This window comes from Ptychodera flava, chromosome 6 (assembly GCF_041260155.1).
Source record: "Ptychodera flava strain L36383 chromosome 6, AS_Pfla_20210202, whole genome shotgun sequence".
Taxonomy (NCBI): Eukaryota; Metazoa; Hemichordata; class Enteropneusta; family Ptychoderidae; genus Ptychodera; species Ptychodera flava.
This window is the reverse complement of record NC_091933.1, coordinates 19,161,613-19,233,701: the sequence shown is the minus strand read 5'-3', so window position 1 is coordinate 19,233,701 and position 72,089 is coordinate 19,161,613. Positions and strand designations below refer to the sequence as shown.

The 72,089-nt window shown below is 39.2% G+C and overlaps 3 protein-coding genes across 4 annotated transcripts in view; 1 reads left to right on the top strand and 2 right to left on the bottom strand.

The window, feature by feature from the left end:
• Positions 1-316: 316 nt before the first annotated feature.
• Positions 317-20,909, top strand: LOC139134243 (5-hydroxytryptamine receptor 1D-like). The gene is made up of 2 exons (XM_070701157.1): positions 317-993; positions 20,654-20,909. Exons 1-2 carry the CDS (start codon positions 317-319, stop codon positions 20,907-20,909), a joined length of 933 nt encoding a protein of 310 aa, XP_070557258.1.
• A 19,494-nt stretch (positions 20,910-40,403) lies between these two features.
• Positions 40,404-64,144, bottom strand: LOC139135059 (acylamino-acid-releasing enzyme-like). Of its 2 annotated transcripts, none has more exons than XM_070702253.1 (23): positions 64,097-64,144; positions 62,987-63,300; positions 61,769-61,989; positions 59,639-59,732; positions 59,214-59,292; positions 58,396-58,544; positions 57,865-58,002; positions 56,748-56,839; positions 53,785-53,825; positions 53,288-53,409; positions 52,826-52,883; positions 51,648-51,751; positions 49,797-49,937; positions 48,807-48,951; positions 47,883-47,969; positions 46,873-46,953; positions 46,048-46,136; positions 45,795-45,905; positions 45,162-45,210; positions 44,621-44,651; positions 44,132-44,234; positions 42,873-42,979; positions 40,404-41,525 (listed from the first exon to the last, which is right to left on the bottom strand). In XM_070702253.1, exons 2-23 carry the CDS (start codon positions 62,996-62,998, stop codon positions 41,423-41,425), a joined length of 2,157 nt encoding a protein of 718 aa, XP_070558354.1. In that variant the 5' UTR covers positions 62,999-63,300; positions 64,097-64,144; the 3' UTR covers positions 40,404-41,422. The 2 variants fall into 2 exon arrangements, with proteins under 2 accessions (XP_070558354.1, XP_070558353.1); XM_070702252.1 differs by lacking the exon at positions 64,097-64,144 and adding an exon at positions 63,662-64,031.
• Positions 64,145-67,551: 3,407 nt separating this feature from the next.
• The window catches only part of LOC139135061 (large ribosomal subunit protein mL42-like), a 7,048-nt gene continuing 2,510 nt past the window's right edge, over positions 67,552-72,089 (bottom strand). Inside the window, exons 3-5 of the mRNA XM_070702255.1 lie at positions 71,665-71,755; positions 69,642-69,796; positions 67,552-68,751 (exon numbers count right to left, since the gene is read on the bottom strand). Coding sequence (XP_070558356.1) covers positions 68,694-68,751; positions 69,642-69,796; positions 71,665-71,755 — 304 coding nt within the window. The 3' untranslated portion in view covers positions 67,552-68,693. The remainder of the gene's footprint in view (positions 68,752-69,641; positions 69,797-71,664; positions 71,756-72,089) is intronic.

Genomic DNA, 72,089 nt, shown 5'->3' with positions numbered 1-72,089 from the left:
ACACTGAACTGGAAACTCCAGAGCGAAACTACAACAGGGCTGAAATGGTCACGGTGGCCGTGGTTCTGGCGAGTATCATGGTCGTAACGATCACCATGAACTTTTTGATCATCATCGCATTCTGTACCACCAAAAATGTCCGCAAGTACACCAACTACTTCTACGTTAGCTTGGCCGGCACGGACATCGCTGTTGGTCTCATGGTCATGCCCTTTATGGCCATGGAGACCCTCCAAGGGGACTTTACTCTTGGCAAGGGCGGTGTCTGTTTTGGCTGTCAATGGACTACTTCACGTCGTCAACGTCAGTTTTCAACATGACGGTGATATGCATTGACCGCTACCTGGCCATCTTACAGCCTATGCGCTACAGACCTGTCCGAACCCAACGGGTTATCATCAGCATGATCGCCGCGGCGTGGGTCTGCGGCTTTATGGCCGAAGTTCCAGCGACGTTGTTATGGGAAGCGGTGACTGGATACAGCATCATCGACTACAACGACACATGCGACGTGGAGTGGGTCGACAACGTTCCGTACACCCTGACCAGCACCTTCATGACCATCATCTTCCCGTTCATCATCATGCTCGTCCTCTACGCCCAGATATACTACATCATTCGGAAACGCGCCAAGGAGCTGGGCAACTTTCGGCACCGAGTGAGGACGTCGCCGGTGAACGACTTCGACTCGCAAACCGAATCCACCGATCTACAGACGACGGTCTTCCTCTCGCGGAGAGGCGGACACCACACGACCACACTGATCGCCAACAGCACGCCCAGCCAGAGGGCCGTTCGCTACAATCGTGTTACGAGAGACAAGAAAGCAGCGACGACACTTGGGATCCTCCTGGGCTTTTTCTTTTTGTCGTGGATTCCATGGCAAATCGTCAGCATTGTGAACGCATCGTGTGGATCTTACTGTACACCGGTAATTATCTACGACATAGCGCTTTGGATGCAGTACTCCAATTCCATGGTCAACCCTTTTCTGTATATTCTACGCGACAAGAGCTTTCTTTTCGCCGTGAAGCGCATCCTACATAAAACTTTTTGCCGTTGTCGAACGTCATGAAGTTTTATAATTCGGGCTATTGTTCAGTGTTGCTTCGTTTCCGAGCCGATGTAAAGTTGAGTTTCTCGAGGTGGAACAGAGCATGGCTTGGCTAACTCGCCAGTCACTCAGTATTGACTAGCAAGCCGCAGTGCCCAGCCATGAAGAACACTCAACGCGACAGATTGTCATCACTGTTGATGAGTGTAGCTCTACCAATGTGGTTGTCCCAAGCGTCGAGCACTTCAAAAGATGCATCCAATTAATTTACTCCTGCCTTGGGATTTGGGACCGTTCTGCTCGTAGCGTGCAATGTGAAGGCTACGTCACATCTTGTCGAGCATTGTAGTCCGAGCACGAACCAAAAAAAAATGTTTAGAGGTCGGCAATTGATGAACTTGACCTCGAATTGTGAACCTTGAACTCGTCTTGTCGCTCCAATACTCACTCGCATTTGTAACATGAGTAACATAGACACCCCGACTAGTGATATCAACAGAATGGACCGAGTTGTTGATTGTTCTACATAAAAGGCGAGAACACAGAAAAGATACGACTTATGATAAGGAAGACATAGGGGCTGAGATCACGTACACAGACATGCATGTAAATACAGATACGCACACTCAAGCACCACATATTTTGTATATATGTATGTCTATATTTATGTTCACGTATATATATATATATATATATATATATATATATATATAAATATATTGTATTAAGTTACACAATCGATCTATCATGCGAATTCCACAATTGTTGTAAAGTTTTTAATTAATTCTGAGAATTTATTGGTTCACAAGTAACAGAAGTATCAATCTGTGTTATGCATTGTAATGTTCCTATCGACGATACTATTTGGCTTGTTGAGGTATTAAATAATCGATGTATTTGTTCAAGAGAGCACTGGAAATATTCGTGCTGTTATGTTTATTTTTTAGGATAGGACAGAAATGTCACATTGACCTATTAAGTTCAACCGTATCCTTGGCGATGTTCTGACCGCTTCACTCCGGCCTAACCTCCCAGTAAATGACAGAATCTTGGGCTTCTAAGTTTTCCCTATGAGACGGGCAAGGCAGCGACACACACCTTTTTGGTGTACGTGATATCGATCCGTTATAGGTGCACACAAAATCGTCCCAGCAAGCAGTCCCCTCGTGCTCTATTTCGGTCCACATAGTCTAAAATAGTCACCCTGTCGACTCACTTCGAAACGAACTTACTCCTTCCGAGATATCTCTGAAACTAACCATAGCTGGAGAGTCTGATCGGTTTCCACATCTTCAACTTTTAGGCCTACCGCTCGTATTTGAATACAGTAAACATCGAATAAATGCGTTTCGTGCTGGGTCTATTGAACAGGTGAACTGTTCACGAGTTTCGGTTCTCGTCAATGCAGAGGTCGCCGTGCAACTTTTTCAACCTGTGGCCTTTTGACCCACGGGCCAGTGCTTACACTGATTGCAGTCAGTTTGACGACGCGGTGTATAGCGTTGAGCAGATCTGTCAATTCCCGTGTTTTGCCAGTGTGACACGTTTCAGACATACTTAAGGGATCGACCTCTTCTCTTCGCAAACTCAGCTTTGTTTACTTAACAGTAGTAGAAAAAATCGGTCCAAATCCGTCTACTCCACTTAACTCTTCTTAACTCTCGCGTCAATCTTTCATTCTTGTCGCCTGTTCCAGTACGAATCACCAAATACATGTGCTTCAATGTTTTGTGCGCAAATGCATTCAGACACATGTCGGTTCAGCATTTACGCTTGTATGGATACATGCCTAGTAGGAGCAGCCCCTCTTTGACAGTACAGAATCGACCCCGCATGACGGCCACCCTTTTAGTCTAGTTATATGCGATATCTTTCCAGCGTGACGGGCTCAGTAATTGCTGAAGTATGCCATATCGACGAAGGGTCATCGAAGTTGACAAAGAGTGGGAGATGGTAGCCCAAGTGTACAGTATAGCAGCAAGGAAGTACAGAACCACATCACGGGTCAGAAACGGGTCAACCATGGAAACTCTCTACTTTTTTCTAATTAGCTTTTTTTTTTTCCGAGACAGATCTTAACAACCATGTTTTTTTACGACTGGGAAAATACCAGAGTTCATGTATTATCTCAGACAGCAATCTTAAAACCACACAATTAAATAATGAAAGATAAATGATACGATTTACTGCATGTTAGCAATTTAACATTAAAATAAATGGTCTACTTCAGAGCGAGAACAGGCGAATTTAATATTACGTCATTTTATTATATTATCATTACTATTACCATGATAAATATTAAAATGACAAAGATATGTTCGATAACATACGACTCATATACTATCACTACTGATTAACAGTTGTCTTTACATATGAAAAAATGTCATTTATCCTCGACTCATTTTCTTGAATCAAAGAATTAATAGGAACCCACGCAAAGTTAGAATAAGTCGATAATTTAGATGTTACGTCTTTGATGAAAAAGTTCGCCCGTTCTCTAAAGTAGACGATTTATTTTGATTCATGAATTGATAACAATCTTGTAAATCTTGTCATTTAAGAATTGAGATGTTGGCGACCCCTATGCTAGTGAATTTATTGGTAATGCTTTGTATTATTGTATGTTCGATCAAAATACTTGCAGAGACAGTCACGTCAAAATTTCATAGGACTAAAACATGAATGGTTGAGATCTGTAGCTTTGATAGCTTTATTCGTCTTTTTCTTTGTCTTTTCGCGCATCCCATACTGCTAAATTTCATGTTTTTCACACAGTATGATACGATGCATACGTGAGTGCAAAAGTATCGTACTCACACCGACAAAACGGACGTTGTACTTTGCACCATGTTGTCATGACAACAAGTTATGTGTCTCCATTAGACTGCATTACAACCCAGTGTACTTGACTGAGTAATTCACAGATGTTCGAGTAATCCAAAAATACGATAATAGTTGTCCGAAGATAATTGGAAACGCGAATCAAACTTCTAGATTGATGAAAAAATCCATGGTGCGACGACATTGGAGTGACTTCTTTATTGCACCTGTGTCACACAGATGTGCTTCTCAAATTTGCTTTCAATTTGGAACGACGGACCTTTGTGCTCCATTTAGATCATAGACGTGGAATAGTAATCAAAGTATGACGTCACGTCGACCCCATCGGTCGGGACGAGATTCTGTTTTAGTCTTGAATCAACAGTCACCATATTGGGTTCGCATTGCAGTTGGTTGAGTAATACGTCAAGGCGACAACATTCTCATTACACGGTCCCCGTTTGCGGCAGCAGCAGCAGCTATGGGTTTTAGCTAAAATGTTGTTTTGCTCACGCGCGTCACAAGTCGAGAGAGATTGCTTGACTCCCAACGCAAGGCAAAGTTCTGACCCTGCGAGCGTTATACCAGAATCGGGGGTACCAAGCGTGAAATCCAATTTGCTAATTGAGCTTGAATTCTACTGTAAAGTGATTGGATGCTTCAAAGGCCATAGGACATTCACTGACAGCAAAGAGTACGTCACATTTTCAACTTGTACCGATGCCGCAAATGTTACATGTACCTTTAGAGGTGCGCCAATCTGCAAAGGTCGATGCCCATCCGATAAACTTAAATTTGACACGCGCTCATCGTCAAAGTTTTTAACAAAAGCTCCGGAAATTGAGAGACCAAATTTCTGACAGAGTGAATACTTCCTCCATGACGAGATCATGTGACCACGATGCTATGGTAACATAACTAACGAACGGATGACAATCTAAAATATCCTCATTTCTAGTACATCCAGAGTACTATATAAGGCTGGTTGTGCCAAGAAATAGAACATAAGACACGGGCTTGTGCATTCGCACGCACCCACTCGAATGTACACATTTTTTCAGGGCAAGGCCGGCCGCACTACAGGGACAAAATTGATGATGCACTCGTCCAAGGTGAAAGCAATGGGAACGACCAATGGCGGCAAAGTAGCCAAACAACTCTCAGTTTCAGCTCCCTGAGTGCATAGTGAGAATTGCGTGGCACCTTTCCACACGGTTCTTCTACAAACTTATCATCCTACAGAACCGGCACTGGTGTAATTCGGCCTACCACAGTGTTGACACGACGATCTCAGTTTCCCAATCATTGCCACATTAAATTTATGACGAACCACACTAAAACGACAAATTAAGTCCCGCAGTTGAACCGATGAAAAATTGTGGTTTATAATACACGTCCAAACAAAGACAAGTAACACACTGCATCAATTTAGACATAAATCTTCAATTTGTGAGAAGGAAAACTGGGTTATGTATCAGCCTCAAGCAACTTTCGACTTTTCGAGTTGGCCTTATACTCCGCGGAGCCAGGCACCGTGTTTGCAAAATAATCATCAACTTTTGACATATGAAGTGTCCCTGTCTAAAGTTCGCTTCGATATTGTGTATTTGATCCAAATGTATCGTTTTCAACCTATCTACCCCCCTGTAAAAGGGTAAGTCAAATAGCACTCGGTATGGAAACGTACACCGTCCACATTACACAAACATTTGCCAAGCCAGTCGATTGGCGTGAAGTTTATATCCTGTATTCCAAAACGAGGGTCAGAGTTTTCTGACCAACACTGATCTCTGCAATGATTTATTTGGTCTTGTCATGCGATAGCTCGTGGTTTTCACGTATCATTGTCCCTTCTCCCTCCAACTTTCATCTTTTTTGCCTTCTCCTCTTAGTTATGCCGAACGTGATCCGGCGAATTTCTACGGCTGGCTTTCACGCATGGCATGCCTATTGCTGTAGGTGTTTGAACATGTTGCGTAAGATCGCTCATAAAAGTCCTGCGTTCCAACACGCGACGCCCATAGGTATGAAACCCCGAAATACAGGATATGTACAACTCTTCTGGGCCATTTGCACCAACGCTAGTTCCTTGTACTATATCTGAAGCAAAAGTCTAGTCAACTACGCGTATGATGCGCGTAAACCCTGCAAATAAAAGAAAGTTCACTCCGTCACAGATTGAGCTAGTGATGACAAATATGTACGCGACATTCTGGCGTGATTTTTTTACGAGAACATTAATTTTCATTGTCCAAGTAATAAGTATGCGTCGGCGTTATACATAAGTTTGCGTACAGAACTCAATGCCACCTCATTAACAATCAACAATGTGTAGAATGACTTGTTTCGATGTCGTAGGCAGTTTTGGTTAGCTCAGGCTAGCGATGAACTCAGTTTCAAATACAACCGACATCAGAAACGTACGTGATGCAATCTTGGTTGACGCGCGGCATAAAACCTCGGTTGCAAAAGACATCGACACTGTTAAATTATCTTCGCGTAAGATTGACTGGTTCATTCATCTACAGTTTATTTAATTGCAATGATTGTATACTATTATTGATCCAAACGGGAAAAATAAGCCAAACGATAACTTTGGATGAAATAAAAAACCCCCGGCGACTCCAAATTTACCGAAGCTTGTACAGAATTGCATAAACATAATAACCACAAAAACGAGTCACTGGGTCTAATTATCATAGTCTCAATAAAAACTACTTAAAATGCTCTCGTTTTGTTCCAAGAAGGATCAAACTTGCATCGTTGCGGAACTGCAGGATTTTATTGTATTGTAGGCGTGAAGTGACGAATTTAATCCTCGGACGCCTTCAGAAAAACGTAGTTTTGTCGCCGTGTCTATAAGTCATACTATAAAATGCTGACATGTTACACGCATGCGCATGCCATTGCACGAATTAATGTTGTTAACGCTGTCCGTAAGGCAAGAAACACGATCTTTATTCAGGATTTAATGATAAAAGATAAAGCCTGGCGGGATTTCTGCAAACTAGCGCGAAAAGCCTGGCGGGATTTCTGCAAACTAGCGCGGCGTTAGAAGTGTTTTGTCGCGCTTATGATCGATCAACATACTGCATCGATCACATTTTCTTTAATTTGTCACCATTGGGATTTAGCGTTATTAGCTGAGAAGATATTAATATCTTTAAACAGAAAGTTTACATCAATCCGATGACAATTTCCTTTGCCTGTCAGTTCGTCTTAATTTTAATGAGAGTGTCAAATTCGAACGCAGATGCGTTCATCGCGTTCGCTTGCAATTAGGACCCTGAGACACAAAATATGACCCTAAGTAGTCATGAATGATGACGTGTGGCCGAGATTGCCGTTTATTGACTTCGTTTGCACGGGGCTCGGAAATTGCGCGAACATGATTTTTTAAATATTGCATCGACTGACGGGCGTCTTTAAAGTAATGGTGTCAATTCAGTTTTTTCGCTGCGACTTCACCCGCGAAACGGTCAAATCATGTTGTTATAGTTTTTAGCAGATAATTTGAGAGGATGGGCAGGCAACACGAATGGATGCGCCCCAGGCATACTATCTGAATTGACCTGAGAAGTAGTGAGTTGTAACGCGGAAAATGCCGCTCTTAACGACAAATCCAAGCTGTAAGCTTTTGGATTCAATATCCCGTCCAATCATCAACCTACTGATGCATGTATGTATTTATAAAAAACACCATCGTGCCGCTAAATCATACTCGCTCATCAAATATTATGGCAAAATCTCGCAAACACAGTGTAACGCTAATTGACCCTATTGATTGCTTAACACCTTCAATCTCTGAAGTTTACATTGTTTGTATGAGTCTGGTATGAGTCATTCTTCAAGGCAAACAACCTGCTTTGTAAAAGAGAATTCACTGACAATGATGTCAGAATATTTCACATGCGCTTGCCACCCACTCTAATGGTTGCAATCTTCCTCTTACGTCACTGTGACGACAAAGATCAAAGTTTCAAAACTGAAATTAAGTTTGTATTGATTACGGGGAGAGACGTTTGCAGATTTTAAGAAGACGGCCTCAGGCAAAGTATTAAGGTAATACATGACACAAACTCGACGAAAATTGGACGAAATGCAAGCTGCATCGAATTAATGCAGTGGTTGATGATGCTGAAACCTATTGAAACTCAATATTGTTAAAATATATCAACGGGGGATTAGCAGAAATCCGCGCTTAATTATGATGACAGTCACGGTGTATTCTGGGCGTAGGCGTCGTAGGGCACTGATATAGAACTGGCCTCGGGGACACATTTCCAGACACTCTACTTTACCACAGACCCTCGAGGGTTTATGACTTTACACGATACTTTTCGGAGCTTTACTAGTAGTTTTGCGGGACGTCGACTTCTTTTGAAGCAGTAAATGAATTTTTCACTTTCTTGTGTCAGTGAAATCGAACAGTTTCCCGCATGAATTCTCCCTAGGCAACAGTAGCGGCCATTTTGAGTTCCAAATATCGGACCGGTGGTTTTCTGGTACCGGGTTCCTCTTCTTCTGAAATTATTATTCCCGATTATAAAAGTGAAAGGTTCAAAGTTTCCTGAGGAAAGTTTGAGCAAAAGTTTAAAACTCAGTTTCGAGACGCTTTTTACCTTTAAGGTACGTAGAACGTGCCTCGGGGACAGATATTCGGACTAGCGAACTTTTATATCTCTTTGCCTGATCTACCACAGGTTGGGGTTCATTTTAAAGCTCCTCTTGGTGTAAGAAAACTTTTCACTGGCATAGTTTTTCGAAAATCGAAAATTTATTTTTTTTTCTATAGAGTTAACACAGGGACTCATGGTGGCCATTTTGAATTTTAAATATCGGTAAATCTTGGAAAATTTGCTTCTCTAGTACCAAAATTTGCACCGTGACCTCCGATTTTTATTCATGATTTAGTAAGAGAATGGCTGAAAGTTTCATACAGGAAAGTTTGAGCAAAAGTTTACGTCTTTCACTTTCGAGGTGCATACTACCTTAAAACGCAAAAAAACTTTCAGTTTCGAGACTCATTCTATATTTCACAATACTTTTTCTCGTTTACCACTTGTGTTGGTTAATTTTAAAGCTCTAAGAGTAAATAAAGTGTTCATCATCTTAGTTTTATTGAAGCTTAATTTATTTTTTCTCAATAGAGTAAATACAGGCTAGGCGGCCATTTTGAATTTCAGTTGTCGATAAATATGAGGTAATTTGTTTCTAGTACCAACATTTTGCACGGTAACCCCGGTTGTTATACTTAGTTTTGAAAGAGAATGGTTGAAATTTTCTTTGAGGAAAGTCTGAGTAAAAGTTTAATTCTTCCACTTTCGGGGCGCATACTACCTTGAAGCAAGTGAATACTGTTGTATTCGCGAAATTCAGCGCTGTGCTGGAGGTACATCCATACGACTCGAGCCGAGAACAAGACATCGTTCTCATTGACGTGTCGGACGGAACATATAGCTGGCATCGATCATGGGGATTGCTTTCCTTCGACGTCCTAAACTAATACGATTTATTGGCGTGAAATGAAATATAAAATGTGCCTGAGTCGTCAGTGTGATATCCTGTCTGAAAGTGAATTGCGCAGTCCATTTAGTACCGATCAATTGTACGAATTTTTCATGTAAAAATTTTAATTTTCTTTTCATTTTCCCAGTGCTAAATTATTAAACGATACATATATTAGCTAGTTTGCGCTGGCGGCGGACTAAAAGGTTAACGGTGACAGTAATAATATGTACGCGTCTATTCTCATTAATTATCCGAGATTAATATTCAATAGTCGGGTGTCTTTTGTTTGTATCTTGGCAACGAGCAGTTTTCTTCGAGAGCGCATGGGTCAAATACATACATTTTGTATGTTGGTGACTAGAACAATTTCATAATTGATTGATTTAAACGTGATCCTTACTAATTTATGGACTAACCTTTACACTGTGATTAAATAGGCTAATATTCTACGGTATTGAGTGCCTGCCATGTCGCGCGAGACTGACACACTTTTCAAATATTTAGTGTTTTTTTCATCATTCTTTGACCTAGAAGGCACGAGGGAACTAGTGCGAAAAGATGATTGCCGTTCTTCTAGATACAAGTAACAGATAGAAACCATGTTGTGCTCACGGGGTAATTTTTTGTCTTGCCTGCAGCGTAAAATGTGCGATGGTGAGACAGCCAGACTTGTATTATTTATTACTTTTTCAAAACACGATTTCCGCTATTATTTCGCAAACATAGACTATACATAATTTGTAATTACTAAATAATGCGTGTCTTTTTCTGTTTCCATTTATGGACCGGTTTTAAGATACCTAGTGGGATGCTCTTAATAATTCACTTCGAGTAAGTCTTTCGTTGAAAAAAGGGGTGATGCGATCTTCACGAATTAACACACTTTTCAGTGATAAGATCGATGTCCTCGATATGGCCTCTACAGCAGATGCGTTCATAGCGTGAGACAATGCATTTTAGGTTCCGGTCGACTCGTCAATGTGGATGCCAGCATCAATTTAAATGTAGTGGCACGCAGGTCTTCTCTCTCTCTCTCTCTCTCTCTCTCTCTCTCTCTCTCTCTCTCTCTCTCTCTCTCTCTCTCTCTATATATATATATATATAGAGAGAGAGAGAGAGAGAGAGAGAGAGCTGTAGATAGAGTAGACGTTTGTAGCTTATAGCAACATCATTCTACCATTTCGCATTTATGTTTAGTCGGTGTGTTCGCACAAATGTGCCGTTGTCGCACAACTTTACATGCCTGACTCTATTGGCGCAATATCTGAAGAATTACTCTTCTCTACGGAATAAAATCTGGTACATTGAAAATGGCTAGAAACAACTAGTTTATTTGAGGGTGCGGCCGGCAGAATTGCTGCAAATTAGCATAAGTTATTATTCAGAAATCAGATATTCCCAGAAAAACTGCATCAAATTTGATGACTCTTGCTAGACATACTGATCACACAAATATTTGACACTGTCAAAGGCCATGTAGCGGTTTTATGTCAATGACGTCAAGCATTCGGGTATTTGACGAACTTTCACAATTAGGGATAATAACCCTGGTAACCACAACAAGACGAAATCACTGATGAGAACAGCAGTGAAAGAGATGTTGGTCTGCGTTCCTCCTGATCACATCGCGTCTGACAAGTCGCATGGTGTTGCACTTTGAGTGAGCCCTAAGTAAGGCTTAGCGGCTAATACAGCAATGTATATGACACTCTATGTACACAACGTGTATAGTATAGTCTTTTCTGTAGTTGCACTGTAAGTACACTGTGTAATCTTTGTGGGCCCGAGCGCAGGATTACTCGGTGTATCAACATGGATGCTTTTATGCAGAAATTGTAAAGAACATTGACTGACATCGATTTCATCGCTGCTCATATACCTTTTTTCCCGCTAATTTGATGAAAAAGATTGTATACCTTGACCAAAAGTTGATGAAATATGCTATATGTATTGTTGATACAAATACATGAAAGTAGTAATGACATGTACATCAGTTTCTCATCAGCTTATCGCTGATTTTCATACTTAATAATATTTCGATTTGAATAAATATATCAACGAAGGCCGCACCAAATTTTGATGAAACTTGGTACAGATATTGGTCATACCAACATTTGAGCGAAATGCAAGGCATATTACAGTTTTATATCAAATAATTGGTAATTTACACGTTTTAAAAAAATTAAATTTTCCGTATATCCAATTCAGGCGTGCCTGCACCAAATGTTATGAATTTTGCTTGTGACGTTAATAGTACATACACGGACATTGAAAGACATCATTTTCCAAATTTACCTTAGTTAGTCACCAATTGCATATTTAACGAACTATTCCTATGTTTAAGTTACGTACTTGTGGAAATAATGTCAGAGAAAACGAAAAAAGTCAATTTAAAAGAAACTGAACATGTAGAGATACCGAAACAAAATAACAAATTTTCCAGCAACCTGTCGCTCGGCAGGCAGCATATGTCCCTCACTTCGCACAGTAGTTTGGGTAGGAAGATGTCTAGTACAGTAGTGCTACCGAAATAGTACTCCTTCTTGATGAAAGTTGGTCTACTTGGATTTAACAACGACAACAACAACAACAACAACAACAACAACAACAATAATAATAATATATTCCCATAACTACAAACAATTATAGTACAGAAAAAACTTATAACAAATCGTCACATGAGAAAAAGACTGAAAAATGGTTACCATAGGCACTAATCGAGTTTAGCCTCATACCTAGATTACACTGATTAAAACAGTCTGTATTTATAATGGCGACTAATCCATGGCTATAATATAAAATAACAAACATCGTGTACGACGAAACGAGGTAAGAATGACAGTAGCAAAGCTTTAAACATTCGTAAGTGTAGTGGTGCCTATGTTCTCGCGTCTTCGCTATTGACTGAATTTCATTCAATTTTGGAGGTATGAAAAGAAGCATTTTTGTGTTTTGTTTTCAAACAAAATGCAAACTTTGGTACCCATCATAATCCCAGTAGTGTTTTCTGAACGTGAATTGTCGTTAAATTCAAGTGCCTGTGTCTCGAGTCAGTGTGTGAACTCTTGGCTCTGCGTAGCGTAACGTAGATTGTATTTTCCTAGAAAGACTACGGTGATTAAAATGATGATTGAATGCCTCAAAGGACAGTCGTTGTGTAACTCAGACTGCATAAACACCAAGGCTGTATAGATTACTCCCACCTGTGAGCCAAGGTTTAATTCAAACTTAGGGACTGTTCAGTTTCTTCAGCCTGAACTACTCCCACCTGTGAGCCAAGGTTTAATTCAAACTTAGGGACTGTTCAGTTTCTTCAGCCTGGGGAGGCGGTGGATTATTTTCTGCGGGCATCATAGTGGCTGACCCCCTGTTGGAAAACACAAAAAGGTATGCTGAGTTCTAGTAGACAAAACAGTAAAAGGTGAGGTTTTCTGTCATGCTTTGTATATAAACTGCAGATTTCATAATGATGAGAGCGCTTTGCAAAACAGACTTTCAGTTTGACTTGCAAGCATCCAGATATCTCACTAAAGTAAAAAACAGAGTGACCCCATGGATCCACCCCGGCCTAAGAAACTGACCAGACCCTTAGGTGTAAGTGTAATAGGGCTGGGCCCACCATACCATCGACTCATGTACCTTGTATTACATTTTTCATGTAAGTTGGCGAGGTCATGGAAGTTCAAACCGCCGCAAATATGATCCACTTATATGCAGTGCCTTATGGGACACCGGTTATGTAACTTAAAGTGCATAAACATCAAGGCTATATATGTTACTCGTGGGAGACATATGTTTCATTATGAAATAACGGGCGACGCGCTGACCATTAACGTTTATTTGTGGGCAAGGGCGAGCTTCCTCGAGCCCGCGCCCACAAATAAACGTTAATGGGCAGAGCGGAGTCTGTTATTTCCATTATATTATCAGCGAACCCGAGAAAACCGTAAAAATTTGCGAAATTTCCGGAGCGAACGACAACTGGGCCCCAAAACTGAGCATACGCTACGCACTGTCACGCGCGCTGTAAAAATTGGCAAATCCTGAGATGTTTTCAGAAAAAAGTATCTCAACTTGACCTACAAGTGCTCCATTTTATTTTGTGATTGATTATGATTTACGTTTGAGCTGTAAAGTTACGATACTTTGATTGTTAATCTTATTATTCTTATTCACGGGCATGTAAACAAACTATTACTGTGTGGTCACATGGTTCAGCTCGACCAATCAAAATGCGACGGGCAGGGCATGGTAATATAATACAATGTGAATATGACAATCAAGTGTTATACAGACCATAGACTAGACGGTCTGTGTACAGATCGCTCTGTCTGTTTCTGGATTGGGTTACTGGAAAGGAAAAAAATATTAATGTTATTGTACTTAGGCCTCAGCCCAAGTACATTTGTTTTCATTCCGTGGGAAAAACTCTGTAAGGTATAACCATTCCTGGCTGAGACCAGGGAGGGCAAAATGTCTTGGCTTCATCTTTCTTGGCATAATAAATGGCGTAATGATGTTAACTGAATGGAAGTGCTGCTCTCAGCCAGTCTTGAATAAGTGAGATGTGAATATTAATGCTTCTCTATCTGAGTTTTTGCCACAAAATCTTCTGAATATAATCAAAATGTGCATCGAAATTCAACAATTAATGCACCCTCCGTTTCCTAGGCGATGGCACGACCCTTGCTACACCCACTGGACGAGCCAAAGTGGGAGGGGTAATTTCAGTTTGGTCGAACAAGAGGGCTCGAGACCAGAATTTAACATTTAAACTTGAAACATGTTTAATCGCTGACAAGATGTGGACTAGTGTTAATCGAAGTAAAATTGTGAAAAGGAAAGGTTTTATATCCCGGACACAATGAAAAACATTACGACTGGAAACTGTACCCCCAGTTGAGAATAGTAATGCCCACAGCGATGGAGAACACTTATCCTTGAGCTGAGAAAACCAGACCATCATTTCGAAATAGAGCTGCAGATTCGAGAAGCTCGTTCAAAATAGCTAGGTACACCCCATAAAGGGGTGGTTTCGAGTTTTGAGGGCAATTTCGCCTCCTTCATATAGAAATCGTACGTTTGTTTTTCCAGGAGAACACACCATTTGACACAAAATTTGCATGTAAAGGGTCGCCAGTAAGCACGTGGTCAAATCTGGCATAAGAAACAATATTAAATGTTGGGTAAAGCCAGTCCAAAATAAACTGATTTGAACTTTTGTGTTTTGTAATTTATACCACAGCAGTAACATTACCTTTTTTTGACAACATCACACAATGTAATACGTTTTGAAACTGAATACGCCGACGTATTCTGTGTCTCCTTTGCTAAAAAATACGGTATGCCGATTACCATGTAAGGAGATGATGACGTCAAGACAGATTTGTAGTGTGTTTGGTCCTGGATGGTGCACGAAGTTCTGTCAAGGTAGCTTGTGTATTTATTTCCTAAATGGGAGAGATTAGGGTCGATCTAAACGAAGGCCGAAGAATGTTATGATCCTCTAAGCGAGCTGAACTCTAACGCGAAAGGTTGGATAATTTGGAGGATGTCTAGAATGATCTGGTCTCATTAAGATTATTTGGCGGTCAGTATTGAATTTCAACTGCGTCACAAGTTTGCGAAATGAGTATTCCGTCGAACGGTCAACGAACGATATTTTAGAAATCTGGAGACATGGCACATCGCATTTTTATTTTAATATTTTATATTTTTACAAAAGATGTAAGAAGCAATGATTTTGTCGAAAATTCTGAAAAAAATATAGGAAGATTTGATCGCGAACACATTTTCACTTGGGGTCAACTAGCTCTGCGTACGATCCTGTGTGTTCCGCTACAGCTAATCGCCCCGCTCACCACAGCCCTGCAAAGACCCGTACGCGTACGTAGGGTCGGTGACTTCAAATCCATTTTGGGACTTGACGTAAAAAGCCAAATTACTGCCGAAATTCAGCGTTCTTGGGCCCAAGTCGTATCCCAGCCTACCTCAGCTACTCGATCGCTTCCAAAAATGACAGTCTTTTATTCACTTCTCGTAAATAACCGTCAATGTCGGCAACTCTCTCTCGCTAGCCCTGCGTACGATGCTGTGTGTTAGCTGTAGCACATAGCATCGTACGCAGGGCTAGGGGTCAACATGGGTCGCAGCCATGTTGCCTCAAAACTTATTTCTGTCTGCACTCAAAACTCAAAATGTCGGGTATGAACCTGAAAGATCGATGCAATTTTGTCAAACTTCGGCGAAATTTCAGCATATAGACAAAATTTCATCTAGGTAAGGTAAATTTACTGAAATTTGATCGACAAATAATCCTGAGCTTGAACGTGACAGCTCGCCTTCTCCGGGAAGTCAAGTATCCAGCTGCTCATACACAGTTGCCCATATGGCCACGTTTATGAGATTGTTTTCAAGCGACGGCGGCAGACCGTACGGGGCTCTGGATATGAACCTACCGCCGGTGTAGCTGTAATAACTGTTGCGTTGTTTTTAGTGCCCACGGACGAAGTCCTGGGGGAGTTATAGGTTTGGTCACAGAGTAATATCATAGACAGAGTGGCAACACTTGCATGCCTTTTGTTCCATGGTCGTCTCGGTAGACTATTGGCTTTTCATATTAAAATGAGCTTCAAAGGTGTTAAACTTTTTGGAGGCTTGGTTTGTGGTTGATAATTATACGAGATTATGCGAAACATACGACGAGATGGCATCGTACTGCCAGTCGCGTAGCAACCATAGTTACTTTGTGAGCTCTCAGGCCAGAAACACTGCCTCACGCCAATCAAAACATAACACGCCAGCAGTTTCATAAACATGTCCTTTCTTGGCGCACGTGTAAAAGACGGTGTGACTGACCGTAAACCATTGAGTAAAACCAGACAGTATCGATAAAAGACTTTCAAATTTGGTTCAAACACACTCATTATATATTCATAAAAATATGAGAGGAACTTTTAAAACGGTAAAATCCACTTTCCTGAAGCTCAAAACACTCCCGTTTTTGCCAGCACATCCATTCCGATCAGCACCACAAGACAACAACAACACAAACTTTGTCGAACATACTTTCGCTTAACAATTGGTGAAAATCCGAAAATTACCGAAGGGTGCATGGTCGGCACTCTTCGGAAAAGAGAGCCAAGAGCTTCGTGAGGCGAGGCAAACATGGATTGCTTACGTAACCGCTTCACACCTTAAACAATAGCTGTTGCCACTCTGTGTATAATATTACTCTGTGGTTTGGTCATGTCAGTCCGTCCGTCCGTCCGTTCACGCAGATATCTCAGACATGCCCTGGTCAATTTCTTTCAAACTTTGCACAAGAATAGTACCCAACCCCATACAGATGCACGTCGATTTGTTTCACAATGCGATCGAATTTGGCCGTGCTAGAGGACTTTTTAGTTTACACCTCTATAGACTCCCATGTATAAGGCAGTTCTCCATAGACTTTCATGTTAAGGCCAAGAAAAATAAAAATTTAGTTTCTCATCGTATTCATATTGCCTAAAGGATGCAGTGACACAGTTTTTGTCCCCACGGATAAAGTCCAGGGGGCTTATAGATTGGGTCATATCCGTCCGTGAGTCCATCAGTGAGTCCATCGGTTCACGCAGATATCTCAGACATTTTGACAAAATATCATGTGACCTTGGTGACCTTTGACCTCAAATATACAGTATTGTCCATAACTCAGTAACCACAAGTGCTAAACCTTTCATATTTGGTATGATGGGACACCTTATGACGCCACATATTGTACCTCATTAATTATGCGCATATCTAATTTTGAGCGAGCCAATAGAGCTAGAGGTCTGATTTTTGGTATATAGGGATAAGTTAACAATATAATTTGTTTGACAAAACGTCACGTGACCTCAGTGACCTTTGACCTCAAATATACATATTTGTCAACAACTCAGTAACCACAAGTGCTACACCCTTCATATTTGGTATGATAGGACACCTTATGACACCATATATTGTACCTCATTAATTATGTGCATATCTTATTTTGAGCGAGCCAATAGAGCTAGAGGTCTGATTTTTGGTATATAGGAATAACTTAGCAATACAATTATTATGACAAAATGTGACGTGACCTCAATGACCTTTGACCTCAAATATATATATTTGTCCACAACTCAGTAACCACAAGTGCTACATCCTTCATATTTGGTATGATAAGACACCTTATGACACCACATATTGTACCTTATTAATTATGCGCATATCTAATTTTGAGCGAGCCAATGGAGCTAGAGGTCTGATTTTTGGTATATAGAGATAACTTAGCAATACAATTATTTTGACAAAATGTCATGTGACCTCAATGACCTTTGACCTCAAATATATATATTTGTCCACAACTCAGTAATCACAAGTGCTACACCCTTCATATTTGGTATGATGGGACACCTTATGACACCACATATTGTACCTCATTAATTATTCGCATATCTAATTCTGAGCAAGCCGGTAGAGCTAGATGTCCGATTTTTGGTATATAGGGATAACTATAGGGTAGAAATCTAAATATGCCCATCTAAATATTAGACATCTACCATCGAGAACAAAAGAAATTTGCAGTAATTTGAATATTTAAGGAGTTTAAGCAATTTCACTATAAATAAAGAACCCCTGCCTCAAACTACACAAAATTGCTAGACATATTTGCCGTTGTCATGCGATTGCTTCGTTTAATAACCAGTAAATCAAATGCCTAATTGACTGGAGGAAATTCAAGACCATATTTGAATAGTAGTATATATTGTCCTCAAAATTACTCTATCTCGGCCCAAGTACTCATTGCCTTCAGCAATACTGCCTTGTTTTTAATGTATTTGTTATTAAATTTCTCTGTCTTATTTATGCTTTCAGATATCTCTGTGGTGTTTCCAAACCAATAAAATTTTCAACAAATGCTTTGGATATTGTGAAAGCAATTTTGTTTCATAACGACTTTTAAAAACTTTAACCATGGGTTCACCGACCGATAGTTATGATATACATGTATGGATGTATTGTATAATGTCATCTCTTTCATACTGCCATGATTTAATGACTTTCAGGATGTATAGTTGCCATTCCAGAAAATTTCAGATTACCCTGTGTCACTTTTAGTTAAATAAGACACAAATTTACCCTTTTTGTGAATATCTAGAGACAACCACCAAGGTACACCATGTGTTCTCAATATTGCGGTCGGGCCATATGAAATATACGCAACCTATACAAACCACTTTGATTCATCACTGAAATACTCAAGGAGGAGTATTTTTCAATCAATGGAAAAGATCTCAAACCAAGATGGATTGAAAATGTAAACTGTGTATCACCTCATCACTTTGGCCAAATGGCAATGGCCAGAAATACAAGCTTTCTTTTTTTTGGCCTTGGTGGAAAAATAAAAAATAAAAAATCGCATCGTCGCACCAATTTTGAAAACACGGCCTGACCAGAAACATATTTTTTTTGGGGGAGGGGGAGGTTAAAGGAGCGTCGATCAAAAAAGCTGACGCACGAGAAAAGTAATTCTAGGGGGAGGGGTAAGACCCCCATTCGTTTTACGTGCGTCAAAATCGCAATGAGGATTCTGCTCTGACCATGGCAGAAATAAAGAATGGCAATAAAGACAAGGAGCACGTATTTGCTTGCGTACTAAATGCGATTATACGGCTCAGACCCAGCGATATCTAAGCATTCATGGGGAAAATGGGACACAATTTACTGCAAATTAAAAAACACCATAAAATCATAATTTGAACTCTGATAGAAGAATACAGATTACTAGTACTGAGAAAGTTGAAATAGTGAAGACGTAAAGTTTACATATATTCCTGTGTAGATTTTGCACAGTGTGTGTGTGTGCGTAAAAAACATGTTGGTATTCACCATGCATAATAAACATCTGCCCTGCAAGCCACTTTCTTCCGCATCAACTCGAGAAAACGATCCGCACATAATTGCGCATATCATGCAGAAAGTAAACTTCAGCTGTATCGTGCAAAGTGTCGATTACAATATGCCTGGAGGACATGGTCGGTAATTTTGTCGCGTGACAGAAAATGAATTTTCAGCGTGAATGTTCATAATCACCGTACCGTGTCTCCTCGATGAAAACGTACGAAAAAAATACGGATAACAAAGAGATAAAATGGAATCGCTTAGTAAGCTGTAAACATCCCATACAGACTGTCACAGACCAGATTGTATAAATGTACCTCATGCAAACTCTCGTTTGTAATTCGTTAGTTTAGTCACGTGGTATACGTCATTTTACCCTGATACACGCAAAGAGCAAGTTACCGGTCAACTGTTTCCCAAAAATGTTAACTGGTTAATAGTTCGGAACAACCGTTGAAAGAACTGTCTACGCATGCGCACATTCTAGAACGCAAAGATAGCAGTGTCTTCTTCGACCAAGGCAAGTAATGATAGCTGAGGACCTTTTCGATTTTCGGCCAGGAAATTGTATGATATATGTTGCGAAATAGATATTGACTAGCACTATTCAGGTAACAGCATACTTTTGTCTTCCCTTTGGCCTTAGAGCCGCCTAAAACAGTCTATTTGGTCAAAAACAGAAAAAAAGATCGTTTCTGGTCACTGCGCGCGTCATTTCAGAACCTGCGCGTCATGTCTTTTTCGAGGGAGTAGGATGGGTTGTTGGTGGGGGGGGGGGGTTACATACCCATAAGTACAGCTATCCATGGTATCACTGTTCGCATGTCCATAAGCTAAAAAGAAAACGGAAGTATTATGCAGCCAGTGATAAAAGAATAACTGTTGCATCAATAGTACCAACATTTAAGAAAGGAGAAAAAAGAAAAAAAGAAAAAACAACCTCGTCGCCGTATCACTTTCGCTGAATGTCTATGACCAGGAACAGTTTCTTTTTTGGCCTTTCCGACGGCTTCGTGCCGTAAACCAGATTGTTGTTTGGGCGACTCTCAGCCCCTCGGGCAACAAACTTATGCCGTTAGCCCACGGCCAAGCAACATGTGCATGATGAAAAGACACGGGCCTAGTATTAAACGTAAATCAAAGGACGCGACATCTAGGTCAAAAATTTAGCAAAATAAATACACAGTTTGACCGCGTGACCGCTACGACCTCATCGACAGTACAGGAGAGGGAATTGGCTTTATTACTTTGGTTATAAGAGAAAGAATCAACTATATCGCGACAAAATGTCAGTAGACACCATTTAATGATAAAAACATAACGTGATCGAGAATACTTAAGTGAAAATTGTTTCAGCAGACATGATGCTGACAACGATATCATCGACAACAACAACGTACAATCAGCGATATCGTCGACAACGACAACAATCAGCGATATCGTCAACAACAATCAACGGTATCGTCAACAACAACAACAACAATCAGCCATATCGTCAACAACAATCAACGGTATCGTCAACAACAACAACAACAACAATCAGCGATATCTTCAACAACAATCAACGGTACCGTCAACGACAACAACAATCAGCGATACCGTCAACAACATTTAGCGATATCGTCAACGACAACAACGATCATGAACAACATACGTTTAAACATATTTTCCTTCAAGATTAAGAAGATCACGATATAATCACAATTGAATGCAAGGCTTTCTCCTTGTCAAATGTCGGTCTCATTTACATAACCAACATGTGACACAGGCAGCTTAGTTTATTTCAGCGAAATGTTCAAATAATTGTCCAATGAAAAGATTACAACAGGCTTTTACTACAGGACCACCAACGTAGTCCTCACTCTAGTTTATGGTGTTGCTTTAAGGGGACTGTTTGAGGTCAACACGCCCGGTTTGCACTTCTTTCCTCGCATTTAACATAGTTAACGGTTCGTTGATGTTTTAGAATTGATGTAATCTAAACTAAAACCGGACCTTTTGGCCTGTCGGGGGCTTACTTATACGTCAAAGTGTTTCCAACTTTGTCTGCTCGTTCGAACTGATTGAAAACTGTGTCTTGCAAAGGTGAACCATTCCTTCATTGTGAAAATTCCATAAGCAGTGGAAATATTGGATACGTATTTTCAATATTTCTTTTCTCTTTAAAATATATTCCTCAATCGTTCTGCTCCAAGGGTCATGTTAGTACTGACTAGAATTTGTAGGGAGCAATATTGAATATTGTGAACGGCATGTTTTGTTCACTAAGCGAATGACTTATATTTAGTAACACACTTTAGGGAGAACAGGAAAATGAATGTTTCTGAATACGTGAACAACAATGATGACAATATCATCAAAGACTGTATTGTCCCTTGAAGCTAATAATCTTCACACACAAAGCAACGCCAAATATGGCATACTAATTGTAATAATAATAAAACGATTTCCTAATTGCATCATTGTATCGCTGTTCACGTCCTACTGACCTTTCTCGTCACGTGTTGACACAGACCTTGGACGAGGTCACAAGTCACGCATATATCTTTCGTTCTTAAGTTCTACAATATGTTATGTTTGTTGATATTGTACTGTTTGCTTGTTTTGTTTGTTTGTATTTATTTTCTCGGAGTCTGTTATTGGGCCTTTGGGCCTAACGACTCGTTAAATAAATAAATGAATAAATAAATAAATAAATAAATAAATAAATAAATAAATAAATAAATAAATAAATAAATAAATAAATAAACTTTTGATATAGGTTGGGGGTTTTGGTATAGGTGTTTACAGCGGGGTTTGTTTCAGAATAGTAAAACTTTTCATCGGTCGTTTTATTCGAATTTAATCTGACTCCTTTAACCAACATTTGCCCTCATACCTTCACATCAATGACTTAGCATTTTTTGTGATACGGAGATTGTAAGCCTTTAAAACGTACGGGAGTATTCCTCGATGTCACTCTTTGAAAGCTGCAATTTTATTGTTGGAAAACATTTAAGCAAAATAGATATAGTGATAGAAATTATATGGATGGCATCAAGGATATAGTAACGCGTGAACCTATCTAGATGGTATGCGCCTACTACTCGACGTTCAGCTCACCCACTACATATATAATACTTAGAAATATTTGGGGCGCATATGTTTCAAAGGGACTCATGAAAAATTACGCATGTTTGATTTGCAACTGTAGTGATGTTCCTATGCCGCTGTAACATCTCCTAACTCCTCTGTGATTTGATCCAACACACGTACCGACTTTCCCCATCTGGCTTCGAATACCACGTTTCCAAATTTAGCGTAACAGCATCACCTTGCCAGCAAGAACAGGCATCTTTAATGAGCAGGCTTGTATCGAAGATCTCTTAATTCGTTTGTAAAAACACAAATTCTCACTTAGGCAACGGTCAGGGGAAATCAAACACTGTAATATAAGCATCTCGGAGCAATGTCTGGCGCCTGAGTAAACAATCTCCCAAGGTGCGTGAATTATTTGCGTGCGTGTGTGTGTGTGGGAGGTGCATGTATACGGATGCCTTCGTGGAAACTGCCGGGCTGATACAGTGACGTCACGGTTTAAAACTCTGCAATGTTTGTCAGGAAAGTTTCCTACGCAGAAATAAATAACTTTTGAAACTTAAAGCTGCAGTAGCTGTAACTTCACATGAGTGTTGAAAAATTTGTAAAGAAAATTTTCTTGTTTAACTCAAAAAAAAAAAGAAAAAAAAGAAAAGAAAACAGAAAAGAAAAGAAAGTGAAATCAAACACTATATAGTATATACCTAGTGACCGACATGTGAACAAAGCCTGTATGTGTGTGAAGTCTTGTGTTATTGTTGACAACGGAATCTGAGGCCGTACTTTTGTCGGCAAGAACATTGGTTATTATACACCATACGTTGATGTATATATTTAAATATCTCTGTAGGAAACAATGATTGTCTTGCGGAGCAAAAATGACCAAAATACTCCCTATGGTTACCGAAATAATCCCTTGCTCAGATTAAAGATTTTTAGGGATTGTGGCTCGTTGTATGTTGCTTTTTCTGTCACAATCTTGATTGGTAGTTTTTGTGACATAGTCTGGTCAAATGATCTCGCATATATGTTGGGAACGCTTGGGTACATTATCATTCCTAATTATACTCTCAGTGTTCGTTGTGTCTACAACAGTCTGCTATCATCCATTGCGTTTTCGAATTAAATTCAGGTTCGGTAGTACATTTACATTATATTGTCAATATCTACCAATCAAAATACGCGTCTTGGCTAAGCCAATGACGTCAAAAGTTTATCACTGGATGTTTCAACAACAGTCGTTAGTGGACATGTAACTTGAGAACGGGACAGCACATTCAGTCAATAGTAACTACAACTTATGTCCCTTCAAGTAATCTACACACAGCAGTGACTGGCAACCAAGCGATTGTAAGCCGTTTCATTTCATTTCGCTAGCCAACGACCGCCTTGACAAAGCTAGCCGCGAGCGAATTATAATGACAGTACGAAAAACAGAAATAAAACCTTTAAAGGAGTGAATTTGTTCGGTTTCTATTTGAAGGTTTCAATTGACAACATGAACAAAATTTCGTTTTGCGAGTGGATTCCGCATGGAGGCTGTTTTGTTTGCACCCGAGAGATTTTTTCACCTGACTGAATGAGATCGCAACAATTAACAGGATGTGCGAAAAGGTGGATTATAAAGACGCTACCCAGTGAAGTGAAGAATAGCATTCATCGCCATCACTGCGTGCATATTATTTATTGTCACGACTCGGTAATAATGAACAGAATACTCTATGCTTGATCGGACTAGAAAAATAGACATTTGTATTTCAACCGAGCACGTATCCGTCAGTTTTAATTCGTTGGAACATACCTGGGCCTTTGTAGCCAACTCGAGAGTTTGTCTTCTCAAATTTTGTTCGCAGACGTTTTGCGATGATCGTTCTTTTTGTGATGTTGTGGGAAACCCCGCTAACCTGGCTTTCAATTGAGACCGATCACGACTGACGGTGAATCTATTGTGTCTTGTCGTTGGTTTAATTAGCCATAAATCACTTTGTAAAAATGTTGAAGAACTTGAGGTGCCTTCATTTGGGAGATTTCTGTAAATTTGCCGGTGTCACTTGTACATTAAAGATCTGTTGAAATGTGCTGTGGCATGGTGGCAGTTATCGTTTGCCTCGGGCAGATTTTTTCAATTTGTAGAAATTTTGAGCTAAACGGATTTGAACAGGGCATTTCAAGACTGAATTCTGCTGAAGACTTGATTCAGCGGCTCGTAAAGGGAGAGCTTGGAGCAATGTAAAATCAAGGCATTCAAACATACATGTATATCGGTCCGTGATGGGGTAGAAAAAGTGGCTTGCCGACAACATACGCGCATATGTCGACATACGCGCATATGTTGCTTCACCACATAATCTTGGTGATGAACAAGATGCTCAGCGATAGAAGAATAATTGCCGTTGTTTTCGTAGTGATCGTGATGTGGGTGTCTGCAATACTCCGACTCAATCGGCGCAATTTTAAACGCATGACTGATTGCAATTATAGACTTAAATATAGCCTGAAAGAAAATGAATGATGGGAGAGTGATTGTCATGTCATACTTGCTATCGCTTGTCACCAGACTCCCTTCAAGAATGAGTCTCGTAAATTGCTGTCTTTCCTAATTCTTCTCTCATATTCTGTGAAAGATCTATACCATCAGATATCCTGCTAAATGAACCTACTCTTCCGTGCCAACTTCAGTACCTCGTTTCTTCAAAGTTCTATATTTCAATGTATGTAAGCTTATGTATGTATGTATGTATGTATGTATGTATGTATGTATGTATGTATGTATGTATGTATGTATGTATGTATGTATGTATGTATGTATGTATGTATGTATGTATGTATGTATGTATGTATGTATGTATGTATGTATGTATGTATGTATGTATGTATGTATGTATGTATGTATGTATGTATGTATGTATGTATGTATGTATGTATGTATGTATGTATGTATGTATGTATGTATGTATGTATGTATGTATGGATGTGTGTGTGTGTGTGTGTGTGTGGTATGTATGTATGTATGTATGTATGTATGTATGTATGTATGTATGTATGTATGTATGTATGTATGTATGTATGTATGTATGTATGTATGTATGTATGTATGTACGGTATGTATGTATGTATGTATGTATATGTGTGTGTGTATGTATGTATGTATGTATGTATGTATGTATGTATGTATGTATGTATGTATGTATGTATGTATGTATGTATGTATGTATGTATGTATGTATGTATGTGTGTGTGTGTGTATGTATGTATGTATGTATGTATGTGTGTGTGTGTGTGTGTGTGTGTGTGTATGTATGTATGTATGTATGTATGTATGTATGTATGTATGTATGTATGTATGTATGTATGTATGTATGTATGTATGTATGTATGTATGTATGTACGGTATGTATGTATGTATGTACGGTATGTATGTATGTATGTATATGTGTGTGTGTGTGTGTATGTATGTATGTATGTATGTATGTATGTATGTATGTATGTATGTATGTATGTATGTATGTATGTATGTATGTATGTATGTGTGCACACATGCCCCCACTCACACATACATACATACATACATACATACATACATACATACATACATACATACATACATACACACACACACACATATACATACATACATACATGCCGTACATACATACATACATACATACATACATACATACATACATACATACATACATACATACATACATACATACATACATACATACATACATACATACATACATACATACGTACGTACATAATTAGGAGAATAATGGTAGGTGTGCCGACAGACACCAGTCAAGTGACTAATGAGGCGAGGGAGCTACATCCATCAACTTGTCTAATCCAAGCATCTACATGAGGTACTGATGGAAATGTAATGTACTGTAATGTAGTGTAATGTAATGTAATGGAAATATAGGGTTACACGAGTACAAGAGTTTTTGAAGTGCAGATGAATGACGGAAACTGCAACGGGAAAATGCTGGTTGACACTACGGTTGATGAATTCGAAATATGATACCTTAAAAACCGGTCTCCATCGTGTCTGTTTATTTGATAAGGAAAAGATGGCCCGAATACTCCAATCATTCTGAGGTCAGGGAATTGAATTGGAAGGGTGGAATATGCAAACTTGTATTTAGCATCTTCGATCTCTCAGATAATTACTGAGCAAAGTAAACGTGCACTCAAGATGACGTGGAGTTTATTTCAAGGGGTATCACACAGGAAGCGTGTGCCAGTTCCCGTCCATAATGAAAGGCAATTCTGTCTCTGGATTTAGATTACTCGAACAAGTACGGGGGACATCTACAAATATTTGAATGATTCCGGTGTTGTCTTTATCTTGCTATCGTGCAAGGGTCTACTCCATGAGTCTGAAGAAAGTAGTGCCCCAATTTAGGACGCGATAAACACGAGCGCCTGACTGTCCAACTTTCTCCGAGAGGATGTAAAGAAATATAAACATGGAGACTTTAATTATCGTTCGCGATCATTTTTTCGCAAATCTTTCTTCTTCTTTCCCTTTTAGGATTGTTCCGCTTTCAGAGTTTCGAGCCTAAACTTATCCGTTGAAACGTCTGAATCATTCCGTTTTATAATTTTGGTAATGTAACACAATCCCTCTGAACCAAACTACTAGTATATTCTGCAAAACCCCCCTCCCTCTCTCTCTCTCTCTCTCTCTCTCTCTCTCTCTCTCTCTCTCTCTCTCTCTCTCTCTCTGTAGTCTTCAAGAAGCCATGTAAAAATGTCATCGAATTTCTGTCATTAATTTTGCAGACGTACTATGGTCTGTCTGTTTCACTACCAATGACCTTTAACCTTACACGTCATACATAATCAAAAGTCCTTTCTCCCTCTCTGACTGTCAGTGTAATGAAAAGACTGGTGTGAACGAAAAATAGTGACGATTTCTATGAAGCGACGAGATATGAAAATCAAAGTTACTACCGAAATTCCACAGAGATTCAGCGTTTGATGACATGAAAGCGAAACGACCTGACCTATTGTTTGGTTCACGATGACCTAAATTCGGAAAAGAAACCATCAAAAAGTGAAAATAATTATTTCAATGCTTAAAATGTAGAAGCCTGTTTTGTGTTTTCATGTGTGAAGGCGCATACAAATCCACAAACGAGACACCTATGAGGAATCTGAAAGTGCGCTGTAAATTGCGACACAGATTTATAATTGGACAAATTTATTAGAGTTCCAATGAACGAAAGAGTTCATACTCGACCAAACATTTATTCATTCGTTAATGTAATCAACTTCGAGATTGATTGCTTTGTTTTGTCAGCGAGATGAAATCACAGAAACTGTTGGTTTGTCGCCGCGGGATACAGTGCGTGCTACAAGCACCACGCACGATAAATTTTGTTACAATTGAACTTGTTAAGTTGAAGCGAACGACAGGATGTTTATAGCTTCTTATTGATTGATCATATTAGTGTGTAATGATTACCGTACTTCTTTAAACATTACGTGACGGCAGTCAGTGTGCTGCACAATTTCCCTTTAGGTTGCCTACTTTCGTTGTGGAAAACAATCTGGGTATGTCTGTCTGTGTGTCTGTCTGTGTATCTGTCCGTATGTGTGTCTATATATGTGTCTGTCTATGTGTGTCTGTGTGTGTCTGTCTGTGTGTCTGTCTGTCTGTCTGTCTATTTGGCTGTCTATCTGTCTGTTCCGCTCTATCTACCTGTCTATTTGTCTGTCTCTCCCTTCCTCCTCCTTTCTTTCCTCCCCTCCCCCCTCTCTCTCTCTCTGCCTAACACAACTGCAAAGGGAATGCTTTTCAATACTTCTACTAATCAGGCCCACGGCATGATTTAGAGCTCACTAAAGTTGATTGCAAATTACGACTAACGACCAGATAAACCTACGTTGATAAGATTACCGAGCTCCCATCAATGCGCTTACAATTTAACGAGCAGAAAATAGTCCGCATTTGACGATTCTCCCGGTGTTTCTACATGTAGTTTATCGAAATGAACAGACTACAAGCACTCTATCCGTACCCAGACATGTCACTGAACTATAGTAATTTGCGGTACTGTGAGTGATACAACCTGGCGCTATCGCCTACCGTCTTTTGGTAGCTCCATGGTGTGAGTGAATATTTTTTCAAATGTGGGTGAATTATAACAGGGAGTCGTAGCGATGTTTTTCTATGGGGCCAATAACCGCTCGCTGTTATTATGTAAAAAAACATTTTCTTCTGAGCTCAGAAAAAGGATTTTATAAACCGATCCCGTGTTTGTCTTTGATTTTGCTGAAGCGGAACGAGTCTATGATGTTTGAAACCGATAACATATAGTTGTACGTCTTGTAAAGAGAATATAAGACGGAGAAATTGTTAATATTTACGATATTAGCATTAATTTCACAATGATAAAAAAAAATGTTTCTACATGCCGAAGATTCAAGCGTTTCAGACCGCATGAACGTGCCGTGGTGTTGTGCGATTATGCCAACGGCTACCATTGAAATCATAGTCGAGATGTATAGATGAAGCTCTTCAAGAATAACTGTGCGCTTTAGACACTGATAATTGTCGACGATTTAGACATTTGGTGCCATAGTATTCTGTTTGAGTGAAGCAATGAACTGCATTTGATAATCATGATTATTAACCCAAATAAATAAATAAATGAAAAAAATTAAAAGAAAAAGAAAAGAAAATAAGACAAACAAACAAACAAACGTAAACGCCCGAAACAAAGGCATCGCTAACGTCCACCTAAGAAGGCAAAAAAGGTACAGTTTTGTATTCTACATATTGCTTCTGGCGATTGAATGTTCATTATATGCTGCAATTTATGAGGGCGAAGTGTTTCGGGGGCATCAATCTTTGGAGAAAGAGATAATGCAAAACGCCTTACACGTTCGGTACTTTTGCAGCTCCTCGGGGACAGATATTTCAACTCTCAAATCTGTATAATTCTTTTCTGATATACCAATTGTGGGGGTTCATTTTAAAGCTCTTGGTGTAAGAAAACTTTTCACATGCTTAATTCGAAAATTTCATTTTTCTCCATAGAGTTAACACAGGGATGGCGGCCATTTTGAATTTTAAATATCGGCAAATCTTGGGTTATTTGTTTCTCTAGTACCAAAATTTGCACGGCGACCCCAAAATTTTTGTTCTTGATTTTGAAAGAGGATAGGTTGAATAATCCCTGAGGAAAGTTTGAGCAAACGCTTAGCCTAAGTCTTTCACTTTCGAGGCGTGGTCTACCTTAACTGTATCTTGCAAGGGTCTAACAAAATCGAAGCTCCCTAACCGGAGGTCTATATCTGGCCCCAGTAACAAAACCTACTCTGGTAAACACCTGCCGAGCCTGAACCATTTTGTTTTTCATTCGTTTATCCATTCGTCCATTCATTCATTCACTCACATATCCTCACTGTCAAGACGATGAAAGAGTTCAAAGTCAGGCGTGATACAGTATGTCAAAAACGCACAGTTTTCGGTAGAAGAAAAAAAATGCAAACCGAGAAAAAAGTTCCGATCCCATTTCTAAAAGGCACGTCACGTAGTAAGACATCAGTGTCACAGTGACTGCTAGCATTATCCAGATAACTGACAGGCATTCCATTTCACTGTTATGCCTATGCAGTATAGTAGGGTAGAATCCGAGGAGTATCACGGTCAGAAAGCATGGTGATATTGCACGCTATGGCGGGCATTTTTTACTCAATAGGTGTGTGTCGTCGAGTAAATAACATGCGACGTGAGGTTAGCAATTGGGCTCGGGTCACTCGATTGCCAGGTGCGACTATTTGGCTATAATTAGCCCATCTTTTCTTCTAAATTCAATACAGCGTGTTCTGTACTTTCGATCAGAATCGACCACTTTTGTTAACAGTGAGCGCACTATGACGAAATTCATAAATCGGAATCAATGGAAAGCTAACATTTTGTGTTTGATTTGCAGAGCAGTCGCTGATTCATCGATGGTCAACAATAAAAGAAATAGCCTCGGGGGGATTTTGAAAATTGATGATTTCTTTTCAGTGAGAAAATCGATTCATGTCACGGTCAATTTGTCCCTTTTCATGCGTGCCTCCATCGATACCGTGCATTGCATCAAATAGCAATGTCATTGTCGAACGACGTTATTTTCAGTGTGTCGGGTTACGTGTCTTGAGTTTGCGACGTTCTGTGGCCGATGTATTAACGATTTGGACCAGCAAATCTCCTTTCCTCATTAGCACCGAGTCGTTCTTGCCGTCTGTCACCTGTATTGTCCAAAGGGACTGACAGATCAGGACTAGAATGTTACGCTGGCACATCAGAGAATGGGGCATGTTTCATTGCCAGTTCTCGGGCTGGATGTCATAGTAATTCCAAGACATGTACATACAACGATCTGTACAATCTTCCTGTAGCAGGAAATCCACTAGACTTTGATTTATATTGGCATCTCTCACACTGTCAATAGTGAGAAGTCGTGATATAATGCTGCAAGCATTGCTCTGTATGCCCACAGACATTGATTTTTATTGACAAGGGGTCTTATACAGTCGCAAATTTCAGAAATAACAAGGGTTTGATTTTTTGAGGAGGGGTGAATCATTGGAAGTTCCCAACGGCACGCTGGTTTGTGTATTTTGAATCAAGATTTCAGAACAGTACAGTACAGTACTGTCTGTTATGTATATCAGGCAGCCATCTGCTTTCCAGAGTGTGTTGTTTGCCAAAGGCTGAAACATTTAAAACAAGAATTTTGCATTGTTACAGCGATAGAAGGGAAGAAAGGAAGGAACTGGTATTTGGATCGAATTCCAACGCCATTCAACACGATGACTGCGCTAATTCCTGACTCTGACTAATGAACGCTTTAATGCATTGAAGTAGTTGTCTGAGATTCGAAGTAAACGTCATGTGTCTGCCTTCAATGCGACTGGTTTACATTCATCTTTCAGCTGCGGCCTCGGAGGAATCAAAAAATCAATCGAGAATGCCAGAGGGGCGATTACTTGTTAATTCATGCGGTGAAAAATATCCTCATGTTGACATTGGCAATTTTATACATAGCTTCTTTCACTTCACTTGCACTGTATTTGATAGCGCCCATTTTAAGGTAGAATGCGCCTCGGGGACAGATAGTCGGACTCTGAAATTTCTACAATTCTTTTCTGGTCTACCACTTGTGGGGGCTCATTTAAAAGCTCTTGGCAAAAGAAAAACAAAAATATATTTCCCCCATAGAGTTTACGCAGGAATGGCGGCCATTTTGAATTTCAAATCTCAAACATAAGACCACTTGAATCTCAAAATGTTGGGTAATTTGTTTCGCAAGTTCCAAACTTTGCACGGTGACCCACGAATTTTATTGTTGATTTGGTAAGAGAATCGTTGAAAGTTTCATACAGGAAAGTTTGAGCAAAAGTTAAGTCTTTCACTTTCGAGGCGCATACTGCCTTAACCCAATGTGCATATTTTTAACTCGGTCATTTTTCCCTAAGTGAAATCATGCTGAATTCTTTCCGTTGCCAGACATGAGGACGCCCCCTGTAACTACAAACATATTTGTCTCTTTCGTTCCCCACCGTATATTTGGTATCCACACTCGTGTTTGACGCATTCAAGTGAACATGAGATATATATAGTTATATAGTACCGAGTTTACAGATATCTTCGAGGGAGAGTACATTGCTCAGTGCTAAGCTTAATTAAAGCAGAGCGTTGTACACGTTGTGAACAATCACATATATTACTTAAAGTATAAAGTAATGTCTTAAATGATAGGCGATAATGAAGTAATTTATGTTGTTGTGTATACATACATACATACATACATACATACATACATACATACATACATACATACATACATACATACATATATATATATATATGATTTTATATATCAATATCAAATATCAATATATCAATATCGAATATCATTTTATACATCAAATATCATTTACACACATATGTAATATATATATATATATATATATATATATATATATATATATATATATATATATATATATATATATATATATATATATATTACATATTACTTGTGTGTCTTCTCATTCTCAGATGAGTACAGCTCTCGATTCAGTGTCTCGGAGCAGTATATGCATAGCATTAAAAAATATCAAACTACACAAGTACAAATAATAAACGTGTGTGTGTTTGTGAAATGCAAAGCCAACAAGTAATGTCGTTGCAGCTTCAAACAACCAACCGTTCGCGTTACGTTGATCCCGTGATCGGAAAAAAAGCCTTCAGTTGTTGAGAAACCCGTTGTCCGTCATATAATTATTTTACTGTCGGTTCGACGTGCTCTCCATACACGCTTTCATTCATCGGTAATACTACTACGACATCGCGTTTGTAGGCCATATCAACCGTGACAGGCGTTGGGTATTATAATGCACAATGCGTGAGTGTTCTGAAAGCCTGCAAAACGGAGCGATGGAATTAATGTCTTTGCAATTAGTGGCTGTCAATTAGAGAACCTTTGGAATTTGACTGAATCCTACGGGGGATAAGAAAAAGCAACGTGTGCAAAGTTAACGTTTCCTGACAGAGACAACTAAATGTTGCCCGGGGTTTACACAGGAAAACATTTTACTTGGCAATGTTTTGGGAGACATTTTGACCACTAGTAATCAAATCGATTTGGTTTCTGATGCAGCGTATCTATATGGGCCTCCCTTCAGTGTTTCAGCCGTGTGTCACACCCCAGTTGCGATGTGTCCCATATCTCGAAGAGACATAGTGACACACGGAATACAATAATGAAATGTCGCAGTATGTAACCGTTACATTTCATCGCATATCATATCATATCATATCATATCATATCATATCATATCATATCATATCATATCATATCATATCATATCATATCATATCATATCATATCATATCATATCATATCATATCATATCATACGTCGAAAACGTCTAGCGTCGGAAACGTCGAAGGGCTTCACTGGACACGATAACCATGGAAACCGGTCCGTACATCGTTCACGCTGCCCGCTAACTCCCCGGATGTTCCTATTAAAATCAATGCACCGATTTGCACTCACATTGAAGCACGTAAGAAACCATTTTACACTCTGTTAGCTCATGTGTTATGTCAAACTATAGCATCATCGCTTGTGCCAAACGAAGCAGTTGGAAAACGCTGCTTCTCGTGTCAACCCTGGCAAACGGCGATATGCCGTCCCGCTAAGGAAGACAATCATCGATGATTGATCCTGATGCAGACGATGAAGATTTTGTTATCAGTAAATCTCTGGACTGAACAACCATTTCGTAGATGAAATCTTTACTTCCAGAACAGGAGAATGTTGGAGTATTGTCAAACACAGAGATCCTAACAACTCTTTTTCTTCTTGCTAGCTCACTTTCATCTGTGGTTACCTGTGATTTTCAATATCATTTTGAAAACACATAAACTCTATATATCATTGATACCACTTCAACTTTACACTCTCTAATTTCTCCGCCCCTACAGTTAAAAATATCACTACTTTCAAAGAAGACGGGGGCTAAGCTACCCCCTTCATCAGTGACAGCCGTAAAATGTCACGTTAAAATTTTTCCGACTCAGAGACTTAAGAACTATACAGACCGTCATTCTGCATGCATGCTATTCCTGACGCGCGCACTTCATCCTGGGATTAAACTAATTGCCGCTGATCTTTCATCGCCATCAAACGCAGGAAATAACTTTTATGCCTTAACGTACTGACCGTATGACCCAGATTTGATGTTTTAGATTGCCATCGAACAGCCGTCGCTGGATCATCCTCGCCACAATGTAAAACCGACCACGTTTGAAACGTTTGACCTTTAACTGTTCGCCATAATCGTTTATTATCTTGCCCGTTTCACGTCACATCTCTAAAACTTGCACCGCCTGCTGTATTACCTCTCTCGCAAAGTTATTATTCGTATAGTTCATTTGAGATACTATCTCCGCTCATACCGTGTCTGAGAGTCATCTTCAGGGGCCAGTCATTAACCAGGTTTTTTTTTATCAAATTATTTTCCATGTGCCATGGTGGATCACATTTCCGTAGCAATATCGGCTACCACGATAGGCATAGCTTGCCAGGCAAGTCAATTGACCGCAAAACAATCGCAGTGTATGCATATCCGCGTTATATTTACAACCGTTGTTGTAAATGATACAAAACGGAGAGTGTCAGGTCGTAATCTGAAAGTGAATCTCTCTCAGACAGTATCACAGACAGCTTCAATGGAAAACAGATGGTACCATTATTTCCGTGCTTTTTTTGTCTTGCATTGTTAAATCGACTTCACGGAATTGAAACGGCACTCCCTTTAGTAATAAGAGGAAAGCCAAAACAATTTTCCGCGATCGTTCCACGATCGATCTGGGAGAATGGTCTATTATAGTGATTATTATTAGTGGGATAGGGCCGCGACATCGCGAGCGCGTTTCGACGAGGGTATATATTACTATTGGGTAACGTTGGACTTCGTTCACTTACATGATAGGATTTCCAGATTTACATGCAAAGATGGGCGAAATTTAGAAACGCACGGATATGGCCGGTGGTGTCCTTGTAACATCCGCGTTGGATCCTCTTTGAAGTGTCGGGCAGGGTGTTTCACGGACATATCCAATGTCTTCAATGCATTCTAAGTATGGCAGCAATTTTGCAGAGCGTTTGTGTATTGGCATAGTTTCCGTATGTCGTGTAAGATGCTTTGTTTTAATTTGTTTACATCTGTCTGGGCTACGATTCTCTTGTTACCATTTTTAGAATCGAAAAGAAGGCCAATAGTGCCGGACAAAAACTGTTGAATTGTAGTTTCATCTGCACCTTATGCAGAATAAGTTTTCTTTCTGTTTCATGCTGGCCTTCTGATCAGAGGCAGTTAACGGTCAATCCCTCCCGCCCATGTTATCCCTCCTCAGCTACGCATTCCCCGTCAGGAAATCTTCCCACTCCCACTCTCTCTCGAAAAAAAATCACGACTACAAAGTTCACACTCAAATCTCTGTACCAAATGCTTTTCCTCTGCTTATTAGCAAAATCCCCCCAAACAACCGAATCGAACTCCATGCCCGCAAAAGTGGGTCTTTTTCGAGTTGTCAGGTGAGCAGTAGACTAAAGTTTCGCCTCCCGCTAATGAGGAAAACCTGCTCCTGTCCGTTCCCCGTCCGGTGATGCGGAAAAATGTGCCTGCCTGCCCGTCAAGAAATGACGTACGTACAAACAGTATTTTGCACGAACAGTTTTGTTGGCTTTCCCTGTCAGTCACAGCTGACAGCGAAGCGCAGAATCGATGTGGTTAGATTAACCCAGCTTCTCTAGGAAACCGTGTTGTATCTTCGAATCTGTATGATTGTGATACATGTTTGTTACATTGGTCAACCAAGTCTGGACACTCAAGCCCATCTCATTTCCGTTCCTACCGCAGTCCGACATATATGCTGTCTCCGAGAACTGTCTCCGAGTTCTGTGCAGTGTGCTCGCTCATTCCATTTACCTAGCGAGTAGCTTGACATCTGCTGACAGGAAAATAGTTTTGCTGCAGGGACATGAGTCGTTACACACTCTAATCGGATTCACCTCAAATTAACATGTTTTTATCCACTCAGACTTCTGTTTCACCGTTAATGCATCTCAAGTACTTCATTTTGTTGTTCATTATATTTCAATTTACGCTCACGGTGATAGACGTCGTCTGTGTGTGTGTGTGTGTGTGTGTGTGTGTGTGTGTGTGAGAGAGATTTGCAACTTTAATACAGAGAGAGAGAGAGAGAGAGAGAGAGAGAGAGAGAGAGAGAGAGAGAGAGATATGTAACTTCAATATTGATATAAAGTTTAATTTTACAGGTCTTTTTTGTCGCTGGCGTGCTGACAACGTGGGGATCTTTCTCACGAACGTTGTAAACGCTGAAATTTCAGTATTATAAGAATAAAGCCACGTGCATTCTCAACACTTACGTTAAAAATGCGCATGTTTCTTTATGGTTTTTTTGTCTGTTATTCCGCCATGGATACGATAGTTTTGTTCTGATTATTGAAGAGTTGCTCTTCAGGAAAAACTGAGACTGAGTATGGCATTCACTCGTCTGGTGTTTCTTCACGTGCGTTCAAGTATAGGGATGAATGAGCGAATGAATGGATGAGTGAAAGAATGAATGAGTAAACGAGTGAATGAATGAATAATGAATAAATAAATAAATAAATAAATAAATAAATAAATAAATAAATAAATAAATAAATAAATAAATAAATAAATGATGAGAAAAAAACTGTCACACGTCGCCGTACGAAGAATTGCCGATGTGGGAGATCATGGAGAGACTGGATCCTTTGAGATCCGTAACAAAAAACATGGTAAATCACGGCTCAGTGAAATGGATCATGCCACAATGTCTTAGGAAGTTCGAAGTTCGGCTGTTTTCATAGAAGGTGTTTAACCATGGAATCAGACTTGCTTCAAGTCGGTGAATTAAAACAAATCACTTGCAAAAGTTTCTCTTGTGTCGCTTCTGTTTCATAAAAACCTATTTGAAATTTGGCAGCCAAGGTCAGGTTTTCCAAGCGATCCGGCACGCGTCATCTTTGAGTCTGCACGGTCGTGAGTTAGTTTCTGCATAGGGAATTGCACCAAAGTCCGTCCCCAGGGGTAGGGATGTCTTGGTCTCAGGACAAGGTTCTTCTTCCTATGGTTTATTTTATTTAATACGTTTGACTATGCTATATTGCCAATAAAGATTTATACCACCAACCTTTCTTAGCAGCTTTGGTCTAATGTTAGCACTGGTTTTGTAACGATTTCTCTTTTCGTATTTGTCCTTTGTCACTGTGTTGCGTCTATTATCTGACTAGTTTGATTGCCTAATTCGCCAAAGCAAGCAAGGGTAGTAATTTAGTCTTTTATCTGATGAGTTTGAGTGCCTTTGTCACTGTGTTGCGTCTATTATCTGACCAGTTTGATTGCCTAATTCGCCAAAGTAAGCAAGGGTAAATTACTAATCTGTGGACGCTGTCACCAGATTACCACTGGATTAACTCTGACATAGTCAACAACGAACGCACCAGCAAGGTATAACAATACCTTACCGGCGCGTTCGTTGTTGACTTTGTCAGAGTTAATCCAGTGGTAATCTGGTGACAGCGTCCACAGATTAGTAATTTTCCCTTGCTTACTTTGGCGAATTAGGAACTCAAACTCATCAGATAATAGATGCAGTATGCTGATAAAATGTTTACGCAAGATTGTCAAGGGCAGTGCAAGACCAAAATACCAAAGGTTGGTAGAATAAACCTTTACTAGCAATACAACAAAACACCTACCCACCCCTGGGGACGGACACGTAGACGACCCCGTATGGTTTCTGTGATATCGGGTGAAAGTCCCCTGTATAGCGTTCACCCCACTTACACGTTTCATATGAAAACAGAACAAAAATCATCGCATTCACCCCATTAACTCGTTCAAAAACCAGAGATTTGAACTAAATCCACCATGAAATATATTACGGTGAATTTGTTCGTACGTAAGGAATTTGTCACGTATCGGGCTCTGTGACGTAGGATGAAGTCTAGGTAGGTGTATCACCGCGGTGCGAGCTCAAGCCTTACAAAATGTTTGGACAGTTTGATTTTACATGGCCTGCTCAACATATACTTTACTAAATACGAAGGTGTCACTAGTTTCCGCTTGTTTATTTATTTATTTTCTGCGGCATGAGAGTTTGGAAATTCACAATTTTAGTCATAATGTTTGTTTATTAATGATTTGAACCGAGTCCTGTAGAAGATACCGGGTATTTGGACTTTGCAGGCTAACAGAAACAAAAGAATCGCACGCCTTTGCTCTGTGGTGGCGCATACTTCGTTGACAGCAGCTTCTTGCGCAGAGAACCCCAATCGATATTTCAGAAGTATGACACTGGAGTCAGTACTTTGGAATCATTGAACCCGGACGTGCAGAATGTACGTGGGCAATACAAAACGTTTGTCTTCAAGTAGGATGGACAATGGTCATCACTCGCGAGAATAGATCTGGTGACAATATTATTAATGTTTGAGTTGTTCCTTGAGTGTTGTAGGAAAACAATGAAAAAGGGGGGACTTTCTGTGGTGCAAAGTAGTAAGTCTAAAATTAACGTGTCTTTGAATAGCTGAAAGATGTTACTGAAACTTTTTATATCCAACTAACTGCCAATTGCTGGGAAAACTTACATTTATCCCTGTACCAACAACAGTGTATACAAACAACACTGATCGTGACATTATGAATCTTCAAGACAAGCCTCGGATTTTCTATGGTAACATATGTGTGCGACAGTCAACTCTGCACAAATTGAGGTAATATATTCGTTACCTTAAAGGAAAACCATCGTCGGAACTGCGCCTGTGCGAGTTTCTTGTTTACAAACAATGTGTTTCGTGCAAGATATCTAGATGCACCTTATCATCATCGCTGCTACTTTTAAATTATACGATGTAGATTATGACAAACATGTTATAACTTTCATCAATCACCATTGTACCTTGGTTACAGTGTTTAAATTGGTTGTATGGGTCCCATACGACCTTTGAGCCCAGTTCCGACGACTGTACCTCTTTAAACATGTGTGAGCAGTTTTGAGAAACAAAAGTTAAACGAATCTACGTATTTTCACCCCAAACACACATAATATCAATGGAACATAACTATTTCAACAGGAAGGGATTTTGGTGTGATAAGCAGTGAAAATTACTATAGTTAAGTTTTTATGGAAGCACAGGTATATGTGAATACACTCCAGTATATTACTTCTTTTTCAATAAAGTAAGATGTCCCTGCCACGGCTGATGAGCATGAGTTCAAAGCTCACAGGGAGGGGTTGATCGGCTGTGCGTATGGGACCCATACAACAAGTCAGATGCTATACACAACATATCCCAACATCCCTTGTGCATATCGGCAAACATGAAAACCCGAGACGAGCTGTGGACTAGTCCACCTATGTCAGCATGCGTAATTCCATATTTGACGCACCGCCCTCTCTCGTGGCAATCAACACTGCTCATGTTCACAGCAAAATAACTTTACCACATTTAGGAAAATTCTAACGTTTCCTTTGATTGTATTCAGAGTTCCTGTTTTGCACTATGAAAATGATGTGAATACGATTAAGCTCGCCCGTGAGGCGTCGATGTTCAACATTATTTTGGGTAGGCGTATTCGTCGCTCTAAAAAATTTGATGAATTTCAGAGACGGCACCTTCTGAAGAACCAAATTTCAACTAGCATTAAAAGGAAAGCTTACGCTATTTCAGCTAAATGTCACTCATGATTTGATCTTATCAATGCTTACGGTAAATTTGACATTAACAAAATGAGCACATGATAATGTGTTATATTATATCGATACAGTGTTGGTGCAAACGGCTTTCGAGCAAATGGGTGTCGGACTGTGAGGGCGCAATGAGCCATTCATCAGCACAGTCCCTCGATGTCCCGGCTCATCTCGGGTTGTCATGTTTGCCGTGCATATACACAATTTTAAAACGGCGGCTGTACTGAAACTGGTGACCGTGCGCGACTGTTGTAGTTTTATGTAAACGAAGGGATGCACCCAAAGCTTATTTGGCAAACTCTTGCAGTGATTGGAAAGCTACAAAACTGGTGAACTACGGACATGCATCAAATGCTGATTTTTTCTTCACATTTCTTTGCCAATTTGAGTGTTTATGAACAACACAGGGACTGTGTGAACAAGAAAGTAGCATAGCCGCAAACGAGACAACCCCCTCCCTTTGAATATAAATTGTAGATATTGTTCAAAAGGATGCTTTTTACCACAACTTAAAATGCCAAATTCAGAGCCTTTGCGACAGGGAAATGACTTGATTTGCAATCATCATCATTATTATTTTATAGCAAGGTGTGAATAGAACTGAGAGTATGTCTGAGCTGGCTATGTTTGGCAGATACTCCCGTAATGGGCAAATGACGTCAATGGGAAAGTGTCGTTCATCATAATCACTAATCAGCCAATAAAATATGCTGTTATCTATTAACCATGCAAGTTCTCTTTATTTTAAGTCAATAGATGTCTGACGTGCAAATTACACAACACAGGAAGAGGATTTAAACATAAAACATGTTTACAATGGCAATATATAGTGTCAGAAATATAGGTGTTATTGTATGCTCGAACGATGCATGACAAAACTGCTTAATCTTTGACTGTGGATGAAATTGACATTGTATATGTCAGGTTTTGCAGTAAGAAATTCCATATGATGCTATTTCATTACAGAAACCACTTCTAGTAAACCTCAGGGGGGGGGGGGAATGATTACAGAAGATATTAATAAAACATGTAATTAGCATATCAATAGCCTATAGGCTCCAAAATGTAAAACACTTAAAATTACACAAAGGTTGAAACCACTGATTATGTCAAAACAAGTTGTCACACAGCAAGTGAATTAGGTTGTTTGAAATCAGATTATACTTTGAAGATGTCAACTAATACTATATTGTCACCATCAACATCTGAACAATGCCCCACTTATGCCCTTTCCAGAAATTTACCCACACTTGGTTTGAGATGGTGAATGGAAAAAAAACATCATTTGAAAGAACTAATCACAAATTGTACCTTGCTTTACTCAATGTAAAATTACTTGACATTGGGAATTGCCAACCATTATCAGATCACGGCAAACGTTGAAAGTGGAGCCTGGGCAGAGGGCCTGAATACACTCCAGCCTACATGTACTCTCCACTCTCCTATGGCAGCGTTCAATAACAAATACACAAGCAAAGACCTAGTGTCATTTGCCGGTATTTTTAGCGGTTCCAGACTTCACATACTTGCATTGTCTTTAATTTATACAGATCAATAATATTGCAATATACCTTAAAGATAAAATTACGATGATTAACACATCAACTTCATGATTTGAAATCATGATTCAATGATACTTATGATCAAAATATAATGAAACAAAATGGCATTAAATCTTTTAAGTTGCTTGTTTCTTTGAAAGAAACAAGCTTACAGAGTATGTCACTTTATCCTAGGTGTTCAGAGTACCACTTGAAAATGTTGACAATGGCGTCAGCCTCAGCGTCAACCTTCGAAATCGGATGCTCATCCTCGGGATACACAAGTAGTCTGTGAAATGAGAAATGTAAAAAAATAAAATTTACACAATGTTTTGACATCTGACCATTTTCACTGTTTTCACATGGTCTGGATTTAAAGAGCATAGTGACTGATGAACAGACTAAAACTGATTAAGTTGGTGGAAGTCGTATCATCACGAAGTTGGTGAAAGTTGTATCATCAGTAATTGATGCGCACACTGGTGGTGTAATTTACATCAAAATTAATGTGTGTCAGATGAGAAGACATGAAGTATGCAAAGTCTCGGGTAACTTGCTAGACCGCGTAATCTATATCGGTAAACAGGTGATATAAACAATGCTTAAAACTGTAATTGTATATTTTATCATGCAGTCTACCAAAATGGCTGATCTCACAGTTTGGTTGGAGAGTTAAAAGATGATTTCGCATCATCCAGTTGTTGTGGAATAATGAACACACATGACTACACAGCTATTTGCAGAGACTGCCATAATAATTTGCATATCAAATTTGGTATAGCTCCCTACCAATACTCCTCACAATGTTTCAATATCTCCAGGAAAACAGCGAAGAACTTTGATCAGTGTTTTATGAGGGACAGTCAACTAGGTCTGTGGTTTACTATCTGTGCTAAAAATCTCCCAGTAAAAATCCCTTCATGGATGAAACCATTCCAATTTGGGTAAAGTGGCATGAATTCAATGGATCTGGGCACATGAATATGAGTAATTTCGAACACACATTTACTGGTGCAAAAATCAAATATACACTCCCCATTGTAAGTTGGAGGTCATGCAACTGAATCACTTACTTCAAAGAATAACATTGTATTTACCATCACTAACTGTCACTGACAAAATGATTTGTCATGAAGGCGGTAAGAAAGACTGACTGCGTATAACACTGTAGTCAATTGATTGTATAATGACATCACTCATGAAAGTTTCTAGGTGTTTTCCGAAGAATACGCATTGTAGGAACATTGCGATGCAAATAGCGATAGGCACTTATCAAATTTTGCGTACAAACATTTAAAATGGTTGCTGTATGCATAGAACAATTGTGATTTTTTTTGTAGCACGGAGTCTAGATTTACTGTAACAAGTGCCATCTACGGTAGTGCTGTGAGTACCAAAGGAAGAATGTGGCATTTGTCACACAGGGGTTTGTACACTGTAGCTGTACGATGGCCAAACTGTCTGTTCTCACAACATTTGCTTGTGCGTTTGGCCACCAAGGTACATGTAACACTTGGACAGGCGTACACAGTACGTAATCACAAGACTGTCACAATTTAGTGATACCAGTAATTAATGAAGTGAAGACAAGCAGTGAAGGCAAGGTTTCAGATTCTACTGTGACACTTTCACTGACCTGACTTTGACCCCTCTGGATTTCATGGCTTTGTAGAATTCATGACCTTGTTTTGGTGGCACCCTTGCATCGTTGGCACCAAGCATTATCATGGTTGGTGTTATCACCTATAGGTATAAAACAGAGAAATTCCAGATCAGATCTGTTGCTAGCATGGCAAAATACTGTCAACAGTTTCAGAGGAATTCTGCCAAAAGTAAGGAACAGATTTCAACAATTACAACAGATCTGGCAAAAGTGTACATGTTCCGTATATAATCCTATCTTCAAAACATAAAGTAACATTGGTAATAATCACAGATACAAAGAAGCTACAATTTTTATTGGATATGAACTTTGCTACATTGTAGCTATTAAATGTCTCGAGTTGAACACTATGTATATGTATTTGAGTATTCCTTGTAAATAAATTACTGCTGTGCAATTGTCATTGCAATACTGGCTTGTTGGTGAGATACATTGACATAAAGGGTGTTTATAATGTGAAGAACAAGAAACTTCTCCAGGGTGTGTTTTAAATCGTTATATTCACTGTCTTGGGTTTTTAAAGCATCAAGTCAATTTTCACTTTAAGGTGGACCTGCATGTTGCCAACACAGTTTTTTTTTCAAAGCTATATTTCTCATCACTATATATTTCAAAAAAAAGAGAATCTAAAGTTTAGTATGGCAGAAATAGTTTACTCAAAGGATGAAATGGGTGTATATTTAGGGTAAAAACCCTCAATTTTGGTATTAATGATAAACATTTATTTAAGTCAAAAACTTGACACTATTTTCTGAAATGAAATATTTCACTTGATAGAAAAGTATACGTAGAAATATCATCACACTGGTACACCAAACGTGAGCTAAGAAAACTACTAATTTGTTTAGCACTATCTACCCTCATTCTAAAACGGCATGGGTTGAAAGACTGACACTCAAAAAAGTGATTAAAATCATGATTAGCATAATTAAAATGCCTCTTATTCAAAATGTAAGAACATCATTGCCAAACAAAATAGTAGTTTTGTTATATAACATCTATTGAACATGATGTGAAAATTTCAGAAAAGTTGACTTAGCGAGAGTGAAGTTAAATTCTTTGGAAATCTTGACATTGGGATAAAAAATAAGCCACAAAACTGGATGATTTGCATACTTTTGCATAAATTAGAACTTCTTTACAGGGCTTTCATTAAATTTTTGATCAACAGGCATGTTGGGTGCAGCGCCCCCTCAAGAACGTCTGTAAACTTGAAAATGAAGCTACATTACCTTGTGTGCGTGGTGTATCGGTGACTTTGTCAACAGTGATTCACAGAGTTTGGAGTTGGCCAAATCTTTGAAGTCATACTCTAAACCATTTTCAACCATGCACCTATCAAAGAAGTCCACAGTGAACTTCAGCTCAGTCATTAAAGCAATTAATGCATGTGTGTGTTGGAGGAGGGGTGTGGGGGTGGGTGGGAAAGGTGCATGAGTCAAACTGGTTTATGGCAATACCATGAGGAGGACAGTATCATCATGCTGTTTCTGAACATCTCGCTGTCTCAGTTTACACTTTGTGTATCAGTTGTCGAATGTACAGAAACAGTCTACTTTTCCTCTTCAGTAACTTGCTAAGGCTTGTAAGTCTGTGACCTTTCCTTTGTTAAAATGTTTAGGTGTAATGACGTGAGTTATACAAAAAGTCCATGGGATACACTAAAAAGGATAAAACCATTTTGCTAAATGCAATTCTGACTAAAAGAAAGGTAAACCTACCAGTCAGGGATATCAGTTGAACCAATCATTGCTAATGTATAAAGAAAAAGAAAAAAAAAGATGAAAGCTTCCTATATGTCTGTTACCATACACCACAAGTACTGTACATGTATGAGCATGGAGAGCACATTCAAAAAAAATTGGACAAAAAAGATATTTTTTGTTTGCAAACGATGTTCTCTCTCAATTTCAAGATGACGTATTCTGAAAAGGACATACTCAGTATTAGGGATTGGATTGCAATAAAGTGATTGTGTGACAGTGTCACTGATACACTGATAGATTATTCATCAGCAATTTAGATTACAGCTGGCAAACAGTTCCTCCCATCCCTCCCCCTCCATCAGTCTGCTCCCTCATCCATTCAGTTGGCAATGTTCCAAATTTTGCAGTCTACATGTACATGTAGTGACATCCCAGTTGGTTTGACGACATCACTGCATTTTGCTTAAACCAAAGATGTGAGTCAAATAACAACCTCTCGAAATTGACACCTACTTATTTCACAGAAGCCAGGGACAAACAATGAACCATGACTTACACGCAATGTTAACAACTGGATTCCTAGCAATACAAGCCTTATATTTGCCCTGGAAAAGAAGAAATGGAAGTCACTATGCAGGGACTGATACACGGTTAGTGTGACCTGATTTGTTTTACTTGCAAGCTCCAAACTGAACCATGGATGAACCTCACTGAGTAGTGCAAGTCAGATATGATGAACATTGTAAACCTGATCTTGCTTTCTACTACAACATTTCCGTAATATCATTTTGTTACTTCCTTACAGTACAGGTGTCTGGGATTCCAAATATACGGTAATGGAAAAATTTTGACCTTGAGTGCTGCAACTCAAAATACTGCTACAATTTTGTGAATGAATTTTCTTTCTGTATGACTCAGATGCTTGTTTATTATTTATCTAGCTCAAAATTTCTCAGCATTTGTTTTTACAGTTACAGCACAACAACAATGAGAAATTGAACATGAGTTTAAATCGACAAAAAAGATTTTGAAGTACTTAAGTTGGTCTAAATATAATAGACACATTTGTATAGAGTATCTGTATGGTGCAATATTGCATCCTGGGGTAGCATGTATATATTTTGTAATGATCAGTTTCTTATGAGCACTCCAACCTCATCAACAGTCTGAGATTTGACTACATACTTACTGGAAACTGACCAATCAGATGTGTTACCAAGAAACCGCCATGGGAACCACCGCATAGCAACAGCTTGTTCTCATCTGCCAATCCATCCGCTACTAATGCATCGACTACATTCTGAAATATAAGCAGAAAAGGGTTCAACAAGAAAGGTCCCAAGTTTTTTTTCTAAATCTTTCTGAAAAGGTTAAATAGTTTCCTGTTTCTGTGTGTGCATAGATCTAGTGTGTGTTCTCAATGGGTGATACACAAAACACACCTGTACGTCGTGTACATCTTGACATCCTATGTTGCCGAGCAATGAGTAGACACCAGCTTGACCAAAGCCAACGGACCCACGGTAGTTCACTGAGAATAAAATAGTTACACAAGAAAATGCATGCATAAATATTTCATTTATAGAAACATTATGTTTGAAAAACCATGAAATACGTTGATGGCTATGCTTAATAGTGGCTTATTGACTATGCATGCGCAGATTCATAATATACTATTCAAGTGACCAGAAGTGTACCTGGCTTTCATGGATAAAAACAGAAAAAGAGAGAAAACTGTCGTGCATATGAACGAGGGCATACGCAAAGAATGCTGGGATTGAATCTTAGAAAAGTGCCCTCTGTGTCAATAACTAGATGCAAACATTTCCAGTTTTAAGACGGAATGCTAGTTTTCAGCTTGCGAGTTGAAGTTGCAGGGCAGTGAAGTTATTATTGCATTGATGATGGCACAATATGTACCTTGTTAAACACAATAGGTAGTTCTTGTGTTAAAAATTGCCAATTTTTATCCAGGTAGTTTTACACATTGAACAGAAAATCTATATGTGTAGGGTCTGACATGGTGTACGTGAACTGTTTTCATCAGAGGCTAAACTGGGCATAGTTGTCATACAAATGTATATAGCAAGTAATAATTAATTCAAATTTATCCTTTACAATTACTAATCATGAATCAATACTAAAAATATTTCTATATAATATTATAAGAATAGTTTGGTCACTCATTCTGTAATTTGAAGTCTGTATTTTCTGAATGGTACACACACTGTACATGTACATGTAGCTTTGAAAAATATATTACTTACCAAGCAGCACAGAGAAACCAAGTCTGCACAAGGTGGCTGGGTAGGGATTGTATCCTGCAAGATGGACACTGTGAGGTCCACCTGTAAAAAATCAACAGGGGTGATCTTAGATGGTGTTCCATATGAGGCACAATCTGAGGTGCGTTAATGTGCTCTATTATTGATACACGTTTGCATAAATGAATACTATCATATTACACTTGCATACATGTAGATGTGTACAAATATATCACTACAGGAAAAAAATTGTGAGACTGGAGCAAGAAAGTGACGCTTGCTCGCAATTGGTGAGAATATTTTGTTATTCTCACTGCTGTCAGTGAGACATTTTGAATTCTCACTGGTGAGCAGTGGGAAATGCACTGCTTGGTGAGAATCAAGGATGATAACAGATTCTCACCGGTGAGACTGGAAATTCTCACCAAGCCTAGTCAGGATGGTAATTTTCTCTGTAAGATTGTATCATATTCATCATTTACTGGTGAGAATCAACCAGACTCACAGTTCATTGGTGAGAATTGGCTGGGCTCATCATTCACTATGAGAATTAACCAGATTGATTCTCACCAGTGGACAAGTCTGGCTGATTCTCATCAATAAATAGCAAGTCTGGTTGATTCTCACCGTTAAAATAACCATTCTCATTGTGCTTGGTGAGAATTTCCAATCTCACCAGAGAGAATCTGTTATAATACATGATTCTCACTGTGGAGTGCATTTCTCACTGCTCACCAGTGAGAATTAAAAAATTCTCACTGAAAGCAGTGAGAATAACAAGAGATTCTCACCGATTGTGAGAAAGCGTCACTTTCTTGCTCCAGTCTCGCAATAATGTATCAGTGAAACTCAGTTACATGTGGTCTGGAGTCAAGCTGACACGATGAGGCTAAAAACATGTAAGTGGAATAGTGGGGAAAACAACCAAATGACTGAAATTTCATATTGCAGATTTGCTGATGCCCTGCACAGTAGAGATTGAATGCATTCATTTTAGGTTTCTAAAAACTTACCATGTGGCCACACTACCAGTGGAGCAAGAGTTGATGAATTCTGTGCCTCCGTCGGTCTCAGTAGGATTGCTTCATAATCCAGCCCGGCTGTGTCAACATTTCAAGAAAGTGAAATGTCAGTACTGACTTTGGGAACATCCAAGCCAATGTACAGCATGTATAACATTCTTTATATCAAAAACTTTGATAGGTGAAGTATATGATGTGAAATGGATGAAATGATCATTATCGAGAAAAGATACAGAAAGACCAAATTTTTACAGAAATAATTGTACATGTATATACCCATGATTCCTAAACAACACTTTCCAGTTTTCTACATTGCCAAACGTGCAATATAAATTGCAAAATATAACACTTGACTCATCTCAACTCAACATGCAGCTACAGTAACTTGGACTGTTTGACAGTGGCTGAAAATCTCCCTTGTACAATTTTTGGTTAATGTGCGACTCTGTGTATCAATTCTAGCAGTGATCATGCATCGTTTCATGATTTTTATAAAGTCTCTGTTTGCGATAATACAACACAATAGCACTGATCACTCACATGTACTTGTATTTTTCTAAACTTCCTAGTCAAATACTTACAGTATGTGGAACGTATGAAGCATGTACAACGTATATACATGTAAGATGTTCAATTATCCTCTGAACATTTTCCAATATTGCCGTAATCAAGGCAACATTCCTGCAAATGCTCTAAGCTTACTATTTTTCAATGGCTATTGGCATATTGTGCATCACTATGTGACAAATAACACAGGTGCTTGTTCTGTTAGCTCTCTACAATTAGCAAAAATAAGTTTTTCTTCTGTATCTCTGTGTCAGAATAATGCACGTTCTCTCTGTCACATTTTATTCACATAAGTTTTCATCTGGTTGCAAGAGTTTAATCAATGAAAGAATGGACAAAAGTACTGACCAAATCTTGGCTCCGAGGCATCGACTTTTGGCTTGAAGGTTTTGATTTCCCACGAGATGTCACTGAACTGCACCACTTCTTCATCGAATGGTTTCCAAGTGCTGTTGACTGGTGCGTCGTCGTTGGGTGCCAGCTTGCCCAGTACCTGTGAAAATTTAGACAACAGTGCTTGGTCTCTCTCCTCAGTTATGTCGATCGGAACTCTCTTCGTCTACATGCAATGGAGTTACCATGATGTGATGTGCATGAGGTATTTAACAACAACGATTGATGGTTAATTATTTCTCATTGTGGTACATCGAATGAAGACATACAGTACCAGCATCACATACATGTACATATGGCAAACCTTGTACAAGCACTGATCTAATCATAGTGTACACTGAATTTATGGCATCAAGTACATAACTCACTTGCTGCCAAAGGAATTTGAAAAAATTTTGTTCATCTTGCACTGGTGTTCATAGCTGCAGCAAGTCACTGAATCTAATAGTATCTGATTTTTGTGGTTTTTAACCATCCTTCATAGTAATACATGTAAAGTATCATCCACATAATTTCTGGAAGTACAATGTATATTCACAATAGTTAAAATCTGGCCGCTATATCTGATAGGAGTACAATTTAAATTGCAGAGAATATGTGGATTTTATACTATACATGTGACCTACTGAAATAACTTTTGAGGTCACATACTTCTCATTCATCATGGTTAGAAAAATATCAGGGTGGGACTTTGATGACAAAAAATTCTTTTATAATTTTTCTGTGTATATTCTGTAATTCAGTCTGGTGTAAAACAGCGTTCAGTATTTGATTAAAAATGAAGATGTTTTCCCAGCTACACACAGTTGTGGCACCGAATTGAAACCACTGTAAACATCCATACAACCACAGGCTATTCACTGTATGACAGTGTGACACGGTGACTTGACTCCGTGTTCACTTACCAGAGTACAGGATCAGGCTGGTGGACTGTTTTTTACTTACCATAGTACAGGGTCTATTTGGTGAACTGTAAGTAGCGGCCATGCAGTCATTGTAGATATCAATGAGGGTCCAACATCCAATGTCAGGGTCATTGGTCAGTCTGATAACTTTATGAGTGTCTGTATTCACTGAGATCAACTCCTGAACACCAAGTAAAGGACATCCAAGATATCATTCATGATTTTTGACAATGATTTAAAACACATACATGATCATATTCTCACATCAAATCCTCAGTAAAGCCGTTGAAAGAAAATCACTTAGTGTACAATGTGTTACAAAGTGTACCTAGATACATGTACATATACACAAGTGTATGTCAAGCGACTGTGAATAGTAATTACATTTACAGTGTTCTCCACAAATAAAAAAATTAAGTGGGTGGCTAATTTGCATAATCATTTGCATAATATTAACATTATCATTTGCATAATATTAACATATAGTTTGTGTTCACCAAAAATTGTCAAAACAGGGTACTCCTGGAGCAGAGCCCCTCCACTGGTTTTTTCAAAATTTAGTACATCCTCACTAAGTTGCATAAGCTCCTACCCTTGTTTAACTCAAATAAAGAAAGGTTAGGAGAGTAAAATATACCGTTACAGTTGGTAAAACTGCTCAGATCAAAGAAACTATTAAAAGATGTAAAACAATGAGATATCGAAGTTCCCGTGACAGCATCGCTAGGAAAATACTAGGTTTTTCAGTACGTTTATCAGGGTTCTCTGACCCTGCGCATCCCCAGTACCAAAATAGAAGAGTCCCACTCTGATGTCATATCCGCCATTGTTTTTACAGTATATTTTCATTCACGCACGCGATCTGAGATTTTATTCTCTTCACATGCATTTTCATTTGTTTAAAGCAGTTAGCGCTCCATCTGTTAAGAGTTTTTACCGCTGACTATAACAATTTTCATTGCTATGTTGCTGTTTTCGCAAGATACTGACCGTTCGGTCTTGGAAAGTTGAGTTGCTTTTATGTGCAGCCAACAAATGCCGGTGCACTGACAGACAGTTCCGTAAGCTATGCTACGCTGTTGATCGGCAGCATACATGATGTCTTCGTTCCTCGTTTACTTTTTATTTCAAGATGTGAGTCAAACAGAAATTTCACCAAATTGCCACTTCTGTATCTAGGGATTGTGTAATCAGTTTGATTTCAAAATATTTGTTCAATTAAGAGCAGAAATCGTCGCTGACTTTTGCTGTCTTTTGACTATGGTTGTACATGTATATCAATTTTTCTGTCCTTTACAATTTCTTTGGATGGGTCGGTGGAGTCAAGGGTTGAACGATAGCGTCGCGGGCCGCGACGCTGTTTTGGGCTGGGGAGAACCCTGAATTTGAGGGTGTTAAAAGAATGTAAGTACTTTCTTGGGTTAAATTCGGCAAAATCAATCGAGACAACACTTAGATCTTGATGCGACCACACAGTTTATTGTGTCACCGTCCGGGTGGAGGGACGGTGATTGTGTGAATGGGTTGACAAGTCGGTCGAGCGGTCTTTCTTCCGCTATGATCGTCGTGACATATCTTGACGAGGTACTAAAATGACAAATTCACACAAACAACAACAGCAAAATGTGCCTTATTGATCTAAATTAACACCTTATTGAAATTAAATACAGAAACAAACAAAAGCACGGCATAAAAAACATTGCCGTGAACCAAACCCGCCACCCCACAAAGGCTGACGGTGGATTTCAAAAGCATGGGCGGCCGAAAATTAAACTGGGCGGCGTAGATTTTATCTGGGCGGCCGTGAAATTAAAGTGGGCGCACCGCCCACTTAAAAGGCGCCGTGGAGAACACTGATTTACTTGTAGGTGATGTGTGCCAATACACTGACCTGTTTGCTTCTCCACACTGTTGGCAGAACAACTCTTATGTTATCAGTTGACCAGCAGCGTTGTGGCAAATTCACCAGAAACAGCCCTGGAAATGCATCAGCATCTGAAAGCAAGGTAAACTCAAGGTAGTAAAGTACATGCATATGTCTGTAAAGCACATTAGTACATACATTTATGAGTGAGTGTGTTCTGCTTATTCATTTGTGTTGTCCACATGTTAGAAAACTTTTCCTACTGTATGTGAAGATCACTGACAATGCTCTTTGACTTGCAATATTACCTTTAAGTTACCTTAACCAACACTATATACACCTATGTTGCAGGTACATGTACCGTATGTAAGCAGTCTGAAATGGGCATACACAAAGTGCGCCCTCAAAGTTGACTGGTGTATTTCACTGTGCACTATCATTCTGTGCCTCCAATCTGTGCCTTGCAAACTGAGGTATCATTTTGCGCCATTCACAGGTCTTGTATGACTGAAAGTCTGCTTTAGATGGCTGATTTCAAAGGGATATTTGATTTCTCTTTTGAAATGTTGACAAATGATTGATTCCTCAAAATGGCCATATGACAATTAGCATTTTCAGAATCATAGTACATGTATGTAACCACTTTGCTGGCTTTTACTGTGCACCCTACATGTATATCAGCTACTTTGGAATAATCTGACATTTGTTTTAGGGAAGAGGCAGTTTTCTGGTCTTTCCATATAAAACCACTGCAGCCAGTGGTTAACTGCCCAACTGTTATAATGAGCAAGCTTGCACATGGGACAACCACTACAACTGTGGCCATTTAAATGTGTCAACTGACTACTGTTTTCTTGATCTTAGTTCCGCAGTCAACACTTGTTGCAACAGCAACGATTACCAAAATGAATTTAAGAAAGAATGGCCCACTTTATGCCAATTTCAGACTCTTTACCTAGCTCTAAATTAAGTTGATGGAATTATTTTCAACATTTCATCACAGAACAATTCTATTCTTCCAGTTTACATTTACATTTTTACCTTGTGACATGTTCATACATCTTGAACATGTTGGTTTATTATTCAGTGGCTTTTGCAGATATGATCGATAACAAAATACGCAAGTTGTGACTTTTTTATATGATTTGACGACAATGATAAGAACAAGATTATACAATTATAATTGAAAAAAAGCTGTACAGTACCTGATGGTTTGTCAACAACTGGCACCACTGTTGAAGTTTGCTTGGTTTCCCAGTTGTACTAAAAATGCAATAAAAAGAGGTGGTACTACCATCACTATTGTTATCCAACTGTAATTGAGCCTCACTTTACTTTGACAATAACAAATATCAAGAGTGTGATTTTTTATTTTGGCAATTAATTGTACATTACCACATGTGCACGCAGTGGATATGTACATTTATTTGTGATAGCTTAGTTGATATATGAGTAAATAGGTCAGCATCTGACAGAATTATTGCATCAGACAAGTGATAACTATATGCCACTCTCAGTACACTTCGTGATACATGTATTAACCTGATGATAAACATGTTAAGCTCTTAAAAGAAATGGTTGACCAAACATGAGAGGGTGTTTTTCTGACAGGCATTTGATGAGAGATAAACTGAAAGAGAAGCTTTGATAATTTTGTGCTGACTCACCATCATTAACTCACAGCAAGAATAATGCGGCCCTCCCATCTTACTCTGCAGGTACACCAGTCTGGTTTTAGCAGCGTTGAATCTCGGAGATCTCACCGATTTGTCCTCCGCACTTAGCATTTCTACCAAAGAACAAACTTTGGTCAAGTGACAGTTGATTGTTTGATTTTTTCTCTCTCTCGCTGTAACCTGTGAGTTGGTGCCACATTAATGAGTTCTACTACCCCATACACTTATATGTACTGGTAATTTGGAGAGGCGTTGTATGGAAATTTTATGTCAAGAAACTTTGAGAGTAAAATTTCAATGTCAGTCTGCAGCTATTAGAGTGTAGGATTCAGATCCCGGATTCGGTGTACATGTAGCTTATACAAATTTATATCATTCAATTGCAGATAAGAAGAAATTTCAGAGACCAAAAAGAAATCACAAAGACATGGTATTGTGTTTGTGTGAATGTGCACAGATAGAACTTTGTGAAAGGGTTGGATTCTCACCACATTTGCCACTTTCTATATCAGCATGGAAAACTGCACTCCTGTGGAATAAATATAAAATTTACTCGGATTGCAGGATTATACAACTTTAATACATCAGTCTTATGAAAGGAAAAATACAGCAATTATACGGTGTCGCTCAAATTTGATCAGAATTGGTATATACCAGTATGGGTTACCAATGATCAACAATAAATGTTGTTTCTATCTGCAGCGTGTTCATTTTTAGCCGGATGCCGGCCAAATTGACCGGCTACTTTCGTATTTTGGCCGGCTACTTTTCAACACTGTTTCGCTCTCTGGCCCGGAAATTCTGGTTTTGATAACAATAATTAGATTTTTTGGTGGTCTTGCAAGCCGAAGATAATATTTCAGAAGTGCCGATGTGGCTATATGTAGTCTAGCAATTTACGCGGTGAACTTGTTGCTATCACTGTAGTACCGCAATCAGCGAACGTGTTGTACTGTACACCGTGACTAGGAATCGCTCTCGAGGTCAACCTCGCTCGCCCGATCACAGCCCGAATTATTCCGACGTTCACATCGGGTATAGCCGAAAATTGGACTAACATACAATTACGTTATGCCCGCGAATAGCCGATCATTTCCGAATGAAGCCGACTTTTGTTTCGCTCAAACGCGGAAGAGAAAGTCGACGCTCGAGAGCTTTGGTTTTCTGCGTAAGAGTAGGGCCTAGTCTGATGGGTTTGGTAGGTTTTTGATCAAATCTAAAGCGACCACAAGTTACTGAGTCTCATTTTTCATACTTTCGAAACGCCACGTCAATCTATCCATGGTCGATCACGATGTCAACTCAAGTCGATCGACATCGCGTTTTGTGGAGGGGCCGTGGTTGTGTGCATCGCGGAAGAGAAAGTCGACGCTCGAAAACTTTGATTTTCTAACTTTGTCTGTTGGTTTTGGGAGGTTTAGATCAAATCTAAATAAACAAAAAATTACTTGGTCTCACTTTTCGTACTTTTGAAACGCTACGTCGATCACAGTGTCAAATTTCAGGTCGACCGATATCGCGTTGTGTGTACTGACTACCGGTGCTTTGTACACACATGGTGTAGTACAGGCTGGCGTTCAGTGTCGTTAGTTTGAGGTTTTATCAAACATGAACACTGAAATTTAGCTTTCATTTTCAATTATATTCAACATCAGCAAAACATCAATAATCAGCTCGCGGATTCGTTTTATTGTGAAATTAGTACAGTGAATCAAAATCACTGAAAATTGTGTTCCTATAATTCATTGAATTGAATAAACTCTTTGATTTTACTGTATCTTCAATAAAGTTTATTTAAATCAGTAAAACACTTTGTGCAGCCAGGCTGGTCAGGATTCTAGCGGATCGTTTTCTGGGTTGTGAAAACCCCTATTCTATGATGTATTTCAAAATGTTTGTTCAAGTCATGAGCTAAACATAATTCTACACAACAGTGTGGTGAAATTTTGCTATTATCCATGTCAACTGAATGCAGTTGACAGGCCCGAGTGATAAGCTTATCAACTTAATTTTTCTGACTTTTTTAAACTTTATCCCTTGAAAACATGTTGTAATTGGCAATGATAATGATTATTCTGTATGCTGAAATGGTCTTAAATACTGTACAAGAATGCATAAAATTACTCCAAAATGTCTTCAAAATTTAAAAATTTCTTGCCCACACACAGGGACGGGGACCCCGTCCCTGAAACCCTCTCCCCCTTTGTGTATGTTGAAATAGCCTTTTATACACTTGTATAAGAATGCATGAAATTGCTCAGAAGTGTCTTCAAATTTAAAAATAATCCTTAACACTCTCATGCTGAAATGGTCTTTCCGTACAGTACAATAATGCATGAAATTACTCCAAAATGCCTTCAAATTTTAAAAATTTCTTGCACACAGGAAACCCTCCCCCTGTGTGTATGTTGGAATAGCCTTTTATACACTGTATAAGAATGCATGAAATTGCTCAGAACTGTCTCCCCCGCCCGCCCATGCAGGGATTCTGGTTGCACACAGAAGCTAACCGCCTACTTTTCTGAATTTTCCGCCTACTTCAAAAAATTTTGAGAACCCTGATCTGTTCAGTGGAGGAAAATTCTACGTTGATGTTATGGCAATGATTTCTGCACAGTATAACCAGAAAAACAACAAGAAATATTTAAACCAGAAAAACAAGAATGACAAAAGTAATTAAGGTCTAACTTTAGGTACTGGAGGTCAACTTTAGCAACATGCATAGCAGAAACAAGCCCCTCTTGGTCTAGTATAAACGGTCTTCCCCCATCTACTGTCTATGGTTGCAGCTGGTCTGTTAATATGTAACAGTTCATAAACAGTGACAGGAAATGAGTCAAGATCAGTGGAGTTTGCCTGTTTCTGCATGCCATCACTCCTGCACATTTGCAGGATTTCCCTTTTTCTTACCTCATTTGCACATTTTTGACACCGATGTGTTCATTTGAACAAATTCACATCTCAACCCCTGCATCTACCTGTACACCAAATACTGAGATGGTAGCTTTGGCAGTATGGGAGCCTTTGTGTGTGACGGACATACATCCGCACATACCCACAAATATACAGACATACAGACATGCAAATCAGATGCAAATGAACTGATTCAGCTTATACGATAACCTCACAATTGGTACACCAAATGTGAGCTAAAAATGAGAAATATTGTCTGGTAAAATGGATGAAAATTATCTTCATATAAATGCAACACTGACATACTTGATGCTCAGTTTCATTTGGAAAAGTTGTTGGTAGGCCAGTCTTCAAATAAAATGTACGGCACGCCAGATTAAAATTTCTGTATTGAAAATTTGTGTACCGAAAACTCCACATGTAGAGCAATTTTGTGCTGAGATTTTGTACACGGGTATATCTTCAAACACGACAGACAGTGAAAATCTTCCACTAAGGATGGCAATTGTTTGTCACAGATCAAATGAGGAATTCTTACTTCCTGTTTGTGCAATAGATGATTCCAAGTCTGAAAGGTTCATGCCACCAACCTACAAAGACAATGCCTTTGTCATCAGGACTCCATAAAGCCTTGTAAGAAATGAGAAAATCAGCGTCATGACATGACAGTTCTTTTGCCATTAACCAAACAGAAGAGCACTATCTGAAAGGCTTGTTTACAATGTAACTAGAGTTGAAAACAGTCACCCATGGATGAGATGTGAAAACCTTTTGAAGTAATGTCATTTAACAGTAGGTCTTACAGTATACATGCTGGGAGGAGTAAATTCATATCTACTGTATGTTCCTTAAAACCATTTGCTGTAGCAACTTTTAACAGCAAGAGTTAACTATACATACAAGCACATGTATTTGGTAGAAGCCCTGGTACAAAGTCAGTCACTCAAATATTAGAATATGATCCGCTTAACAAAGTACTGGGGACATCAAATGATTCATTTTGATTTGTACTGGTGGAGATTCACTGGGGAGTCCACCATCAAGTGTAGAAAAATATGAAATTCATAGACTCGTTTTAAAAATTTATGAAAACATACTTTTAAATACACAAATCTTCTAAAGTCCCATTTTGAATGATATTGAAAGTTTTGCTTTATTGAGAGAGGAGATAGCATTTTTTCCACTGATTGTGTCCTCAGCCATACAAAATAATGTGATGAAAAGTAGGGAGACTATTTGCACCTGTTTCATGAAACGAAATGCTATTGATTTTTTCCAATGGGAAATGACAAGAGAATTTGACATGCTAAATTTTCTCAGAGAATGACCCCTTCAGTTTGTCATAATTTGCTTCCGGAAAGTATGGCATTTGTAGTACCTGCAGAATGTGACTTTTATGGTTATTTAATGATTATTTTGAAATTTTTAGTAAAATATCCTAATGCACTATTACTAAATGCTATTAAAGAATTATTCAGATGCTTCACATTATTGCTTAAATATGTAAAGGTGAAAAAGTTAAAAGAAAAGTAAGCTCCATTGGTACAAATCAAATGGAATTGTGGGTAATTTATTGTATTGTGTGACAATGCTAAAAATATAAATGTAGGAGAAAATTTTGACCTTGTTGAAAATAAAAATAAGATGTTACTTACCTGCCCGGCTGAGATGTCTTCAGGCAAACCATCAAGGACCTTCACAATCTCTGAGTCAATATCAACAATGCAGAGTGCTGGATGACTCTTCGAAGTGAACTGCTCACCCCAGTTATCCTGGTAAACAAACTGCTCTCCCTGACGTACAGATGTAACAACAACAAAAACACAAAGTGACGCTTCGGGTGTACAGTGATTCATTCATTATAGCTGGGGAAAATATCCCAGCATTCAAAGTAACTCAAGTGGCAGGCTCATGTTCCCGCTAAAATATATCACACAGTTACCTTGGCCTCTGACCCGAAAATGATTGATGACACTAAACCTGGTTACATATAATTAAACTGACAGTGTGTTTGAACAGTTGACATGTTTTTGAAAGCGAACCAAAATGAGTGTAGAGACTTTGTCATGAAATTGAAAGGGCTGCAGGCTAGTCTATTTCATGAACAGTGAAATCACGGCATTATCACAGGGTGTCCTGATAATTGTTCAATTATCCCTGAGCTCTGACCACATATCAACATTTACCTTCACTGGCTCATCTTTCTTCGCAGTTTCATCACCGCCATCTTCCTTTGGTTTTGTCTCAAAATAGGAGGCCGTTTTTGGCCGTTTCTTCTCTGCTACGTAGAGCAACTGTTTCTCACTGGATGACCACTCCAAGCACCCAAACTGACCTGTATGTAATGTACAGAAATACATTTTCAAAGTAAGGTGCTTCAAAACAGCAGAGTAACAAATCAATAATGCAGTGTTTCACATTACAATGTATCCGAGTTACTTACAAATCTGTAAGTTTTCCGAGGGTACCATAGTCATAATGCTGAAATTTCGCTTTTGGTATGTGAATGTACCATCATTTTGGCAGACAGAAATACATTACTGTACTCAATAAATACTAGCACACCATTCACAAATGTGTGTATGATGTTCAAGAACATTAGTGTAACCACTGCAAAGGCCCACACTTTCCTAGCTGCGATTATCAAAACAAGCTAGCTTGCAAAATTGTTTTGGAAAAGAGATAAACTTGAGACACATTGTTGTAAATGTACTGTAACACAACCATCAACAACTGGTACTTTAGAACTGACTGTACAGATACACCTTGATAACAAGACTGTTACATGTACCAACACTGTATAACAACTTTGAACACAAACGTAACAAGCTCAGCCTTGTACCATGTACAGTACTTCTTTATTCCTCCTCTGAGTTCTGTTTTTAACAGGTGGCTCAAGTTTCCACTTTTTCCCCCAGAAAGTAATGAACAACTTATTTTATTAAGTACATGTACATCATTCACAGAATTGAAGATCAGTTCAATGCAGATGTGAGATACTTACCATCCTGATTATAAACCTTGCCGTGTTTTTCCTGCGCTAGTAGATCAATATTCTTGACTTTCTGAGTTTTGTTCCAGACCTAAATGAGCATGACAACAACATAAGTGAATCCTACTTGATATGGGAGTAGGCAGCTGCAGGCCCTAGTCGCTTGGCTTTTTTTGGTAGCAGCTACTGGCTGGCCTGTCTCTAATTTACAACTAATATTCAACGATTTTCTAACTGTATCAGTGTGGAAAAGCTCTATCCTAACGACATAGTAGCCATATTTAATAATAAATGATTTCCGGTACAATTTTTTTCCACAATAATTCTTTGATATTCCAATGTGCTTGATGAGCCTAGGACGAAAAATGAATACTGCACTGCCATACATGAAAAATTTCACGGATCTCAAGCTAACATTGAAGTAAGAACTAATGTACCTCAAGATAATGCTTCTCTTCGTCGCCCTTCTTTGGAGTCACCTTACGAATAATGGCAGTTAGTTTGCCAGACGGGGAGGTGTTCCGTATCAACCTGAAAAAGTAAACCAATCAATGAACATTAAAGGCCTAGAAGTCATGTATTTTGATGATTCAAATTTACAAGTCAGCATTTCTTCATCCTTTCCCTTAACCAGATTGCAAGGTCAAACAATGCCATTTAACATGGTTGGATATCCTAAAATATCATTACAAATATTGGCACACCTTAGGGTTGTCAATTTTTAATTCCTTGTTTGGGTGTCAAATCCCCCTCCCCTAAACACACACAAAAAATTAACTTAAGGTGAAAATGGTTTCAGGAAAACTGTTGTTAATCATGTATGGAGAATACCAACCTGTCTCTAATGCACAAATTGTGCAACTAAAGGGGCAAAGTTAGCCATTTTTCATGAATTTTGTTTGATACGAGACACTATTTGTATTGTTTGATACAATGTATGTTGAAAGATACTGAATGAATGGGTGACCATCCATATATTCGACCCCGGTTTTAGACACAATACGCGAAACCAGCACGAGAAAGAATGACCAATTATTCATTCTTGCGTTGGTTTCATTTAATTTGTCTAAAACCACGGTTGAATATATGCATGGTCACCCATTCATTATCTTTCAACATGTCAAACAATATAAGTATTATCTCGTATCAAACAAAATTCATAAAAATGGTCGACTTTGTCATTTTAATCTACACATGAATATATACATAAAAACTTTATGTTACCCATAAATTATACCTTTTCAATGTTCTAGTAGTCTGTTTTTCTAGAGTTGAAACTATAAGTTTGTTTTTCAGGTTGTCGTAATTTGTATCCCAGTTTTACTCAATAAATTCTGAGATAATATGGCATCTGAGCCGTATGATGATTTTTTTGATCACATTTAAATACAGTACATGCAGTTGAGTCTACGCGTTCAAAACCACCCACGAGTACGTGTCAAGTGTCTGTAATGTCATTCTTTCTCTTCTGTCAAGTTGTTCCCTTTCGTTTTGCTTTCATGTCATTTTTTTTATTTTACTTTTTGTGACAGCATTTTTATTGCGATTTTGACTCATTCGAAACATAATAGGGTCTTACCCTCTCCCCCTATACTAAGGAAAATTTACATTTTTAATTAGCTCTTATGATCAATGGCCCCCTAATCAGCAAGTTGGACAACCATAAGAGAAAATACATATGAAAGAATAGATCACTTGTAGGCCTAGTGGAAAACCCCAATTTCAGTATTTCAGTCATTTGAAACGTAAACACCTAGCTTCACCAGGCTCTCCCGTATTTATCACAAGTATGATTCTGATGAAGTTAATGGTCTGAGAGAAGCTGTAATGTAACAATTAATAGTTAAATATATCTCTAGTATTTTAGTTTTATTGATATGAATTTACATCTCGACTATGTCAGTCATGGAATAAGCATGTGAGACTAATTTTAGGAAAAAATGTCTCCCAAAAATTAAATGTTGAATAATAAAATTAACTAAAAGCAGACCTATTGTGGGACATCTATGGAGCACTGAGCGCAATAACCAATAGGAGCTAGCCCGACAAATGGGTGACATTTCAAAAGTGCGCTGTTTACAGAAACAAGAAATCAGTTTATTAGATGACTCACTTCCTGTATTCTAGGAAATGGTTCAAGTTATTGCTTTTCCACCTCTTGTTTCATTTTCCATGTAAAGCACTGTCTTTTATTTCTGATGCAACTGACGGGTGGTGTTGCATTTCTGCTGAGTCACTATTCACATATCAGCGCCCTCATTCCATCATTTCCTTTGTCCAAAAATTAAGAACCGCCACAAATTTTACCAACTCATGTTCTACTCTCTGATGTATCAACTAGTTTTATTATTCTCAGTGACCTACAGCTTTTGGACTAAATATGGAGTGCATCATCATTGTAACGCTGAGACCCTACGAGAGTTTTGGATAAAAGAAACACATTACAGTTCTTTGTGTTCTCCGACCCACCACCAAAACCCCATGCTAGATATCTGCTCAGTGTATTTTATTGCCCTTTTTCTGAAAGACTCACTGCCCTAGCAAGCCTTGAGAAAAGTATAACTTACTCTGAACCAAGCTCTACTGGGACATCATTTCTGATGATATTATGACCGCACAAGACGGTGTGGTTCCTCTCAAACTTGATGTTTTCAGATCTCTCCAGATCCCTTTGTGTCCACTGTGTGCTCAAGTTGCAGGTATTTTCCAATTTCAACAGGCGACCACTGACGACTGAGGCAGGTCTGGCACATTCTCTGTAAACTTTGATACAATCTCCGATTTCAACCTCGGATAATAATTATAAGAAAAGAGTAGTGGTAAAAGTTTGATTGAAACAACGTCGATAAGTAAATAACTATGATACTATGATTGGAATTGCAGATTATATTATGTCCTTCAATAGTTCAGAGAGAGAGAGAGAGAGAGAGAGAGAGAGAGAGAGAGAGAGAGAGCACAAACTTTTGACTCGATGCAGGCAAACCGTTACTGATGCAATAGAATAATACTGGTTGCATCAGTGATGGTTTGCTTGCATTGAGTCAAATGCCTGTGAGAGTGTGTGTGTGTGTGTGTGTGTGAGAGAGAGAGAGAGAGAGAGAGAGAGAGAGAGAGGTAGAGAGGTTTGCTTGCATTGAGTCTAATGCCTGTGAGAGTGTGTATGTGTGTGTGTGAGAGAGAGAGAGAGAGAGAGAGAGAGAGAGAGAGAGAGAGTGTGTCACTGAGAGTGAGAGAGGCAGTTAAATTCAGACTAACATGAAAGCTATTCAACCATTGGGGTAGATGCAAAACGAAAACTGTGGGAGGCATACACACTCGCCGATGTACAGGCCTTTCGACATCATTCGACCATCCATGTTTTTGATTCGACAATGGTCGCACCGCAGGCACTGGGAGGTAGGATTGCGATATACATTGTCGATATTACGGTACTGTGCATGTGACGATTGCACACACTGTAATTGAGCATCACAAAGACAAATTAGAGAACCTACCTCCCGAAACCTAAGATGTAATTAAAGAGCCCCCTACTTTATACCAGGAGTACAACTTTTACTGAGGATGCAGAGCACAGCATCGCCGGGGGGGGGGGGGGGGGGGGGGGGAGGGTAATAATACACCGATTGATTCAATAATATTTCTCAACGGTTCGAACTGCAGGTTCGCACCGTCTGCATGTCTATTTGTGAAGCAAATGTCTAAAACTGCCAAAGTTACACATGTCATTGGACAAATCAGTCAAAAAAAACCTCAAAAGAGGAGCTCACGCCACACGCACAGCTTACCTTGGTGGCCATTTTGCGAGTGATGCATTCACATGCAATTCGCAAGAACAGTCTGGAGGTCAGAGGTTATTAAGACACGCCTCCTTATTAACATAGAGACAAACTGCTGTCCGACGAATAGCCGCTTTCGATCTCTGTGGTGATGCAGAACATTCATGGAAGCAAATTGCCCAAAACCACGAGATTAAGACTTTTACATCACGAACTGTTTTTAAACGTTAAACTAAGTACAACATTTTCAATATTGCTGTGACTTATATGTGGCTTTTCTTCTTTGCTTATCACGGGGTTAGTAGATCGACTTTGCTGTTCGGCTGTAAAGGGAAAGTGGAAATATAGTGTAAATCATTCTGGTGAAATGATTACAGTAGAAGTCGTGTGACTTCCTACGTCATCACACCATGTAAACAATGACATTGCACATTTTACGACGCGCTTTCACAGTTTACGTGACCGTGCACATAGCTGCAATAATTCATAGCCCGCGGCCGATGGGCCAGCGCACAGCCGGCGCTTTTAGCAACACGAAATAAATAAATAAGCAAACAAAAAACAAATAAATAAATAAATAAATAAATAAATAAATAAATAAATAAGTTAATAAATAAATAAAATTGACAGTGGTCTGCACCACGTGAAGTATCACTTGAAGTATAGCGTCTTGAAAGAACGTACGCGTTGGGCTGATACACACATGGCAGACATGGTTTACCCTTGCTGCGGATCCGTAGCCATTTTCCACTCCCTTTGCTGGTTGAATGCAATGCCATGCGTAAATACGCTCGTAACTCCAAGGCCATATATTATCACAATAATCGTAAACCCATATACATATATAATGTGCACAGTTTCAACCTTTATATCTTTATAACACAACCAGCAAAGGGAGTGGTAGGGCTACGGATCCGCAGCAAGGTTTACCCTTGCCACGGTCCCTCCACAAAAGGGACCGTGCCCTTGCATAGGAGGTGGGTGAAATGGGGCTTCTGTGGCAAGGCCCAGGCTTCAGACCAGTTGATGGGAACACCTAGACTTGGTTCAAGTCGGTGAATTAAAAAAACAAAATCATTTATAATAGTTTCTCTTGTGTCTCTCCTATTTCGTACAAACCTATCCGGAATTTGGCAGCTCACGCCATGTTTTCCCAGCGATTGAATGCGTTTGAGTCTGCGCAGTAGTGAGTTAGTTTCTGCCGGATTCATGTGATTCCGGGTGAAACTCCGCTGTGTAGCGTTCACTCCACTCATCGCGTTCACCCTACTCATCGCGTCCACTCACGCGCGCGTTTCACATGAAAGCAGAATACAAATCATTGCGTTCACTCCACTCAAACATTCACAAATCACCGACTTGAACCAAGTCTAGGGAACACCAGCACCGTCATACGTGCGGAGTATCTCAAAAGTAACCCTCATATACGAGTGATCAATTTTCCAAGGAAATATACAGTGTAGTGCAGTGAAAATATGGGTAAATGAGAGTTCATTGCCAAACTCCCGAAAGTTTAACTCAGTTTACTTTCTTAATTTTAATACGTGTCAACGATTTCTGTAGTACATATATAGCTAGCCTTGTCCGTAGACTGCAATTTAATGACAGTTTACTCATGTGTGATGCTCACTATTTTGGATTGCAACATCACTAGAGACAGCTAATACCGCACGGTTTAGATTTTTAAGGATTGTTCAATCTAGTCCTGTATTGTAGTGTGGTTTACTTTTTGCCTGCTTTGAAATTTTTTGTCCTATGGACGGTTTTTAACCAGTCTAGATTAAAGTGAACAACAACAACACGGGGGCTTGACAATTTTTTTTCAAGTTCACTTGTCCGTCGGACAAGTGGATTTTCAATTTCACTTGTCCTCTCAAAAATTTTACTTGTCCTCCATATGTAATAATCAAGACCAAAATACTTGCGACGAATTCCGTAGCGGCTTTCAGGGCTTTCTTATCTTGGTAATTTTCGCCGATGTTGACGCCGATTTTTTTCAAAAGTTTACATTGAAGTAGGCCTGCGTACGGTCTGTGTGTTCTTGGCGTTATACGGCCTCCACTACAAGAGGCCGTATAACGCTGGGAACACACAGACCTGTACGCAGGGTTAACATTGGATTTGAAGGTACATATCATACATCGGCTTCCCGTGTTTGGCAAGCATAAATGCCGTCGTAAAAAGATTGGTCAGTTTCTGTCGCTGGTCGTCGTCATTCGGTTCACGCATTGCGAGTGCACGCGATCGGATTGTTGGCAAGTGAAACTGTACTATCGGGCTCAGCGGGACCCACATAATTTCCGAACAACAACAACAACAACAATAATATTATGATGATAATTATAGGTTCAACGAAGGACAGGCCAGAGCCTGCAGACGTGTGACTTTTATCTCTGCGCTAAAATGTAAATTAATTGCAAGCATTCTGATACGGAAACTTCAGAACGTGGCTTCACAAACGCTATACTTTGAGATGGCGCCAAGATATAAAGGTTGAAACTGTGTACATTATAATGTATATGGGTTTACGATTATTGTGATAATATATGGCCTTGGAGTTACGAGCGTATTTGCGCATGGCATTGTTGCATGCATAAACAGTCAAGTAGCCATGATGTTTCTGGGTCCCGGATATCCTTGTATGGAGCCAAGGGGAAAGCCGGGGCTTTCCCCTGCGCAAACACTTTGAAAAAACAAGTAGATGTACTAGACTTTGTAATGAAAATGTAGAGGGATTATTAAAATTTGTACAGCATATATTACGGTAAGTCGCTCGATCACAAGGGGGGCCATACATGCTGTCGAGAAATCAAAAAGGAAGAATATAGGCAACCCAATTGCTTACCTGTGACAAAAAATATATCATACCTACATTTTTGATTGGGAGAGAAAAAGCGTTTGCATCTCACGGCTTTAATGACATTGAACAGTAAACCTTTCAGTGATAAACAAAATACTAGACGTCGACTGCGACTAAAACATGTCAGTACAAAAACCTCCTTCATGTTATCGTTTACTACAGTAACTCAAAGCCGAACGTAAGCCACGTAGATGAGGTACACTGTTTTGTTTGACAACATTCCTGGAAGTCGATGCTTCAGATCAGATACTGAACAAACTGACGGTGCATGTACCCGACTTGTACTGTACAAACAGTTATCAGAAGTTCGAGGAAAAAGTATTACGGGCAGCAATGACAAATTAGTTCCAGGGTTCATGCTGAACCAGCGTATGAAACTAACGTCATTCCTGCGGTCAAATGCGACTATTTTCCTGCAAAGAATCAGGATATTTGCTATGCCGTTGTTCCTTGTGACCGACCCACAATTAACACATGCTGGAAAAATCTTGCAGACCACTTCTCTCACAACCAGTTGGTCTCATATAAATATAGTTTTCAGAACACAACATTTCCCGGGATCATTCTAGACGTCGGCAATATGTGGAAACTTTTGTCGCACGTGTCTCACTTCACCGCAACCGGGTTTCACCTTCGGCCACCGTATGGCCACAGATAGGTGCTGAGATCGTTTCACGATTCTTCTCGAATGGCGGAAATTCGGGACTGGTCGCTGTACTGTAATTTTAAACCGCAAAACTTCCCCGACAAGTTTTTCGAGTTGTTATCGGGTACGACTCCGACTACTTAATTCCCGCGTTTTTCTCCGTTACTGTAAGCCTTATAATGGTATGATCAACATGATGACCTTTTCCTTGCAAACTGAAAAGTTATCAATTCGATATTTCTGCACTAAACTATTAAATTATTTTCACTATAGATAAAACTACGAGTTAAAACAGATATATTGGAATTTTACTATGCACTAGGGACTACACAGGTTTATTTTCAGCGATTGTCATGTTTTGCTCATGTGACAGCTCATGTCATGACCAGTATTAGCAACGCGCTAGATACTTCACCCGATATTGCAAAGTTGTATGGCCGCTCTGTAGAAGAATACGTCGGGACGATATGAAAGGCTTTGACCACAATTTTAATTTTATCAATATAGATTGTCTGTCTGAAGAGGCCCAGAGTTTTCACGAAGGATCTAGAGTTTTGCAGTACTATATGGTCCGTTTGACCAGCAGGAGCTTCTTTACAATTTCACACTGGGCTGAACAATATCCTGTTTGAAACTTTCCTGGGGGTCTATCTGTATCTCTTGCGGGAGAAGCTGACATCTAGTCTGTGATCAGTATTGGGCCACCTTGTTTTTAACATGTGTCAATTTATGATTGTATCATTGTTCAAACATACAGATACGTGATAATGCAGTGTAACACTACTACACTGTAGAGCAGCCCGCTCAAGTTGTAGAGATTTTTGCCATTTTAGAGGCACATTACATGACGACAATAATTCTAGTCTCATCTGGACCTCGTCGTTCGGCCTTCGTCGATACGATGAACTTATGAAGGCCGAAAGACAAGGTCGAAATGTTGGACTACAGTAATGCACGTGTAGCCAAAACTCCAAATTCATAGTCAATTCTACAATCACACGCATTGAAAAGTGTTTACTCACACTTTGAGTAGAGAACAAACACACAAACAGTCCTATACGAAAACCATTACTGAATAACCAGTTGACATTTTATTTACCATGAAAATCTTATTTACGCCCCAAAACAATTAAAGATTTGTGTCTCATCCTAGGTTTGTCACAAAAACGATAGAACATGTTATTTCTTTTTCTTCTGTTTTTAGTTGACAGGATTCAAAAATGCAAAAACAAAACCAGAAATGTTTACATGCTGAAGTAAATCTGACATACAACTAGATCATGATGGTGACCTCACCGTTCAGAACTGTACAGGTTGTACATGAGTGATTCTTAGTACATATATTTTTTCAGCAAACACGTACAAAATAGGTTGATGTTGCTGGCATAGATTGAAATGCATAAGGATGAGAACCATGCCTCTTCTTTCTTCTTTTAGGCCGTGATACTTAATTTAATTCATTAAGTCATTAGCAGGACAATGCCACTGGGGTTACATTTAGCATTTATTAATGGTGGTCACATTTTTATTCTCTGGTCACCACCACACTTTTGATATTTTGTTTAAGAAAGGGGAGGTCGGGATGTTTTGACCAAATGAATGAATTTCATTAGCTGTATTTGTGCAATGTGACATGATAATCTCAGATTTTGGTTGGACACTTGCTTTATTGATTATTTTCATTATCAGTATATTTGGTTTGATAGATGAACTGTGCATTCTGGAAGACTTTTCAACTTGTTGATCACAGTGTTCTCTTTTGTCCTCTTACTCCTTTATCTACTTCCTGCCTCAGCTGCAGTTTTAGATTGCGTCATACAAAAGCTATGTGCACAAATTTGTCTAGTCATGTCAACATGAACAAAACACATGTTGGCACAAGAATACGATGGTTTTAATCAGGTTCTAACTCACACATTGGCATTCTTGTTCTTTCCTTTTGGTAGCACTGGTATGGTACCTCACTAGAGACATCGTGACCATCCACTGGCAAAGTGCTAATGGCAAGCAGCTGCAACTGACATACGGTGAAAACTGCTGAAATCCTATCGGCACACACGCCGGTACATGTTCAACCAAAATAACACACACAGTAATATCTAAGTAAAATTCAGTGTTTTTAAGGGAAATATCAATGTATGAATAACTCTTGGAATCCACTGGTGGTTTTTCAGATCCTTGCCACATACACACATACGGAAAACAGCACATCAGCAACCTTCTCGATCTCTTGGTGGGTTCTTCTTTTGCCATTTCAACTTTTGATTTCTGTTGATGAAAATCAGTGTAGAAAAAAAAGAGAGAAATCACAAGCTCAGTATGAGAATGTGGCTTGCATTGTTTCAGCAGGGGCGTGTCAGTGGAGCCCCAACCGTCCATGTTGTCTGATATGTTATGCATAGAGTTTCAAAACAGCTGTACTTGTGTGATGTTCCTGCATTTTAAGCTTAATAAATTGTTCAATATGGTATATTTTTACTAATTTGCGCATTTCATCAGCCTCCCCTGCAGTATATTTTGATAATGCTACTGAAAGCAACAGTATTGATGCTTGAAACTTAAACTCTTTTAAAAAAATGGCATTTACACCAGGGATTGTAATAAATACACCAAGATGAGCACGGAAGCCGTATTGTTAGATGCACAAGTTCCTGATGGATAATCCGGATAACCGAAATGGTCCACCAATTGAGAACAGCATCTGTCTATCAATAATAAACATCACATGACTGACTGTATCACATGAAATTCTCACACTGAAATGTCTGTACTTTAAAAGTAGCATTTGATGTTAACCAGCACTGCTTGACATGTAACACAGATGGTACATGTATGTCACAAATATACATGTGGCGTAAACACAGTGTGAAATACATTTGTAGTCTCACAGAGTACCCGTATTATTAAATTTAGATTTGATGAATGCCATACAGGATACTTGGCACTTGTGTGTACCTGGAGAAGCAAAGAAGCAAACCAAAAATACTGAACCTCGTGAGTAAACATTTCATTTTCAGAATTCACTGTATGTTGTGAGGTCCAAGTGTGACAAATTACCAGAGCTCAGACTCTCTGTGTGGTTTTGTAATGAATGAGTTTGTTGCGTGCAAAACTTGTACATGTACACGGATGGATTTTGTCGTTGGCAAGATACTCACTTAGGAAACCATCTGTGTTTTGTTGTGTGGAACATTTTGGCCAATTCTATCTCATCAGGTCCTTGCCTCTCCTTCTGAAGGTTTTTAACAAAGCTGCGCCTTAATACGTCCTCGTGGGTCTGCTCTGGTTTTGTTGGGTCCGGCCTGGCGATGGGCTGGTAAAAGTATGGAAATAGTCATTAAATGAGACAAAACATTTGCATTTATGGTTGACACAAGTGATATCATTCATTGCACCACTAATGGTGACGGCTGTTGGCAGAAAGTAATTTTACAAATCTCTAAAACATTTTCCCAAATAATTCGTCCGTGAGGCATCAAAATGTAAGTTAGAAACATAATGTTTGTTGTACCATAGTTCTCTAAACTCTATGGTTAGACAGAAATATTATGCAGGGTTTTACATCACTTTTAACTTTTGAGAGTCCCTGGGACTCCTGGTGTTAGAAAATGGGAGTCCTACATCAAAATATGGGGGTCCCAATTTATTTCACAAAAATGTTTTATAGTTTATCAATGCCATGGTCTTCACTGTGTTCAATTAGTATTAATTTGCATACACAGAGACAACAAGGTTCCATATTGTACATGGAGGGGTAACTATTGTGCAACACATGCACACAACTATAGGGCATATTCAACTGACTCTGTATAGTTTGAACCGCCTGTATAACTATAATGAAGAGTTGAAGACAAAAACACATTTCACTAACCTTTTTATCGATTAATTTTGGTGTTTGACCCAACTTACATTAGTTTAATTCACGTACGCGTGTGTAACTATCTGTGGCTATCGAGTCACGGACTCGTACTACCATACATACTAGTCAATCCGTTCGCCAAGTTTGATCACATTTTTTGACAAGCACGCCACAAAATCCGCCACAAAATGGAAAGAAACCACTAAGTATCGAGAAAAAAGTTTCATGTCCGGTTTATTTCAGTTAAAAAAATGCGTAACACGTAGGAAATGTCTCGCAATGTCAACAGTTCAGAACAACTACATTTCATTTACAAACCGGGTCGACTGTTATGGCCGTCTCGCTTCAGGACGGCCGGAGGTCAAATATCAACAGTTTAAAGGGGCTTTTTGGCAGTCAAACGCTTGAAAATTCACAAAATACACTTCAATTTAACCGAATCCTTACAAATTTCTCAATCTTGCATGTTTTGGACTTCGAAAACCTTAACCTCGGGTTCCATGTCGAGAGTTAGGCATCACACAGTGCCGCCATCTTGGCCGCCGATACGTTCGAAGTTCACTATCGCGATCGATTTGGTCACCAAATCGCGTCATTTTTCCATAAAATATTCTCAAAAAAACTGTAAAATCTATCATTTCTATCACCCAGAGGGCAGTAGCTTGGCATAATATAGTTGTCTTCCGTGTCTACGGCATGGTAAAGCTTTCAAAACGTACGTACGTGTTTCGTTCAATGCACTGTGGCCGTATCCGCGTACGGGTGAAACTGCAGACCTGATTAAATATTCATGAAAACCGCTGACCTCTTTTGAAGAAAGTTCGCATAAATTACTGGAATTTTCGATTGTTAGGCTGCATGATGTCATTATTTTAGTCCTTATATGGTACTAAACTGGGTTCAAAGGGTCAGGAATACCCTCCTTCTGGCTGAGTTCGGCAATGCATAGCTAAGTTAGGCATAAGCATAGAACGCAATCACTGTCGGTTTATATACCGACGTGGCGCTGAGAGCGAGAATGCCGTGTCGGTTTATAAACCGACGCGGCACTTTAAGGGTTAAAGTACGGGGTCGGTAAGGTTTACTGGGATGTGTTTTACGTGTTCAGCAGCTTCGCAAGGTGTACACCAGCAACAGATATTGCTGCGTCCCAAGGGACGCGTGGTTTAGTTTTTGAGGGGTCCTGCGTCCGGTTTTATGCGTAAAGGACGCAGAAATGCGCGTCATGTAAAACCCTGATTATGAGTTGTCTGAAGAGAATTCCGATATACAGGGTTTAATTTGATGGTCATTCTGTAAAATTTGTTTTTGTGTATACTCACTCGACTGTGTTCATATGGGAATGGTTCAGAAGGATGGTAGCATACAATAGTGTTGCCGCTTTTGGACACTACAACCTCTGGCTTTGTATTGCTGGAAAAATAAAAGAAAAAAAAAGAAATTGTTATTTCCAAGGAAGTGACTCATCTGCTTGACAAATTGATAACATCTTCACTTTTCCTCATATGCGTGTAAGCATGCACTGTAACGGGATTGCAATTGTTTTCATAAACTGATTAGAAAGTCTTACCATTGAAACATATTTCTCTATTCCAGTCTGATCAAAGGCTTAGTGTTTTTGAATTCAGACATCCGCACATAGTGTTAGAGACGTCTTTGCTGTAACATTTCAAATAGTTATACCAAACCTCTGTACAAATGAATGCCTTAAATTTGCCAACCGCCATGATTCATGCCATCATGTCTA

What these genes read in the sequence shown, in the direction of transcription:
- LOC139134243 (XM_070701157.1), top strand. Translation starts at nt 317, where the DNA reads ATGACGGTGATATGCATTGACCGCTACCTGGCCATCTTACAGCCTATG. An exon ending in TCCATGGTCAACCCTTTTCT is followed by an intron (nt 994 to 20,653) that starts GTATATTCTACG and finishes TTGTTTCAGCAG; the next exon opens with ACATGATGCTGACAACGATA.
- LOC139135059 (XM_070702253.1), bottom strand. An exon ending in AAGAGAAGCATTATCTTGAG is followed by an intron (nt 59,293 to 59,638) that starts GTACATTAGTTC and finishes ATGCTCATTTAG; the next exon opens with GTCTGGAACAAAACTCAGAA. An exon ending in AGAAAGATGAGCCAGTGAAG is followed by an intron (nt 58,003 to 58,395) that starts GTAAATGTTGAT and finishes TCTGTACGTCAG; the next exon opens with GGAGAGCAGTTTGTTTACCA.